The sequence below is a fragment of the Octopus bimaculoides genome, chromosome 4 (assembly GCF_046866305.1).
Source record: "Octopus bimaculoides isolate indiv1 chromosome 4, ASM4686630v1, whole genome shotgun sequence".
Classification (NCBI taxonomy): Eukaryota; Metazoa; Mollusca; class Cephalopoda; order Octopoda; family Octopodidae; genus Octopus; species Octopus bimaculoides.
In genome coordinates, this window is record NC_142931.1 from 42,817,246 (window position 1) to 42,889,334 (window position 72,089).

Genomic DNA, 72,089 nt, shown 5'->3' on the forward strand with positions numbered 1-72,089 from the left:
ATAAACGAGAGACATGGAATTGATTTCCTCGTGTTTATATATTTTAGTCTTAGGTGTAGCTGTTGAAAACTACTTCACCTAGCAAATTATCTTATTTGCTAAATTAAAGTCAGAAACCAATTGGTTCAGGAAAAGAGATGGTAAAAGTTTTGATTTTTCATTTCGTTTCTTTCGGGATTTTATCCCTAATTTTGTGGTTCTAGAACCTAGCAGTTCTTTCTAGCGTAAGGAATCTCATGAGTTGATTCCTTTTATGTATTTAAATATACACTGTACCTTATGAGTATAGATATATATATATATATATATATATATATGTGCATGTATGTATGTATGTATGTATGTATGTATGTATCTATCTATCTATCTATCTAGGTGCACCTACTTGTCCTCTCTTTCTGTGTTTTATATTCCTGATGCTCTATTAGAGCGTTAATTAGTTGTGCTGTATAAGGGGATAATTCTCATAATTTTTCTTCATTATATATATCTATATATGTATACTTGTATGTATGTATGTATGTGTGTCTCTGTGTTCGTCCCCCCACCATCACTTGAGAACCGATGATGGTGTGTTTACTTCCCCATAACCTAGCGGTTAGGCACAAAAATACCGATAAAATAAGTTCTAGGCTTACAAAGAATAATTCTAGGGGTCGATTTGTTCGACTATAACGCCCAAAGGCGTTTCTCCAGCATGGCCGCAATCAAATGACTGAAACAAGTAAAAGAATAAATGAATACATATACGCACATATATCTATACAGCCATTCATGTATCCACCTATCAATCCATACACATATATTAACTGGGTGTTACCTTAAAAAAGTACAACTTTTCGAAAGACGCATTAAACATTTGCACTTTTGAGAGGCACCATATATCGTCAGTGTAATATCGTCTCTGCATCTTGAACGTATTATATTTTAACTTGAATCATATTCTTTTCGATCTATGATGAAGATATATAAGGAAAACAAATACATATATATTTTGAAAGTGGCAATTCTCTTCAGATTTTCTTTTAGAAAACGTTGAAAAAACAACGGAGATTTTCTAAGAAAAGAGATTGTATTAAGTTGCCTTATATGTAGCGATTAATAGAAGCCATGAAAATATTTAGAAAATATTGTATAACCACGAGAGTATGAAATAAGTTGGCATAATAGAAAACATGATCCTGAAACAACCTTTTATATATAGTGTCACTGGAATAACTTTAAAAATGCCACAAGTAAGGTTTTTTTCGGATATAATTTTGGAAAATTTGATAATATACATTAAAAAATTTCACTGATTTAAGACGCAATAGGCTCAGTTTATCAGCAGAGTGGCAACGCGAAACTCAGAGTGCTGATGTTTTCAGACATTCAGTTAAAATTTATTCTAAAGAATCGTTTGCCGTTTTGAGTTCTATAATTTATTCATCTTCATGTTCAGTCGTTTCTGATCTTGGCTCTTTGTTGGTCAAGGTTGATCAAATAACGGGTCTCGTGTACACATGTCTGGAAGTTGTCCATGCATATAATTCTCCCCTTTCCCTGCCACTGGCGTCATCTAAGTGAAAGGCGACCACCTTTGGACCGATACAGCTTGGCACCAACGTCATCGCTGGTGTTGGTGTCAGAACGCAAAGAACTGGAGCAGATATCGCATGAAATCATTCCCACCGCTCTTTTAGTCGTACCATTGCGCCGTCCTTGTTCAAAAACTCACATATATACGTAAACAATCCTATCAGTACCAACCATTCACTGTAATGTTTAAAAACCTGACACCCAATATCAATCGTGGTTCATTTTCCTTAATGGGTACCCTGGAAATACAACTGCTGCCCCATTATGAAGGACATTGTCACTCACAATCCTGACCAAAAGACCACTCCCAATCGTAACGGTCTAGACTCTAGACCCTGAAGCTCACATACTAGATCAAGCGTATTTTGAAGACTCAGTCATATATGAGGCTGAAGTCACAGCAGGGCTTTAAGATAACGTACTGTAAGTGAAAAGGAAAATTATGTCGGTTTATGCGAAAGCAACTTCAAAAAACGTTATGTAAACCACAAGTCTTCTTTCCGACACATCGATAAAAATAAAGCCACTAAGTTGGCTAGCCACATATGGGTCTGAAGACCAACCACACACCACATGCAATCAAGTGGAGAATCGAGGAGAAATGTATTCCATATGTAAATGGATCAAAGAGATGCAACTTATGCGCACATTATTTTTAAGTCCAAGAATTCCACCACACTACTTATTTCCTGATATGAAATTTTCAGCAAATGCTAGTACATGGACACATTTCCACTGTCGAACTGGCGGACACCATCCTCTCCGAATTGAGCAGTTGTCTCATAAGCTTTTGTACTCCTCACCGTTGAATTATTCTACACCATCTAGATTAATCATGATTTCTACAGTGAAAGGGGACATACGTAACTCTCAGTATTCTTTTTTTGTTTCTTTCTTTATTTTTCCGTTTATATTCGACCTTTGTTTTCTCATTCCACATTTTGCATCAACTTTCTCGTTTTTTTCTCGTGGCTTCACATATACCAGCGTCCTGGTTTACAGGTTAAACCAACCATATGCCATGAGTCTGAAGATTATTTGGAATACACGTTATATATATATATATATATATATATATATATATATATATATATATATATATATATAGTGTATGTGAGAGGGCGTGTGAGTGTGTGTGAATGTGTGTGTGCATGTTTGTGTGTATGCGTATGTAAGTATGTATGTATGTATGTATGTAAAGCAGTCTACGAAACTGTTGACTCTTAATTCACTATTGTAACTTCTGCTGATTAAAAATAATAAAATATATATATTCATGTATTGAGTTCTGTTCTATTTACCCTGTTTGTTCTACCAAACCGATATACGCATATGCATACAAACACGCTCGCACACACACACACACACACACACACACACACACACACACACACACACACACACACACACACACACACACACATAAACACGCTCACGCACATATACATGTATGTATCTGAATACAGAATACATACATATATATATATATATATATATATATATATATATATATATATATGTGTGTGTGCGTGTGTGTGTATAAGTATATGGATATATATAAATCTGTATGTATGTGTATGTATTTATACACACACATATCTGTTGAGTGTGTATGTACGTGTATATGTATGTGTGTACGAGGGTATATTCGTTTGTGGGTGTACTGCAAGATACTCCCATACTTCATTCAATTCACCTGTGTGTCTATCAAGCAGTCGTGTACGGCTCCGCCAAATACTGATATTTTCCTCGTATTTGAAAACAGAACATGAAATGTCGACTGTGATTCTAAAAGCGATTTACAAAAATGACAAATTTCTGTGATTGTGAAGAAAGAAACAACGAAAAATAAAAAAGAGAAGAAAAAATAAGAAAATGGAAAATAACTGTTAACGCCCAAGATGTAGATGGATGAAACATTTGAAATGTAATACAGTTGAGGGAATTTGGAAGTCCAACAGATGTGTCAAGTTGATGTATAAGTAAAAGAAAATGAAAGTTCTGGAGTGTGGCTGAGATATTTATTTAGTTGCAAGGAGAGTGAAAGGAAGGAAAGAAAGAGAGGAGTTTGTGTGTGTGCGTGTGTGTGTATATTTGCGTGTGTGTAAGTGTGTGTGTGTATCTGTGTGCGCGTATGAGTGAAAGAGAAAAAAAATGAGCGGTAAAAGAGAAAATGGTGACATTATCTATGGTAAAGGAATATGAAGATATAAAGAACATACAGTGAGAGAAAGAGAGAGAGAGAGAGAGAGAGAGAGAGAGAGAGATAGATAGATAGATAGATAGATAGAGAGAGAGAGAGAGAGAGAGAGAGAGAGAGAGAGAGAGAGGACAGATAGACCAGACACACAGAGTACACGCTCTAACGCACCACACACACACACACATGCATATACACACACACATATATACATATGTACTCATTCACAAACATACATACACGCACGTATATAATTAAAACTAAAAGATGCAAGGAGAAACTAACGCAGAGGTGCCAACAGCACGACTTTGAATAATTAAGTTACGCTGGGGATGTACGACATGCCGTATACAATGAATTCAAAATTTATTAAAATTTCTTTAGACGTCATGGAAAGAAAATAAAAAAAAACATGCATGGGAAAGCAAAACGTTTAATTTTTATTTGAATGCAAAGGGACAACCATAAGACACACACACAATTCATACACAATTCAGACACACACTCACACACACATTATGACACCTATATAGATGTATATGTATGTATGTATATAAACACACATACGCATATATATATATATATATATATATATATATATATATATATATATATATATATATATATACACTATATACACATACACCTATACTTATGTATATATATTTACATATACGTATATATATATATACAAACACTTATAGATGGATTGATTAATAGATAAATGTACATATAATCTTATAAAGAAAGAGTGACAGATCGAGATGATTAGGAGGAAGGACTGGATAAGATGAAAGGGAAGGAAGAGCGAAGCAAATGCAAACCAAGAGATGAGAATAATGACAGAGATACTGCGACAGGATAAGAAAGCAGGAAGAAATTCGTTGAGAGATTGAAAGAACTGGAAAAAGTAAGCTCATATATGCATATATATATATATATATATATATATATATATATATATATATATATATATATATATACAGAGAAAGGGAGGGAGAGAGATATACATAAGCATATACATATACATATATATATACATATACACACACACACGCACACACACACACACACACGCACATACGCGCGTGCACACACACATACATATATATATGAAAGTCCATAGCTCAAATTTATTGAAATTATATAAATTAATGCATTCTAATATTTAAATTTTTTAAAAAGAAAATGTTGTTTGTGTAAGCAATTAAAACTTCTTTCTTGTCTAGTGTTAACTAATGAATTTTTCTAAGTAAATATTTGATATAATTCCTCCAGGCCCCAGATAGCATCTTTCGACTCTTATTTCATAAGGTTTCGTAGGACTAATAATTTCCCATTTTCATGAATATTTAATATTTCCATTCTTAAGCGACAATTTAAGCCTGCCAAGACTTGTTGAAAATTTTCTAGAATTATTTCTAAATGAACTTTCACGATTTGCTACCGTTTATTCTATAAAGCATGATCTAGCACCAATGCAGTAATAGTAATTCTTATCTGTCGTGACTACACATCTATAGACGGTATTTCTTACTTTACAGTTATTTTAAAATTTGCACTGCGTTCTCTCAGTGCAATTACATTTTCCATGTATTAAGTTATCTACGTTTTTATTATTAGATTTTATATATATAGGCGCAGAAGTGAGAGTGGCTGTGTGGTAAGTAACTTGCTTACTAACCACATGGTTCCGGGTTCAGTCCCACAGAGTGGCACCTTGGGCAAGTGTCTAATATAACTTCGGGCTAACGAAAGCCATGTGAATGGATTTGGTAGACGGAACTCAAAGAAGCCCGTTGTATATCTATCTATCTATCTATCTATCTATCTATCTATCTATCTATCTATCTATCTATCTATCTATGCATATATATATATATATATATATATATATATATATATATATATATATATATATATATATATATGTGTGTGTGTGTGTGTGTGTGTGTGTTTATGTGTCTGTGTTTGTCACCTCCATCATCGCTTGACAACCGATGCTGGTGTATTTACGTCCCCGTAACTTAGCGGTTCGGAATAAGGACCGATAGAATAAGTACCAGGCTTACTAAGGTCGATTTAGTCCTAAGGTCGATTTGCTCGACTAAAGGTGGTGCCCCAGCATGGCTGCAGTTAAATGACTGAAACAATTAAGATATATATATATATATATATACACATATACATGTATATAGACAGACACACATATTTATATGCATATGTGCATCAATATACATATCTGTGTGTATATATACATACACACTGTTGGACAAAATCTTAAGACCATGAATTCCTTGCAGACCGACATATCCGACTATTTTATATTATAGATTCATAATTGGCAAATAGAAAAACATATATATATATATACGAAAACCTAAAGAAATTTTTAACATTTAATGCACAAGATATGCCTTGTATGAAAACTAACAATATTTTACCTGGTCAAAAATTTAAGAACATGACAAATAAAATGTTTAAATATAGTGTAGACTATAGCACCATCAAATCAATAAGTGAAGCCCATTATTCATGTTATGCTTTGCTTTATAGCAACGGAAGAATTAGGTGCCATTTTGATATATCGTAAGTTGGTGGAGAAACTGTATCCACTGGGTTATTAAGTTTATAAATTGATGACTCAGAGCAATTCGTGGGATCCTCTTCAACATTTAAAAGCTGTTTTGCACCAGGATGTTATGTGTATGTTCAAAGTTGATTGTGTCACATAAAAAACACATAAAATAAGAGACACACAGAATCACAGCTGCATTTACGAGACAGCATTAACTATATTATTATTGAGGCAAAGATTAGATAACGTTGTAATCTCACATTCGATTTAAGAGCATGTCTTAAATAATACAGAGATTTATGGAGGCCGTGATCTTTTAATCACTCTTTCTCGCAATGGTAAATAGAACGAAATCTAAACAATGTTTTCTTCAGAACGTTTATACAGAAACAATCAAATTTCAAGAGGTTTTGATTTAAAGATTTCCAAATTGATAGACATTATAACTAATTCACATATATTTCAACCGGTATGCTGTTACGGAATGGCAAAAATGTGTTTTTTTATTTGCTTATATTTTACTCTGACTTCAAATTGATTCTGTTACGCAAAAATTCCGATTTTCATAGATGATAAGTCAAAGAAATTGCCTAATCAAAAATGGCTCATTTCCCAAGAGTTTAAACAATCTCCACTACACTACGAAAGAAACACACAGAGTTAAGAATAATTATCCATCATAAAAAGAGGTTCACCTCAAAAGGGAGATAGAAAAATATGTGTGTATACACACACGCACACACACACACACACACACACACACACACACACACACACACACACACACACACACACACACACACACATATGGAAAGGAAAGCTTAGTAGTAACTCATTAACGGGTGTAACCTGGTAGTTTGTACCGTGCTTTTGCTAATTATCTAAAGTCACGAGGCGACATAGGTACCTTATTTGACTTCCCTCTCTGACCAGCGGAACATCGAGGTTGTGGCAGCCGGAAGGGAAGAAGGATTCACTAGCAGTCAGATGGTATTAATTTTCAGCTGAGTAAACTGGAGGAACGTAAAAGATATGATTTGCACAAGTATTATTTTGTTTGTTTTTAACACAATACGTATATAAAGGAATTTTTTGCCGATGAAAACCGTAGCCTCTGGCGTTTCAATTGTACACACACGTTAAATAAGTTATTTTAATAAAGATTTTACCATAGAGCTGCTTTTATTGCATAATTCGAATTTTATTCTGCTTATGTGGCACCTTTGAAAACCAGTGTATAGTTTATGCACTATCTCTATATACTTCAGATCAGCTGATTCGATTTCACTTCGAAAATGATACTAGTGAGTGACACTGAGAAGCAGCATTGACGAAAAAATCCGTAGCTCCTGCTCTCACAGTCATTTCTGGGCTGATTCCGTTTCACCTAATTCTGTAGTATATTGTTTTGTTTTGTTTTAACACAGTGTCTATAAAAAGACTTTTTGTTGGACAGAAACCTCGGCTTCTGGCTTTTCAACTTCATACATACGTTAAGTGTGCCATTAAAGTTTTTTTTTGTAGAGCTGCTTCTATTGCATAATTCGAAATCTATATGTAAACATGTCTCTCTCTCTCTCTCTCTCTCTCTCTCTCTCTCTATATATATATATATATATATATATATATCCATGTACATTGAAACACACATATGTATGTACATTTACATCTTTTTAAGTCTCTATGAATTCATGCATACGTGCATACATGCATACGTAAACAAATATAGATACACCCAGATGTCAAAATATGTGGAACTTGTTTACATTCAGGAGGATTACGCAGTTATTTTTTATATGTTCGTTTATATACACACGTTAATGTGCTCGTTGACCGAGCATGCATATAACTGCACGTGTAAATATAGTCTTTGCTTATATGTGTGTGTGTGTGTGTGTGTGTTGTGTGTGTCTGTGTTGTATGTGTGCTTGCGGATGTGTGTGTGTGTGTGTGTATACATACGATATATATTATTTAGCCATGTACATACCGACATATTCATACGCATATATATATTTGTAATAGTTATAAAGATAGATGGATACATGGTCATATGTATGAGTAAAAGCATTTCAGTGTAAATATATCTTTATATGTGAGCGTTTCCAGATGTCTGAGTGTGTCACATTTTCAATAGTCATAAACTAGTGTTAATGTACGAATATTTATTTTAAAGGTTGCTTTTATCCATGCAGTATGAGGATAGTTTTGTGTTTGCTTCCGTTTGATAAATACAACAGTAGCCACTGATGACTGTGGGGAATAAAGGAACCAACAGTGCTTTGTGTTTAAAATCTTAGACCCCCAAACAGTTCAGACATTTTGCTTCCAGCAAGCCGCTTTAAGTCTCCCTCTGAACTAAAATGAAACAAAGCAAATAACTGTGAAGAATCTTTTCCGTCTCCCTCATTAGGCATTAAAAAAAAAGTTAACGCCTATCCTAACTATATCGTCTTTGCCTCAGCGATGAAAATAAACTCAGTCATATTGTTTATCTGAGACAGGCATGGGCAATCATTTACGAAAAGCGGGCTGCATGAGACATAGTTCATCATCAAGAGAGACACAATTCTTAAAAAATATTGAAGATAAATTCAAAGCAGGCGTACCAGTCAAAAAGTCCCCCGAGCCGCAGTTTGCCAATAACTGGTCTAAGCCATCTCATTAACTATTTGACTTGACGCTTCTAAAGTCAATGAAATGTACATGTGTTAGGTGATATTCTCTTTGTTGTTTATTTTACTCTGTAGTAACGTTTCCACTTGTCCTATCTAATGGATTGACGGTTCGTTGTTTCATATTATATCACTGGTGGTTTGCTATGTCCATGACCAAAACATTTCATTCCTAATAACCATATATACCTACTGTACCTGTAAAATGTCTTTTTATTCTCAGCTGAGGCGAAGCAGTGTCCATGAATTTTACAGATTTTCCTAGATGCTGATCTTAATATTTTCAGTCAATATCTACTGGAAAAATATGGGCAGGATGGTAAGCTTTGATGAAAATGCTTGCAATAGAACAATACCAGGGAGTAAAGTTCCTCCCTGATGCTGGTGAGTTGTACCGTACTGGAAGATTTTCGATAGTCTTTCGTCTTTTTAAAAATAGTGGTTAATTTCTCACCAGATCACATCGTATCCGTCTTGAAAAGGAATGGTGCTACTTTAAATAATGCATTCTCTGTTATGCAATGTTTGAAAAGAAACGAGATAGCCAAGATTGGAGCGCCTTTGACTATACAGTCCGCTCAAGATGGGCTAATATGAAGCTAATCAATAATAATAAATGTCGTTTTTATGAATATTAGCTCAACCTCGAATAATAGGACCAAAGTCTCTTATAGTCCAAGGGTAGGTAATAACAAACTGCCACCTTCTATCTACCTCGCAAGAATTTATCATGATTATCACAAGTCCAAACTTCAAGCAAACTACTTTTTAGGTAGTATTGATGCCGATGATGCTTTTAATATCGTAAAAGGCAACCAGCTGAAATTAAAGTCATTCTGTTTAACTTCTGGGGCCAAACGGATTAGTAATATAAAAGATATATTGATATTTTTTATGAGAACGAATCTATCCCTCATTCACTATATATTTATAAAGTTAGAAAAAGTTGAAGTTAGAAAAAGTAAACCAATATTTTCCGAAGGTTGTGATATTTGTCATAGCAGTGTAAGTTGTAAGCGCCTCGGCTGTTATTATTTATCCCCCATGTCAGACTTCATGATAATCTCGTTACAGCTATTATCATTGCATCCTATTCATCAAGGGCAGCATTATGTAATTTTCCCTTCCTTTCCGAAGATAATAAAGTAGGATTTGAGAGAAATTAAACTGCTATTTCTAGCAGATCGAAGTATCCTGTAGTGTCTACCTTATTGGTTTGATGCGCATGAAGGAAAAAAAGACATTTTCCACTAAGATAAATGTTAACGACATCTATGCAATTTTAAGTACGACTTTGATTCTATGTGAGATTCTAGTGCCATCCGTATTATTCCATATGTTAAAGTTTGATATCAGTGATTTGTATCATATTTATAACAAAGATAAAAAATGATATTGTATGATAATTGATGCCTTCTCAACGAGATTGATAATGTAAGCGAAACATTTTTTGGAACGTTGATTAAGTATGTTAAGCTGAGTGTGGCATCCCTGAAACTTCTTTTATTTCTGTATATTATGTGAATTGCATATACATAACGATAATGTAAGTAGATCTTATGACAAGGTTCAACTTACTGACGTAGACCATGGAACACTGCATAAGTGTTTCAGTTGCTTATATAGCAATCCTAACCAAATAAACCTATTTTGATAAATGACACTTAGACATGACCTACACATATTTCGAACGACACTACCTATTTTGTCATTTTCTTTTTTAAGGCGGTACCAGCTGATTTGTAAGAGATCTACCGTGATTTCCAGCAAGTGGACTGACAACGTAGAAGTTTCCTCTATGGCTAAATGCTTCAGTTGTTAGCTACAAGCCAATTTCGATTGAGCAAATCTATGATGAAAATATTTCAGACATGACCACCCACACATTTTGGAGTTCCTAAGATTAATATACTTCCTCCTCTTAGTGCCCTAGTATATTTCAAACGATATACAAATTTTCCTTTTACTTGAAAGTAATCAACGAAATCTTTTCTAGTATCTTATACAAGAGAAGCTAAAATGACAGATCCCGGTCATTTCGGTCTCCCAGTAACACCTTCAATGCTATAAAGTGCTAGAAACATTATTATTACTTCTGCTATAAACGAAGACATCATTTGCGAAGAAACAGCAGCTAATACAATTATTTATTTTATTTATTGCTTTTCTAATTACTTATCCTTATCAGTTTCTCTGTTGTGATACAGAGTGGTGACACCAGATAGTGTTCGTACATGGAAGTTTAACAAATGGTTGAGTCTTCGCATTGGCAAAGTCCACTGACTTATAAGAAAATAGTGCAGTAGTGTAGTTGATTAACTCGAAATACAATATATTACTGGCTTCTCTTTATCATTCCTATAGAGGAGAAAGCATTTGCCAAATTCAGGTGGAATATGAAACGCTAGTTAAATACTGCAACGTTTAACTGTTTCTGTTACAGCCAACACTAAGGAAGGTTAAAATAATACAAAAGAAGAAATTATAAGCAATAACCACGCAAACAGGTGCACACACGCATTAGGGCATACGATCCCCTCCACACACACACACACAATGTTTTGGAGTATATGACGTCAATAATAAATATATGTGTGTGTGTGTGTATATATATATATATATATATATATATATATATATATATAGAGAGAGAGAGAGAGAGAGAGAGAGAATGATATATAGATATAGATATATACATGCATACATACATACATACATACATACATACATACATACATATATATATATAAAGAGGATAGTTTAAAATAACGATCATATCTAGTGCCCAGTATGGAAAAACCGTATAGGTAGTAATTACTATAGATACACAGTTATATAAATATAATTATAATTAAGGGTACTGGAGAGGTACCAATTTTAGAGTCAGTTTTGACTGCTATATCTAGCATGGTGACACCTCTCCAGTACCCTTGATTATAATTACATTTATATAATTATATATCTATAGTAATTATTAACTACATGGTTTTCTCTGTGCTAGCCACTTGATATGATCGTTATTTTAAATAGCCTCGAGTCTCTAGGTGCCTGTCTAAGGGAGCTATGGGACCCTTTTCCAACCGCAGTTCTCAAATAAATTATCGGTCTAAAGAATATAACTTAACGTACAATAATTTATTGAACTTAAGTATTGCAACATGCAAAAATACAAATAGCTTTTCTGAGGCGAATATAGTCTGATGGTGACAATGATTTTACAAAAGAGTAATCGTGGCGCCAAAGAACATTACTGTGAATAATTTAAATGAAAGGCTCAAGACAGTTTTACCTAGAAATGTACATACTTACAAATCTATAAACTCTATTGTTGATGACTCGGAAATTGTCGATTACCCGGTTCAGTTCTTAAACTCACTGGAGCCACAAAGAGCTCCTCCTCATTGCCTTCGATTGAAAATAGGCGCCCCAACTAAGCCTCTGCAGAACTTTTCTCAACCAAAGCTGTGCAATGGTACAAGACTTGTGAAGAAATTAACGACAAATGTCATAGAGGTCACAATAATTTTTATCTGTGGAAACGGTGAAGATGTTTTTATTCGCCGCTTAGCATTAATACCTTCCAATATGCCCTTCGCATTCAAACGACTTCATCTCAACACGTCTGATGGTCCGCTGGAGGACTTTCGCTCTCAGCCATCTGGACTACTGCTCCCAACTGTCGTCACCAAACAGTGTAAAATTAACGACGGAAGTCGAGGCAATCTAGCGAAGCTAAAGAAGGAAGAACGATACAGGGCGACCTATCAGTTACCGGGAGAGACTGAAAGAGTTACAACTCTACTCCCTGGAGTGAAGGCGGGAAAATATGCAATAATATAAATCTGGAAAATCCTAGAAAAACTTGTTATAAACTTTGGTATTGTCACTTACACAAACAGCAGGACGGGGCGTTGCTGCATGGTACCAAAGGTCCCAACATTGCCATCAAAATACAGGACCAGATACTGCAACAGCTTGGGCTTCAAAGGCCCACAACTCTTCAATATCTTCACACAAAGCCCGAGAGACATGCATGACGTGGATGTATGAGTTTTCAAAACTAAACTAGAGTTCCGGATGAACCTACCTCTAGGCAAGAAACACAGATGATGCAGCAAAGACAAACTTATTTATCCACTAAATGTCACATATTAGGATGTTCAGTGAAAGTGTAGCAAAGAAAGCGGTGATGCCCCAACATGGCCTTAGTCCTTGGACAGAAACTTAGAGAGAAAAACCCCAAATATATATATATATATATATATATATATATATATATATATATATATATATATATATATATATATAACATATGATATAATATATATGAGGATATTGGCCAGAAGCAAGGACCTCTATCGTCCACATGAATACATTGTATAACTATTTCATTATTTCGCTTACGTATTCATACAGCAAACCATATACATGGCCACGTATTTAAACATACATAAATCTATGCGCGCATGTGGTTGAGATTTGTGTCATTTTATTTGTGGTGGGGATATGCATATATGTAAAATATGTATGTGTATAAAAGCAACAGGCATCATCTTGTCTTCATAAAAGAAAAAAAAAACCGCACAAAACAAAGCGACAGCAACGACAAGATAACAACGCATACATATATGTATATGCACAAGTATATGTGTATATGTATATACACACACACATTCATACATACATATCTTTATATGAGTGAGTGTTTGTATATGAGTGAGTGTTTGTAAAACATACATTCGCATATATATATATATATATATATATATATATATATATATATATATATATATATATATATATATATATATATATATATATATATATTATATGTATATATAAATGTGTATACACGCACACATATTTGATACAAGTATGGCAAAGATAGAGAATTTATGTGGCGCAACGAAAGATGAGGTTGTTGGGTGGGCAAATTCTAGAAAACAAAGCTGTTGTTGTAACAATTCTAATTAAATATGACAAGGTAGATCTATGCAGGGCAGCAGACACTTCTCTGAGAAATCCTGACTGGTAGTTTAGATAATAGTATAAGTAAGAACATAATAAAACAAACACAATCTAAACCAAAACAACAATAACAACAAAAAAGTTTTATAACAATGAGAGTAACAACAATAGCATTGATGACGACAACAAGATAATTATGCGTACATATATACAACATACATATAGATATGTATGTAAATATCTATCTCCTTTTATGTATTTGTATACATACATACACACACACACACACACACACACACACACACACACACTTATATATACGTATATATATATATATATATATATATATATATATATATATATATATATATATATATATATACATATATATATATATACGCATACAGACACACACGCACACACGCACACACACACATACATCTGTTACGTTTTACTTCTTTCAGTCACCAGACTGCAGTCATAGCGGGGAACTGCCATGAAGGTTTTTTTGTATTTTTTACTTATCCTATCGGCTCTGTTTTTGACGAACCGGCAAGTTACAGGCACGTAAACAAACAAACACCAGTTGTCAAGTGGTGTTGGTGGTGGTGGACAAATATGGACACAAAAGTACACACACATGATGGGATTCTTTCAGTTTCCATCTGAATACACTTACAAAGCTTTGGTCGGCCCGAGGCTATAGTAGATAGAAGACACTTGTCCAAGGTGCCACGCAGTGGGACTGAACCCGGAACCATATGGTTGGGAAACAAACTTCTTACCATAAAGCCACGCCTGCTCCTATATATGTATATATATATATATATATATATATATATATATATATACATATATATATATATACATATATATATATATACATATATATATATATATATATATATATATATATATATATATATATATATATATATATATATATATATATATATATATATATATATATATATATTGTAAAAAAAAAAATGAACAAGCATTTTTTGCTATATATCTACCCGCTCAAGGACGAACCACTACTAGCTTTGATTGGCAGCTTCAACACTAGCTTTTCTTAATTGTATTTCAAACTGGATTTTAGCGGTAAAATCAAACACCACATATAGTACATACCATTTTAAGTTATCAAATGGAAACTCTTTTTATAATATATACTCAGTGGTTCGGCAAAAGACCGATATAATAAGTACCAGGCTTACAAAGAATAAGCTCTGGGGTCGATTTGTTCGACTAAAGGCGGTGCACTAGCACGGCCGCAGTCAAATGACTGAAACAAGTAAAAGAATAAAAGAGTATATATAGAGATTTAGAAATTTATACGTCACTAAAACAACTGAGAGTGCTATTCAGCACCAGTGTTGCTAGAAATAAGAGTCAGAACAACTCATAACCACAGTAACGCACCTGTATATGTTGGTTTGATTTCTAGAAAATATATTTTAAGTTGGTGAGAATATTTATCACTAGACGAAAGTTAAAGCAGATATTGTCCTTTCACATGCTCCTTAAATTCAAGCACCACTCTTCTGTGCAGCGGATACTATCCTATCTAACACCAGCATGGAAGTATTTAAATGTTTTCTTATGCAGGTGCGGCTATCCGGAACCTGGACTAAATCTGTGAGCTCTCACGGTACCCGTCTGGATAATTTATCCCTATATACTCATCTGCAGATGCAAGTGCAACCAGTTGAAAGCTTCGCATACCGGATGCTAGCAAATTTATGGGGGTCATCAGGAGAGAATGCGCGCCACTTTGCGGCTTTCTTTTCGACGGCATCATTGCGTCCCCACTACTGAAATGAGGCCTCGCTTGCTAGATCAACTGGTTCTTAAGTTTCACTCAATATTCTTCTAGCCATTACTCAACGCTTCTACTTAACCAAATCCAGTGGTTTGCCTTCTCTACTGTAGTCTGGATATCACTCATGGTGGTATTAACTTTACGTCTCACACTGTGTCTCTCGACAGTTGCCTCTCACTGTGTCTACATCCAACTTCGATTTGAAAATGCTCCGCTTTCCGGATTTCTCCGCTTTCCAGATTTCATAACGGCCAATTTTTTGAGTCCGAGCGGCGTCCATGTTATCTTAATGAGGAATCGTTAACTCGACTAGATTTACCGCTTTCTTTCACAGCATACGACGATGTCCGGTTTCTTCGTAACTGGAATGGGAAAGAATCCTTGGCTCTCTGCTAAATCTGAAGCAATTTCCCAATAGCTGTTCCACTTTTCATCCCTCACAGGAAGTTTCGTCTTCAAACAGATCTGCTGTCCTGAACACACGAAGATAATGAAATCTCTGGTTGGTTTCTTCAGTGTTTTTTTCTTTTTTTGCCACTGTTGATGAGAGCAATTCGATTCTTTATAGCATTGAAGATGATCCTAAGGATCAGATTGTGTCACCATGTATATCTATTCAATGTCAATGAACAGTTGGAAAGAATATTTCAGGGTTCCGACTTTTCCGCATCTACATTTCACATTCTCTGATATGTTCCATTTTACGAGATTTGTAGGCAATGGTAAGACATCGTAGGATTAACGAATCAGTAAACTTAGACATGGTGTAGTCCACTTCCATATTTCACTTCAACTTATTTTTCTCTCAACAACGTGTTCCTCCCATTTCGTCATCTGTCCTTGCTGAGAGTATTGAATCAAATGAATCTCTCTTCTCTCTGTTTTCCTTGCTTTGACGCTAACAACAGATCTGCCTTCGCTCTGCATCATGCTGGAAAAGGTCTGAATCCATCTGCGAATCCAAGTCCCTTCCTACAAATTTGAGTTGCACCCACCATATCTTGATGTGTAAATGAAGACAGGATGTTATCAGTGTCTGACTTCTTTCCACTTCCTGACTGTTTTTACATTTGGAGGATTACACCTGATTTCTATATCCTTCGGCTCTCTCAGCATCATCACCGTTCCTACCCAATTTAAAAAATTTCGACTATAGACACCAGTGGTACTGCAACGAGCCTCTTTTACGATAGAGAGCTGAGCTGTTCAATATCTGAGGTAGGCCTAATCACTTTCTAATGAACACAATGCACTTTTTCTCAATGATTTGAACTCGTGACAATACCACTCCATATACTAAAAGTGTCCACAAAAGGCGCGGGTATAAACCGAACTGTGAACACCGTGTCTTATATTTCTCTTGACGCTATGAGCCATCAATTGCTGTTGGTCCATCCTTAGCTTGGTTCATAACCTGCATCTCATGACTACTAGACAATGTTCCAGCGTATAAACGCCTCAAGCTCTTAACAGGTTCTTCCTTGACTGTTGGAATGCTATTTTAAACTTCATTTCTTTTTGCACGTCCCTAATAAACATTTAATACATAATCACTACTTGCCTTGTATGTATGTATGTATGTATGTATGTATCAGCTTTTGTACATGTTAGCGTACATATGTATATGCCTTTAGTTTGTGTATGTATAATGGACGCATGTATGCGTTTATATGTGAATAAAGTGTGTCTATATATATATTTATGCTTTCAGATTTTCTCTAAATTAATATTTTATTATAAACAAATTCATTTTATTATAAACAGACTCATTTTAACATTGATTAATTTACTCTGAGCATGTATCAATTCATCCCATAAGTTCTGTCCGATTTTACCTTTTTTAAAATTGAATAAAATTTAATTGTATTTTAGAATGTCTAATAGAATCAAAAATTATTTTTATGCATTTTTGTATATATCTATATATATATATGTATATATCTATATATATAGGTATATATCTATATATATATGTATATATCTATATACAGGAGGTCGAAACTGACATTTCTGAGTTCTTCGCTTTGAAATCAAATGAGTTTTACATTGATGGGATTAAAAAGCTTGTAAATAGATGGAAGGAAGTCATAGATAATCAGGGTAAGTACATTGATGATTAAATTTCAATTAATTATAAGATTTGATCATTTGTTTTCTTTATTCAAAATTCGGACAGAACTTATGGGATGACCTGATACATAGCACACACGCACACACACACACACACACACACACACACACACACACACACACACACACACACACACACACACACAAACATATAAGTATATGTGTTTGAGTAGAGCGATGAAGAGTATGAGGTAAAGGAGTTAGACAGATAAATCAAATGACGAAAAAGGTAAGAAATGGGAAAGGAAAAAATATGAATCAATGTGTTCGTACATTAAAAATATATACAGTTGTTTACTCTGGTTTTTGCGTAACCGCTTTTCACGGCAAGATTTTCATTTTAAAATTTAACTATAGTCAAGTATTTTGTTTCTTTTATTGGTAATTGGAGCCTTCGGGTTGTGTTGGTTGAACGGATTCAACATAGCTTTTCACATTGTTGCTTTTCACATTGATGGGATTAAAAAACTTGTAAATAGATGGAAGGAAGTCATAGATAATCAGGGAAAGTACATTGATGATTAAATTTCAATTAAATATAAGATTTGATCACTTGTTTTCTTTATTCAAAATTCGGACAGAACTTATAGGATGACCTGATATTTTTTTTCTTTCTAAACTAAAATTTATTTTTGATTTTAGGTTTTCTTCGACTTTACACAATACGATATTTGACTTTATATCACCGTTTCTTAAAAAAATGAAAACGTTAGTTGAAACGACCAATGAGATGAAACCAAATTCGAATGTGTATCTGCCAATGAAAACTGATGAAAATCGTACAATGTAATTAACTCTTGTCTCAAACGGTCTGACGAATGGGAATGTGAAATTCCGAGTAGCAGTATTTTGTCACACACACACACACACACACACACACACACACACACACACACACACACACACACACACACATATATATATATCAAGCAGCACCTGCATGAGAAAACATTTAAATACTTCCATGCATATGTTGAATAGGTTAGTATCCACTACACGAAAGGGAGGTGACTGAGTTTAAGGGATAAATATCAGGACAATATTTAGATTAACTTTCGAATACTCATAGATATTCTTACTTGCTTAAATGTCTTTTTTTATAAACCATAGCAACACTTATAAGACACAGTAACTTCCATATAATCTGAAACTAAATTAACAAGTGCACCTTTCATATAGACTTCTGAAGTATATATGACAGAATTCCTTCCATAAATTTAATTAAATTAAATTTATTTATATTTAATCTCTTTTAACCCATTACCTACCATAGATCTCATATGAGATCACTTAAAAAATTACAAATTTCGTAATTATCTGTCAATATTTACACATATCTAACCTTTTTGCTATATCTACTAGGTATATTTCTCTGATATTCAAATGAGGTTTGCTAATTTTTCACCCAATATATCGCTTATTTCTACTTAAAATGTTATTTTGAAATGTCATTTTGATCATTCCAGCGTGTTTCTAAGGCTGTTTTATGCTAGAAATCAAAGTTTCATAAAAAAATTCCACTTAATAGAATTATGGGAGGTAATGGGTTAATACATCGATGAGGTTGTATGAAAACACTAAGATATATACTTAATTTAGTGTAGAGAAATCTGTTTGCAACTAAGGCTAACATGAGGTCAGATTCTGGGTAAATTTTATAATCATATCGAATTTCAACAGTTCTCCTTCACTTTCTTGCAGGTTAAATATGCAACTCCACATTCTTTACTGAGCAGAAACTCGTGTTGGTCATTTTAACCAACTATGTTGTGTAATTAACGGTTAAAATTAAAAGAAAAAATTGAAGATATACCAGACTCCGTAATCTTTGTAATTATATATATATATGTGTGTATGTGAGTGTGTGTGTGTGTTTATACATAATATATATATATATGTATGTGTGTATGTGTGTGCGTGTGTGTGCGCGCATGTGTGAGTGTATGTGTATAGTTACATAGAAATGTATTTTTTTTACCGTTCTTATCAAACATTATACTTTAAAATAATAATTGGAATACCATGTTCGTTTATCAAAATTATGACTTTCACACAACTGTACACATTCCTAATGACAGCAGTATGACCAATGTCATTGTCAAAACTCAATAAAACTTTGAAAATACTAGCGTTTGCTTCTTCAGTCGGAGAAAAATAAAATTTTATAACCGATATCCAAAAATGCTCACTTATATTTCCTTGTTAGATCGTCCAAATACTATTTACAGCCTTTAAGTGAACTGGAATTCTGTACACGATATGCATTATAGCGTTTTTTTTTCTTTTCGAAAGTCAGCTTCAGCATTTCCTCTCAATGAAGGTATTTCGCGACTTTGTGACAATTTAAATCTGTATTGTGATTTATAATTTTCGGTACTTATGTCAATTTCTAAAGCTTGTTAATTAAAAAATCGGGATATTTCAAGCTGTGTTAATTAAGAATGTTCGGGTTGTATGTGTGCGTGCGTCTATGTGTGTGTGTGTGTGTGTGTGTGCGCGCGTGTTTGCGCATGCGTGCGATATATATATGTATATAGCATATATAATACATGCATTCTTATATGTATATATGTATGTATGTGTGTGTGTGCATATATATATATATATATATACACACATATATATATATATATATATATATATATACATGTATGTTTATATATGTACATACATACATTTTTCCCGTGTGTTCAGGACTTGATTCTACATATATGTATGTGTACAGTATCTAGCGTTAATAGGATTATACGTACATATACATTCATTTGTACACACCCACGTATATGTCTATATATATATATATATATATATATATATATATATATATATAAATGTATATGTGTGTGTGTGTGTTTGTATTTGCATTTGCATAATTGTGAATTTTGTATATATATATATATATATATATATATATATCACTCATGATTATTCTGATATGCCACTGGAATGAACGGTTGTCACTGAAAACCACTTCGCTTTAGCGTTTTGTATTTGGATCAAGTTAACCTAGCATACCTCATGCATTATCCATTTCTAACTATATGTCTACATATATGTCTGTGCGTTTAGGTACGTATACATTAACATACATGAATTCATAATATAATATATCATATGTATATACATATATGTTTGTGTATATATATCAATTCTCAATCCTATAAACAATTAGGCATACAACACTATTGTACAAAATCTACCTATGCTCACAAGAGATCCAAAAATGAACAACATTTTGAAAACACATAAATTCATCAAATGCAAAAAGCAAAACAAATCGCTAAAAAGACTTCTAACAAATGCGAAGCTTTACACAACAACCACGAAACCAACGGTTAAAAAATGTGGATGCCCAAACTGTGGATCCTGACCCAACCTACTGGGAGGTTCGGAATTCCTATTCAAACAAGGAGAGAGGTTCACAATTAAATCCAACTTCACTTGAGCTTCCGAGAATCTAATTTATGTTATAACTTGCTCAGGTTGTGGACATAACTATAAAGGACAGATAAGTAAGACGCTGAGACGGAGAAACACACTACACAAGGAACAGATCCAGTTCCCGCAATACAGACAGATTCCTTTCAGTGAACACATAGAGAGATGTGCAGGTAATATCCAACCAAACTTTACAATTTTATCCATCTACCCGTGCAAAGAAATAATTTCTATACAAGAAAGTTTAAATAAAGAAAATTTGTTCATCGAACAAATACAGAACACGTCTAAATATGAACTCATAACCAAGTTTGATCTCAGTATATATTTTAATTCATGATCACATACCCATCACTGTACATACTTCGTCTCGCTGCTTTAATTTTCAAGTTTTTGTGTATATTTACTCCTTCCTCAAAAGATGAAAAATTACATCACCTGTCCTCAATAATAACGATCATCAATTTACCTCTTCTTAGATTTTTCTACTATTGAATCATTCATTCATAAACTTCTCCACACACAACATGGACTAAAATCTTAAGAAAATACTAAATTACAATAATTTCAATGTCATGACTAGCAAAAGCGGAATCGGTCGACAAACAATATAAAGTATATTAAAAATATATTAAAACTATGTAATGTGTGTGCATTTTCCTTCTTTTATTTTATTGATATTTTTGCATTACAACTCACCACGAGGGGATACTCGAAATTTCCCCCTTTGTGTTTAGGAACAATAGCCATATCAGAATTTACAATATATACATATATATATATATATATATATATATATATATATATATATATATATATATATATATATATATATATATATATATATGTGTGTATGTGTGTGTGTGTGTGTGTGTGTGTGTCTATGTGTGTGTGTGTGTATGTGTGTATGTATGTATGTTTGTATGTATGTATATATATGTAGTTAATAAAATATATTCAATGAGAATACAATATACTGAATTTAGAATAAGTGCTCTTGGTAGAGAAATGTCTAAAACCTTAAAGGTTATTAGACATTTAGACGTATATATATATATATATATATATATATATATATATATATATATCTATATGTGTGTGTGTGTGTGTGTGTGTGTGTGTGTGTCCGTGTCCACATCGCCTGACAACCGATGCTGGTGTGTTTACATCGCCGTAACTTAGCGATTCGGGCAAAAGTGACCGATAGAATAAGTACTCACAAAGAATAAGTCCCGGAGTCGATTTGCTCGACTAAAGGTGGTGCTCCAGCATGGCCGCAGTGAAAATGACTGAAACAAGTAAAAGAATAAAAGAAAACAAATATATTGTAAATTGTGAATGTAAGAAGACAAAGCTCGAATTTTATAGAATGGTAGAAATCACTTATAGGAACCAAAGGTATGTTTCTGCCAATGTTTGCAACGATAAACGCGTTCTATAAACGTGTTTAAAAGTGAATTCTTTGAGAATAGGATAAAAACATTTCACTATTACAAAGGGAACAAAAAGATTTACCTTTGCCATAAGGTAAAGAAATAAAGAGAATATTTCATTCCAAATTAAATTGTTTATTATGATCTTTTAGATACCAGATTAATTTACGAAGCATATGTATGCTCATATGTTTGTGTACTTGTGAAATGTTTGCAAATATTATTTGCAAATATGTTTGTGTAATATGTTTGCAAATATTACTTCATACTCAGTAATTCTAGATAGAATCTCACACTTTAGACAGAGTAAATATTTATTATATTCGTAATAGTTCCAGCATTCACTTACATAGGTTTATTCCCTGGTTCATGGAGAAATCACACACAGCCGTGAGTTGTTGGATGATTGACTTAGCCGTCGATTTCATCGGCGTGATTTGTTACGATGTTAACTTACGCTTTCTGGTGCTCTCATGATCACGATCTACAAAAATTCATTTGCGCACGTGATTACGTTTAATATCGTTCAATAATTCTGTTAAAATTAAACAAGAAATACTTGTTCTCGTGGCAGCATCTAGAAATTAGCTTTGACTTTCTACTGAAGGTGTCTGTTGTATTGATTGTTTAAGATAAAATTCACGTTGTAATTGCAGAGGTAGTAATTATATGCACAAGGGGTGCACCTGATTCTGAAGTTCAGTATAAATCTCATTGTCTTAAAGGTGTTAACGTTGTTATCTTTCATATGTCTTAACACAACTTACCTTGTGCGGAAACGAAATAAGTTAAGAAAAAGGATGATCATGTCGTTTATGTGCTTCGAAAAATATACATAGCATATTCATGAAAAGAATTTAAAAACAAAGTATTGACATGTTCTTTAAAGACAGCATGTCTTGCTGTTCCGTTCCAGTCATCAAAGATGAGCCAGCTAGAATATAAAGTATCTCAATCAGATCACCTATGCTGATATTTCACTCTAGATTTGGGTGTACAGACTCCAATTTTTGTTACTATTGGAGATAGTAGGACATCTGGTAAAGTTTTTGATTTAGGAGTTATTCTGAGTTTAGGGCTCTGTCGTATAATGCCAGTTCATTCCATATTACTAGATTTGGTCCACGACTTGTGATTCAGATATTTGAAGCGGTCTTGTTTTTTATATCTGTCATTCAGAGAATGCGCCACTCAGCTGAACCGATACCAGCTGACATAGCATATAAGATGGTATCCCTGCGTTTTTTAACGGTAGAGTATGATTTGAGAGAAATTTTACAGCAATTTCTATCAGGTTCAGCGACGACGTACAGACTCCATGAATCTGGAGATAACTTTCTATTTATGCCAATTTACTAAACAAACCGTATGAGGCTTACGTTAAAATGCTATTGCTTTGCAAGCAGATAAACATGTGTGTACTTATTCTGCGTTGGGATTGTAACTTCACTGTAATGCACGCTTGCACTGCCAGCAGGAGATTCGAGGTTCGGTTTCACTGGGTAGTTTTGTTGATACTTTTAACTTTTGAGGTATTTTTTCTCTAGAAATTTATACCGATTTGTATTACATAAATATCCGTATGTACATACATACATACATACATACATACATGCACGCACGCATGCATGCATACATACATACAGAGAGACATACACAAATACACATATATATACATATTTGAGGAAAAGCTTTTCTTTTAAATATTTGTAATGAAAAGCACGGCTGTTCTACCTTTATTTTACTAAGATTCTTTCTTGTTTATCAGTTTTTTTACTGTTCCTAAAGCCATTATCGTGTTTAGATCTTCACGTCTGGATGGAGTGATTGGTGTTGGTGTGTGTTACTATTTTAAACTGCTGCTTCTTAGGACTAGCAAGACTAGTGCATTGTAAGTTTAAATTACAGAGCATTGGCTGTTTTCTTTCATCATTCACAAAGAGTTTGTAAGTAATGTACGCTACATTTGTGTAAGTCTAGCATTGTCTTGTGGAATTAGTATCACTTCCATTACTAAACAATCGCCTACCTATGTGAACAATTCTGTATAGAAATATTGTTTATTAATGTAGTTATAATTTTTTGGACTATTAACATCAACTTTACTATGATCAAATTGTTTCATATATCTACACTAAATATCGAAGGGTTTGCTCTGTCATTGTCATCAAATGTTCGTCGAGGGGAACAAAGTGTAAAAATGGAAGTCTCTACTTTAGAAAGTTGGGTAGAGAATGTGCTTCACAAAAAAAAAAAAAAAAAAAAAAAAAAATTACTAAAATTGAAATATGTCTTGAGTTAACATATTTGTAACTGAAATGATTTATCTAATATTAGTAACTGAGATATTGTTGTCTTTTCCCCAAGCGCATAATTATTTCTAATTAGGTTTTTCATGCACACTACATTAAATTTAAATAGATGTTATCGTTGATATATTCATTACATTGAACTAGTTCTGTGTTGTTCTATAACCTGGTTTACTCACTTTTTAGTATAACCGTTGTCGACAATTTTTGAATCATTGCGTAAATTCCTTTATATAGCATTTTGTTTTTGGACTAGAATGTAAATTTGAATGAAGTAAAGATATGGCCATCGACATTTTATATCTATGTGGACATTCGTTGTCTTCATATAAGTATAGGTAGTTATGTCTTTAATGGTATATCGGTTATGGTCCACGTTTATATTTCATGTACTATTCTTTTATTCTCTTATTTGTTTCAGTCATTTGACTGTAGCCATGCCGGAGCACCGCCTTTAGTCGAACAAATTGACCCCAGGACTTATTGCTTGTAAGCCTAGTACTCATTCTATCGGTGTTTTTTGCCGAATCGCTAAACTACGGGGACGTAAAAACACCAGCATCGGTTGTCAAGTGATGGTAGGGACAAACGCACACACACATATATACAAGGGCCTCCTTCAGTCTCCGTCTGCCAAATCCACTCACAAGGCTTTGGTCGGCCCGAGGCTCTAGTAGAAAACACCTGCCCAGGGTGTCACGCTAAACCCAGAATCATGTGGTTGGTAAGCAAGCTACTTACCACACAGCCACTCCTGGCTAAGGAAAGTCTTTCTTTAGGCTATCCTCGATACTCGTGTTTTGGATAGTTGTTTTTAGTCTTCCTTTAATCTTTCGTCATTTTATATTACGTCCTTAACGATAAATATGTCATCAAAATGTTCGTTGTAGATCTATGTTCATGCCTTGATATCACTGTTTTCTATAGATGCCATGTAGAATGTAGACCCTAAAGGTGGAACCTGTGGGTACTCTATTCATTCACATACATAATTTGCTCTGTGGACTACGAAAGGGTGCTTCTACCAGATGTAAGGTGTTTCTTTAATGTAGAGGACAGTATTATTGATTGATGTTTATATACATGGTTTAATAATATAGTTTATATTTTAAACATTGTCTTACTCCAAGGTGAAAGTAATAAACATTCATATTCACACAAGGATAAAAAATTCTGGAACTGTTTAAAACCAATTCAATTTATTTACGCCATTATTGATCATAGAAAAAGCATGAATATCATGCAGTCAATTTCATTCTCCTTTCTTGTAAATTTACACATAGGAATATATTTACGTGTCTACGTGTGCATATGTGTGTGCGGATTGATTTATTGAATGAGACATTCATTCGTTCGTTCTATGTAGTGCGCACACACACACACACACACACACACACACACACACACACACACACACACTCATACACACACTCGAACTCACACTCTCTTTCTCCTTTTTCTCTCTCTGACATACATATTCACAGAATGTTATGCTTGTGTGTTTATCTCGCTTCTCTTTTTAACGAAATGGTTTGCTTTCTTTCTGTTTTATAACTCTTCCAACACTTAAAACATTTTGTGTGAAAACTTCCACTGTTGTCACACACCAAGCATGTGAGATATTTATTTGGGTTGAAAGTTTAAGGTCTGCATTGTGTTATAAAGAGTCATATATAAAAATTAAACCCAAAAGTGTTAATGAAGGTAGTTTCTATCTGCTTAAGAAAACACGGAAATGTTTTTTGTAGATTTGAAATATTTTCAATAATGAATCATTTTACTTTACGAAAGGCTTATAGATCTAAATAACTAAATCTGAAGGTCAGTAAACGAGGATTAATGGTTTTCATTCTTTATTTCATGTTCACACGCTAAAAGAAAACAAATGCATTTCCTGTATCATTCTGAGCATTCCATAGACAAAAAAAGAAGCCAAACAGTAAATATATGTACATATAAAAAACAAAAACAAAACGATGAAAGAACTATTTAGGTTACTTCTACGTTGGATATTCTTTAAAGAAAAACATTTAGTCTTAATGGTGTCATTGCACTAAAGCAGAGTTCACAGAAGGCCGATAAATAAATGGTATATAAATAAACAATAGAGGATTTGAGAATCAAGGTTAATTGATCAATATTTAAACCTCCACTCTTATATGAGGAGATGAAAAAGTACAAGTCAATAAATATTTATTTATCGCATGTAAATGTGATCAGTGTTAAGTTAGTTGCTTGAATTTTCCGAATAGATACATCTATCAATTGGTAAATAAACACTTAGTGACTCTCAATGAATTATTATTATTTCAGGAGATTTTAGCTCAATGTTGTAAACCATGAAAATAGTTAGCAATTATACATTGCTTCACGTATGTGTTTTTAAATACTTAGAAGAAAAAGGAGACAAAAAAGTCATATTAGCCGTGAGAGAAGTTATTCTCAGGCCAAGGCTTGAGTCGAACATTTACGACAGAGGAGAAATTTGTAAAAAAAACACCCTAGGACGAGGTATTGGCATAAAGTCTACATAATGACTTATGACTGATGCCTTCTATAGTGACTGTTTCTAACCATTATTTGCTAATAACGCACGCGCAACCGTAAAAGGACTTTACTCGAAACATTGATACTTCCTCGTTTACATCAGAGCGTGATAACCTTTTTATACTCTTTTTTTCATTAAATTTTACATACGCAGATTACTTTCGCTGTTTCAGTTTCACATTCTCCGAAAATTAAGGTGACTGAAAGATCAGACTGTAAAACGAGAAAAAAGCCCTTTCTTTGTTTCTTTCTTTCTCCCCCCCACTCTCTCTATATATACATATATACACGTATACGTGTATATATATATATATATATATATATATATATATATATATATATATATATATATATATATATATATATATATATATATATATATATATATATATATGAAAGAAGGTTTGAAAATGCAATTTTAAAGGTGTTTATTGACTCGACCAGTTTCACTTTTTTAGAAAGACAGAAAGACAGGTCAGTTCCTCTCCAATTTTTTGTAAATTCTTAAATATATCTCCTTGTGTGTATATATATATATATATATATATATATATATATATATATATATATATACTACCAAACAAATATGATTTTTATTGAAGTCATAATACTTTTTGTAGTCCAGTTCTGAATAATTTCTTATATACTTTCTTGTAAACCGTTTTTAACATTCTCTTATTATTATCAAAGAATGTATAACTGTATTTTAATACTTTTATGATAACCAGTACTTAACACAACAAAGCTTATACAAAGCTTTACATTTTACTTTTTACTTGACAAACTTTTTCTAAAAAGGTGAAACCGGTGAAGTCAATAAACATCTTTAAAATTGCATTTTCAAACCTTTCATATATATTTCCACTCGTGCGGTACCTTACAGCTTCACTTTGTTATATATATATGTATGTATGTATGTATAAATGTATGTATGTATATATGTGTGTATGTGTACATGCGAATATGTACACATATACATACATACACACACACATGTGTGGATGAAAGTCTAGAAACTAATAGCAGGAAGAAGCAAGCGAATGTGTGTGAGCGGAAAAGTTGATGACCACGCGATACCACAAATGGTATATTAGAAAATGACAATATAGCAAAATATAATGGTTTATGACAAAATAGCATGAAATGTTCGAGCACCTGCTTTATACTATATACAATGTCATCCTCGTGGATAAAGACAACATGTATGGAAAAGGTGCAACCGAGAGTCACCATTACATAGAACCAAGATACTCATAGGTTATCAGAGAATTGGGATCTTTTTTAAAACGGGGGCCACATTTTTCATTAACGAAACACTTTGAAACTTGGAACACTGGTAGAATGTGCCATATAAAACATCTTTTTCTCTTAGTCTTCTTAAAAAAAAAAAAGAAATCCATAAGTTATTCCATGTTAAAGTTGTATTTCTGTAATTTCAACCAATCATTGACGTCCATTCAGCCGATATACATTAAGTGCCGACTACATAAACAAACGATTCTGAAACAATTAACCCTAACCCTAGGGTTAGGGTTAGGGTTAGGGTTAAAGCAAATTTAAAATGAAAAAAGCAAATAAAACGAAGGTACGGAGATTAAATACGCTTTACATCGCTTAATCAGCCAAAGGAGTAAATATAAACAACTGAATACTTGTCAGTGATTGGTTGAAATTATCGAAATAAGACAATTTTTTACATGAAATAAATTCGAATACAAAAATATTTTTCTGTTCTATAACACAAAATAGATAAGTATACGAAGTTTGAAAGTCTTTCCGTACCAAAAACACTACGTAAAACATTAATGAAAAATGTGGCCCCCGTTTTAAAATAGATCCGAGAATTGATCTATGGCCAAATGCTGCGTGTAAAGAAAGCAACGGAGAACGAGCTGTATGAACACAAGACCTATTCATTTTAGTGAAAAACACAAAAACAAAACAGGAATGACGAACATTACGAACGCAAACCATATACATTAGTCGAAGATTAAAACAAGAATAAATGCATTAAACTTGAAATGCAATGTACGAAATTTTTACTATGCAAAGTTCGGTATCATTTTAATGATACTGAAATTCTTTTCATATTTTGGTACAAGACCAGAAATTTTAAGGGTGAGGAAGTCGATTACATCGACCCCAGTTTTCAACTGGTACTTATTTCTTCAATCCTGAAAAGGTGAAAGGCAAGGCCAACCTCGGGAGAATTTAAATTCAGAACGTAATGACGGACGCAATGTTACTAAGAATTTTGTCCGGTTTACGATCTAACGATTTTGCTAATTCACCGTTAATTTTTATGATACTAAAATTAAAGTCTGATTATCTGTGTTATCCGCGATTTTAGCGAAAATAGTACACTATGTTGATAAAATACTTCGATTAATGTGCTCGCTTCTATCCAAGTTTCAGAGTATTTCTGATCCTTTGAACCTCGAAAAAAAATAATAAAAAAAACTTCAGTCATTCATAAAATGGAGACACTTTATGACATTAACACACGCTTGCTCATTAACAAAGACGCCTGACCGTCGAGCTGTTCTCCGATTCAGGTTTGATAAAATAGAGTGTTTGCTCTTTCGCTTTTAAAATCATGTTATTTTCTTTCAGAACATAATTATCACATTTTGTTGGTAAAATAAATGTAGTATGTTGCGAAACTGAATTTGTAGTTTCTTTTTTATTTATGTTCGTAAACATGCGTGTATTTTCGATTGAGTTTTGTGGGTGTAAGTGTTTATATTAGCGCTAACAGCACAGTGGCAAACACCATTCTTGCTCCTCTTTAATAAGAAGCCATCTTAAATTTCTTGTGAACAAAAGTTTACAAAATCTAAAAATTCAAAATGTACAAAGAGAAAACCTTAGTTTTACACTCCGACGTAAACGGGGGTGGATTTTTTGTCGGCAAAACGTTAAAAAAGACTTTTCCCATTAGATAGAAATGTAGGTTCAATCCTTTCGCGGAACAATTTCCAGAACGTCTGTTTGACATAAAACACAAATATGATAATAAAAGTTTCTAATATAGGCTCGAGAGCAGCAATTTTGAGGAGATGGAATTCAGTCGACACTATCGACACTAGTATTGTGTGATACTTTATGGACCTCGGATGGATGATACGCAAAGTTAAACTCGGCGGGATTTGAAATTATAAAGTCTTGGAATAAATACCATAAAGCATTTTGTACGACTTTGCCAATCAAAAGCCAAACAACTTCATCAGCAAAAACAAGTGGCTAAGTAAATAGTTAATACCAGCTAGCACCGAATAAGGAAGTAGCTCCAAGCTGAATAACGAATCAAATTCCTAAATTAGGAGTGTTATGTGCCTTCAAATATATACACGTATGTACGTGGGTGTGAGTGTGTTCATCTGTGTATATATGTATGTGAGAGCCCAGCTTTTACAACATACGTCCAATCCCATCCAACAGAAAACATTAACAACAACACTCCCTAAGATATTATGGAGAAGCAGCTATTCATTAAAGTTCAACTCCAAGTAATCAGAGTATGCACAAATTATTTTGAAGATGATAATAGACATAGAAATCGAAGATTAAAAGCAATGTTATTAGGTTTTGTAACAGAATTAATGGCGACAACTAGGAAAAGTACTGACCTCAAAATAGGCGCAAAATCAGCAACTTTGAAAATTCATTTATTGGAATATATCAGAATATACTGAAGGTCAGAAACCTGCTTTAACATTGAAAGAAATCACAAAACCCCACAAGAATTGTAGCAAACACATATATAAAACTGCAACACATTGAGAATATACATACATAGACACATAAATACATGCACACACGGCTTTGCTCTTTCCTCATTTCAGAGCCGATAAAATTAGTACATCAGTACCAATCAAGCTCTGAGGTCGATGTAATCGACTATTCCTCTTACCGGCAAAATTTCAGGCTTTGTATCCATAGTAGAAAAAGTTATTTATCTCCCTATCCCTCTAACATATATTCAGTCAATCTTCTCATATTTTCTTTAAATTTATTATTCTTTCTCTATTGTTCCTTTCTTCTTTTTCTTTCCCATAGTCATCTTTCAGAATAATCCTCAAATATTACCACTTGCCTTTCGGTTTTGCACATTTCACATTACACACTTCAAACACCAGCAAATCGCGTTTCGTATCTGTTCCCTCTGTGACATCCTCTCCCCGCTCTCCTTTCGCTTTTGTTCATCTGTACAACTGCTAAAGCTATCATTCACTCATCAATTGCTCTTTGCCTGAACATACATTTATTCCATTTCACTCGCTCCTGATTTTCCACACCTGAACGGTTAAACGCTTCACTCAGTAAGGTTTTATACTTACACATTTCTAATATTCTTTGTTGTCTTCCTGGCATTTCTCCACAATTTTCTCGTTGCTGATTTTATTGTTGTTGTTGTTGTTGTTGTTATCGTTGCGGCTGCTTTCGCTCTTGCTGCTGCTAGTACAAACTATCTTCTTCTTCTTCTTCTTCGTTGTTCTTTTCGTGCGGTGATGCTGCTGTGTTCTGACCATGGATAGCTTTCTAGTTTGATGTCATCATCACCAACAACATCATGAATATCATCACCATCACAACTATCAGTAACACTATATATATTCTTTTATTCTTTTATTATTTTAGTCATTTGACTGCGGCCATGCTGGAGCACCGCCTTTCGTCGAACAAATCGACCTGAGGACTTCTTCTTTGTAAGCTTAGTACTTATTCTATCGGTCCTTTTTGCCGAACCACTAGTTGATGGGGACGCAAAACACCAGCATCGGTTGTCAAGTGATGTTGGGAGGACAAATAGAGACACACAAACATATACAGACACCCCCATATATATATATATATATATATATATATATATATGTGTGTGTGTGTGTGTGTGTGTGTGTGTGTGTGTGTGTGTGTGTGTGTGTGTATGTATGTATTAATAAATCTCAGGGTAGCAAAAATTGTTTTAGAAATTCTATTTGCTACTAGTGGTCTAGCGAGAAGAAAAAATTAGTCAATAGACTATATATTATTCATTTGAATACAGTGAACATTTAAACACATCAGAGATGCTCATAATAGGACATCTAAACCGCTAGAAGGAGCAGTCAAAATTCCACACCACAATTAGGGATAATTTCGAAAGGGAATGAAAAATAAAAGCATTTACCATCTATCGTAAACACACCAACATTGGTTGTCAAGCGATGGTGGAGGGACAAACAAAAACGCAAATAACAAATACACACACACACACACACACACACACACACACACACACACACACACATATACGACGGGCTTCTTTCAATTTCGTCTACCAAATCTACTCACAAGGCTTTGGTCGGCCCGAGGTTATAGTAGAAGATTCTTGGCCAAGGTGCCACACAGTGGGACTGAACCCGGAACTATGTGGTTGGGAAGCAAGCTTCTTTATTTCATAAAAATTCGTCATACGGCGTTACATAGAGGGGACAAACAAAGACAGACAAACGAAGAAGCTACGGGCTGGACGCGGACATTAATGAATGGAGATGAATACACAAGAAAGAATGAAAATGGGAGAGGCACCAGCGCCCGCTGACTGATAACCTCTCTAAAACTTTGTTCAATACATGTCGTTCAAATTTGTAAAACAAATTATTAACACAAATGTTCTTCCTCTTTATAGGAGGCAACAAGCCACTTATAAATGTTCATATAATTCACTGGGGCTTTTAGCCTCCCCATATCTACAACCTCTTTTCACTAACGCCCACGCCCTCTCTAGGCACTCCTCGAGTGGCGTGTCGGCATTGCCCGGCGCCGTGAAGAATATTTCTTTGAGGTCAAAAAATTTCTTCGCTACGTCCCACGTTTTGACCTTTACAGCTATCTGCGGAGGCCACTCGGGATCCTGTATGCAGGCCATGGCCTCTCCCCTAAGACTCTTTTCTAATTCTTTTTCTACCCCCCCCCCCCCACTCTCTAAAGACGAAGACTAACGTTTCTTCTTCCTCCGGAGAAGGGAAAGACATTTCCACAGTCGGCGGCACAATTCCCACCGGCTGTGGTTCAACATTCATTTGCACCTTTTTCTTTCTTTTCTTTTTCTTTTTTTCCCGTAGGAGAGGAGGAGTCCTCTGGTTTACCCGTGGGACTCAATCCCTCTTCCACCTCTACATCTCTTTGAGGTTTCGGCGGGCTATTATTAATGCCCGCCTTCCTCTTTCTACCTCTATCTGTTGGGGCTACCGCCTCCTCATTTTTTCCTTCCTGCCGAGCAGGACAACTTTCTCCAACGGGTGCCCGTTCCTGGGACACTTTAGTGTCCCGGCGGCAATCCTTCTTCAAATGGCCAGGCTCCAGACACCGGTGACATCTAGGTTGCCGACCCTCAAGTATCACCGGATACCTGCAGCCAGTCATCTTTAGGAAGTTCGGAAATACAATATCTCCCACAGCTACCGGGGTCCATAGGGTCAAAGTTGCCTTTGACCCTTCCCAGTCAACTGCGGGAGCCACGTCTACATTTAGGAGCCTGGGTCCACTGTCTCCCAAACCCCGCCGGATGGCCTCTGTGATCCATCCAGCTTCGGTACCTGGGGGAAGTCCGCATACCCAGGCTCTCACAATTTTTTTCCACAATAAGTGGGGAGGAAAAAAATCTCCTCCCCCTTTAGTGGTTGGCTGGCTGCAGTGCCAGCCTCTTCGGGGGGAGTCGAGCAGCGACCCCACCGTTGCAAATTTGACTCCCCTTGAGACAAAAAAGTTCTCCGCTGGCAGACACGCCGCCAGCTCCTTCTCTATCGTTTCTTTGTTGAAGAGGGCAATGGCATTGCGTGACCTCGAATAGGTCCGCAAGACCACTGTCCTCTTCTCCGTCTCTCTCACCCACTGCTTGGGCGGTATAACATCCCATTCCAAGAGAGTGGCTTCACTGTTCACTTTTTTTCCCATAAAGTTCGAAAAGATCACAAATGAATAAATAGAGTTAAAAAAAAAAACGAAAACGAAGAAAGAAAAGAAAAAAAAACAACAGATCCAAATAAAAAGATAGACAGAAAAGGGAGAAAAACAACAGTTCAAACACTGAAAAAAAATTCCAACCAATAGGTAATCCGAGCTTCTTTCAAAAGGTACTCCGATTCAAGGTACTCCGCTGCGTTTTCGGCCAAAAATTGCCAAACCAAATATTTCTACTCTTGTGATGAATCGAACACTCGAACCACAAGCAGCAAACAAATTCGTTCACAAAATTTTTCAGCAAAAAAAATGCTAACAAATATTTTCACTGCTCAATTCGTTCACCAAATTTTTCAGCAAAAATTGCTAACAAATATTTTCACTGTACAATTCGTTCACAAAGTTTTTCAGCAAAAAATGCCAACAAATATTTTCACTTCACAATTCGTTCACAAATGTGAACACAAAGTCTTTTTTTGTTTTGTTTTCTTGGCTAAAAAGCCAAGCAAAAATTTTCACTCTATGGCCGGAGCGAACCCGCTTACCACAGATAATGAACATACAATTTTGTTCGTAAACGAACAAACACAAAAAACCCGCCAAAGGCAAGCCAAAATGTCGCAATGCTGAACAAAAACCTGCTGAAAAAAATACACTACAAATTATTGCTCAGCTGAGCAACAAAACCGACTTACCTTGGCGAGTTCTTCAAATGTTCTTTGCTTTCATTAATTGGACGGAGCACAGCTAGTCCACATCCACCTCTGTTCACCGGAAGCGAGCTTCTTTATTTAATTTAATTTGCCATTTAGGCATTACATAGATTAGCAGAAGCTAGGGCTGGACAGAAACATTAATGACAAAATGAGAATGACATATATGAAAAATGAGAAATGAGAGGGGCACCGACGCCCACTGATCGGCAACCCCTCGGAAACCTTTGTTCACTATGGTTACAAATAATTTACAATCAATAATCAATTTACAATCAATAGTTCCTCGTCATCATATCTGATGCTGCCATCAGGCAAGAATCCATGTTGTAATCCACTTCGTTATTAAAATAAAAATAACTCAATTTATTGCAGGTGGCCTTGACCATGTTAATGGTGGTACGGGTAACTACCTCAGCGGCCACCTGCGCGGGCCATCTTGCTGCTGATGTGCATGCAGAAAAGGATCTCTCCCGTCCGCATGCACGATCCAGGAGCCTTTCAACTTCCCTCCCCTTGACGTACAAGAGGATAAGTTCCTGTTCCTCAGAGGAAGAGTCTTCTGACAGCGGCACCGTTCCCGCTGGCAGCTTCTCCCTCTCCGGCAGCACAATTCCCTCCGGAGGGGTCACAGGTTCGGTCCGCGGCGCATAAACGTCCGCCGGCCGCTTCCCACCTCTCTTCCTTTTCTTTTTAGAGGCTTGGGGGGTTAGGGCCTCCTTCGGCATACCCGAGGAGATCTTTACCTCCCCCTCAACCTCTCTTTCAACTGGTGAGCAACAATTGTTGCTCACCTCTGTTTCAACTGGTGAGCAACCATTGCTGCTCACCTTTCTTTTTCTTTTCGTGGAGGCACCTGCCTCCACGAATTTCTCTGTCTCCCCTTCCAATGAGTGGGGGGGGGGGCAGCGGGCACTTTATCCTGCTCCAGGGCCTTATTACGGCCCTGGGGGCAGTTTTTTTATGTGGCCAGCTTCCAAGCACTCATGGTACCTTGGTTGCCGGCCCTCAATATTAACGGGGTACTTTGCCCCACCCAATTTTAAAAATTCTGGAAAGCACATGTCTCCTACAGCCACTGGGGACCACAAGGTCAATGTCGCCTTGGCGCCCTGCCAGTTGACTGCAGGTGACATGAGCACATTAAGGAGCCTGGGTCCACTGTCCCCCAAGCCCTGCCGAATGGTATCAGCGATCCACTCGGCCTTGTAACTTGGGGGTAATCCATGCACCCAGGTTCTAGTTATTCTTTTTCCGCAGTAAGAGGGGAGGAACAAAATTTCCTCCCCCTGCAGTGTCTGACTTGCCGCGTTCGCGGCTTCCTCCGAGGAGTCAAACAGCAACCACACCGTCGCAAATTTGACCCACCTTGATATATAATATTTCTTTGTTGGCAAACAACTTGCCAACTCTTTTTCAATTGTCTCTTTATTGAAGAGGGTGATGGTATTGCGTGACCTACAACAGGTCCGCATGACCACCGTCCTCTTCTCCATCTCCTTCACCCACTGCTTGGGTGGGCACAGTTCCCACACCAAGGCAGAGTTCTTTTTTTCCATGTTCCAAAAAAACACCAAATAAAAAGATAGACAGAAAAGGGAGAAAAACAACAGTTCAAACACGGAAAAAAAATTCCAGCCAATAGGCAATCCGAGCATCTTTCAAAAGGTACTCCGATTCAAGGTACTCCGCTGCGCCTTCGGCAAAAAATTGCCAAACCAAATATTTCTACTCTTGTGATGAATCGAACACTCGAACCACAAGCAGCAAACACAAATTCGTTCACAAAACTTTTCAGTAAAAAAAAGTGCTAACAAATACTTTCACTGCTCAACTCGTTCACCAGACTTTCCAGTAAAAACCGCCAACAAACACTTTCACTGTACAATTCGCTCACAAAGTCCTTCAGCAAAAAAATGCCAACAAATACTTTCACTTCACAATTCGTTCACAAATGTGAACACAAAGTCTCTTTTTTGTTTTCCTGGCTAAAAAGCCAAGCAAACATTTTCACTCCATGGCCGGAGCGAACCCGCCTACCACAGATAATGAACATACAATTTTGTTCGTAAACGAACAAACACAAAAAACCCGCCAAAGGCAAGCGAAAATGTCGCAATGCTGAACAAAAACCTGCTGAAAAAATACACAACAAATTATTGCTCAGCTGAGCAACAAAACCGACCCACCCTGGCGAGTTCCTCAAATGTTCCTTGTTTTCATTAATTGGACGGAGCACAGCTAGCCCACATCCACCTCTGTTTACCGGAAGTGAACTTCTTACCACACAGCCACTCCTGCGCCTTTGTTCGTTCGAATATATATGTGTGTGTGTGTGTGTGTGCGTATTGGGTTGGTGCATAATTATTGCGGCTTTTTTTCAACAAATTTTGTTCAACAAAAACAACATGTAACAAAAACATCTTTAAATGATTATTCCGGAGCATGTTCACCATCTACTTCAATTACTGCTTCCCATCTGCTTGGTAGTCGGTCAAACCGTCATTTAAAGATGTTTTTGTTAAATATTGTTATTATTTTTGTTAAATAAAATTTGCTGAAAAAAAAGCCACAATAATTATGCACCAATACATATGTATGTATGTATGTATGTATGTATGTGTGCATGTATGTATGCATGTATGTATATACATATACATAGTAACATATGTACATAAATATATTCAGACAAATGCATGTGTTTTTGCGTATGCAAATATATGAGATGCATTCCGGAAGTTTTGAGACTTTTAGGAGAGGCAGTTATGTAACTGTTCTAAACTACTGAAATTTTTTAGTATTTCATTACTATAAATCTAATAAGCTAACTTGCCAGATTTTGTTATTCTAAATTGAAGGAAACGGTTGTAATAGCAGTTTCAACACACCCTACTAAACAAGGCTTCTTACTACTGACTCGTTTGCAGAATGCAGCCGGGATTCGTTCGCAGAATTCAAGCTCGCTACGCAACAAAGTTTTGTGTTAAACTGGGGAAAAATCACAGCAGAAACCTATGGAATGCTCCAGACTGCTTATGAATTAACTTTTATTGGCCAAACATTTGTGTTTTTCACTTTTACAAAGGGCATTCACTAAGCATCGGTCCGAGGACGTAGTGTGTCATACTAATCCAAAGTGTCACGCTGTAGGCGCCTATATATGTGTGTGCGTGCGTGTACGTATATATAAACATGTTTAGCCCCTGTATTCCTTTATAGGACTTCCTGTTCTTTTCACTTTTGTTACTGTTACGTTGTTAGTTATACATATGTCATAGATATGTGCATTGATGCTGCTGCTGCTGTTGTTGTTGTTGTTGTTGTTGTTGTTGTTGTTATTGTTGTTGTTGTTGTTGTTGTTGTTGTTGTTGTTCTTCTTCTTCTTCTTCTTCTTCTTCTTTTTCTTCTTTTTCTTCTTCCTTCACTTCCTCCTCCCACGAGCATTACTGTGGTTGTTGATCCTGTCAATATAGCATGAACATTGCCATCACAATCAGCAACAGCTACACCACCGAATACCACTGATTTTACTAGCATCACCGCTACCGCCGTCCACCACTACTGCCACCACCACCACCACCACCTCCAGTACTACTACTACTACTACTACTACTACTACTACTAATAATAATAATAATCTTAAATTTCCAACAAATTTCCTTTCAAGAACCATTAATCTATTTCCCATATTTCTCTTATTCTTCCATGACAATATTTCTTAATGTTCTGTTAATCAACAATATTTTCTCTTACACCCACTACTTCTCCCGTCTTTCTTCGTCGCACTGTTCCTCTTTGAAGTCAACCTCATCTTCCGGGTCCCTCTACATTTTCTACTCCGTCATAATATCCGTATGGTATTATGGTCATAATGCCCTCTTGAACGCCTACACTCAATTTATTTTCATTCTTCAGTTGCTGCTACAACAACGACAGCAACAAAAACAACAACAACAACAAGAAATAATGATAGCAGTAATCTTTCTTTTATTAGCCTCAAGGGACACAAAAAGAACAGTGGGGATTTTTACGAAGGAACGTGTAAACAATATAAAAAAAGAGCGACAACCGTTCAAAAAAAAAAAATTCTAACAAAGAAACTCCCCTATAAGAGGGGGAAATAATAATGGCTTCAAATTTTGGCACAAGGGCAGCAATTTTGGGGGAGATGTTAAGTCGATTATATCGACCCTAGTGTTCAACTGGTGCGTATTTTATCGACCCAATAGGATAAAAGGCAAATTTGACCTCGGCGGAATTTGAACTCAACATAAAGAGGGGTGAAATGTCGCTATGCATTTTGCCCGGCGTGCTAACGATTCTTCCAGCTCGCCACCTTAGTAGTAGTAGTAATAGTAGTAGTAGTAATAGTAGTAGTAGTAGTAGTAGTAGTAGTAGTAGTAGTAGTAGTAGTAGTAGTAGTAGTAGTAATAATAATAATAATAATCCTTTCTACTATAGGCACAAGGCCTGAAATTTGGGGGAGAAGGATAGTCGATTACACGGACCCCAGGTGTTTCACTGGTATTTAATTTGTCGACCCCGAAAGGATAACAGGTAAAGTCAACCTCGGTGGAATTTGAACTCGGACGAAGTAACGCTAAGCATTTCTCCCAGCGTTCTAACGTTCTTCCAATTCCTCACTTTATTAACAACAACAACAACAGCAACAACAACAACAACAACAATAATAATAATAATAATAATAATAATAATGATAATTTATTTCTTTACTGCCCACAGAGAGTTAAACATAGAGGGGACAAACAAGGGGATTAAGTCGATTACATCGACCCCAGCGCGTAACTGGTACTTATTTAATCGACCCCGAAAGAATGAAAGGCAAAGTCGACCTCAGCGGAATTTGAACTCAAAACGTAACGGCAGACGAAGTACTGCTAAGCATTTCACACAGCGTTCTAACGTTTCTTCCAGCTCACCTCCTTAATAATAATAATAATAATAATAATAATAATAATAATAATAATAATAATAATAATAATAATAATAATATCACCATCAGAAAAGTATTAGTTAATTGAAAAGAACAGATAGTATGGCAGCGTAGTCTTTCTACAATATCTAAAACGCTTGAAATATTTTAGGTGAAGGAAGCTAGTCGATTATATCGATCCAGTACATAACTGGTACCTTATTTTATCAACTCCGAAATGATGAAAGGAAAAGTTGACCCCGGTGGAATTTGAACTCAGAACGCAAAGAATTAGAAGAAATGCCTCAGACCATTTAGTCCCATCCCGGAAAGATGAAAGTGGAAGCTGAATTCAGTCAAATTTGAATTCAGAACATAAAAAGCCAGAAGAAATACCCCTAAGCATTTCATTCGAGGCGCTAAAGATTCTGTCAGTTCACCGATCTAAATAATCTTAAAAATTTGTATCAAATTCTGACTGAAGGCCAGCAACTTCGTGGGAGGGGTTAGTCAATTATATCGATCCCTGATGCAGTACCAGGCAGTGGTTCGCGTGGCTTCTGATCTTAACTGATTGAAAGTGTTAACATGTATACGTTTAGTCTTAGTATAAAAGATGGGCTACAGCAAATATTCTCATCAATACCGCAGATTTGATTGTCAGCTGCTTGATCTTAACCAATATATGCGTCTCTGTTCACGAGCAGGAGTAGTGGGGAAGCATCATAGTTATGTGTTGAGAGGAATTCTTTGGAGTTTGAATAATTCACCCCCGAAAACATGGGCGTTTCGTTTATCATCTTTCAATAGCCCTTTTTCAGGGACCTTTTGAGCGAGATGGGCTACTCATCCTGAAGAAATTCTAGTTGCACCCTACCTGCAAGATTATGTACTATTTAACTTGATATGAGGTCACCATGTCACGCACATATCGTTGCGATGCATGTGCCTGGTGTACCTTAATCAGACGGGTAGTCATGATGGGTATATTGAGTTATTTGTACCCCAGTGTCACTTTGATGGCGTGCGCTGCTCTCTCACTCACCAACAACAATAATGGTGGTAGTGATGGCGGTGACGATGATGATTTCTTTTATTTCCCACAGGGCATCAATTAAGTGGACATTAAAAGAAAAGTTTATAATTGAGGTGGTATATAAAAGATTAGGGAAAGGAAGAGGAGAGGAAAATGAGGCAAAATATACATTGTATACAAAGTATGAGCACATATAAACAATACAGTCTTCTTGATGCAGGGGAACTTCCAACTAGAGCCAATCAAGAAGCCCCATAGATACAAGATCACCCTGATCACTAAGAGCACTAGCTTTCGCCCATCTGTTGTTCTCCAATCTACAGACACATGAGTAAGTGCATTCATCATAATCATTTTTGTCACACTCACCTTTTTACAAATTCACTCAGGAAGAACACTTCCCTCTCTACTACTTCAGTCTTAATATCTTTAGTGCAATGTTATTTTGCAATGAATATCTTACAATGAATATCTTTAGTCCAATGTTGATAAAGCTTTCAAATTTGTAGACATGATTTTGTAGACATATGTAGACATGATTTTCTAAAAGCATATAAAAATGCTTATACATACATACATACATACATACAAACGTACGTACGTACGTACATACATACATACATACATCCATACATACATACATACATACTAATGTGACTATCTCTTCGAAAATCAAAGAGAGAGGGATAATTATAAACAACTGCTTCAAAACATCTAGCTTCTATACCCAGGTTATAAATTTGTATTTATACCAACAATAATCGATGCACATGGTTTTGTAAGTGTCTAAGTCACAATCTGATTAAGTTGGGGTTTTCATGAAAACAAATCAACCAACTAACACGTACGTCACAAATGCAATCTGCAAGTGGAATAGTAAAAAAAGCACAAGGCTCTTCTCAAGTTCAAAATGTGAATTTGTTTTAGTTCTCAACATTCCAATGACGGAGCTTTGTATCTCTGTTAGAAATCAGTTCCTTCTTTACAGGAAGATTTCATATAATTAAAACTAGAAAAGATACATTACAATTTCATATGTATGGCTGTGTGCGTGTGTATATCAGTGCGGAATATATATAAAGTAGAAGAATAATCATTGGTATGCTGATAGTGGTGATGATTCGACAGAGAGTAAAAGATCTCTTAGTAATTCCATACGAAAGGCCTGATGGTGAGACAACTTGCATAGCTTAATAATAAAAAGCCTCACATAGCTGAGGCTCTCGAGGCGTGGAGAATTAATAGTCCGATTTTATGCAGTAGACAGATGCACTGAATGTTGTATAATGCATTTAGGGTTGCTAATCCTGCTGCTGACGATGATGATGATGGTGATGATGATGGCGATGATGATGGTCATGATGATGATTGATGGTGAAAATGCTTTATATGTATATCTGCTGTAACGCTTAAAGAAGGTAGTGCTGCAATGCACCCATTTCATTCCTTCAAATACACTTCCTCCACCCCACTTATCCCCATTTCCTTTCCATCTGTCTTTGTCTTTCTCGACCTTTTCTTTACCCAGACTCTTCGTTGATACATGTACATAGACAAATACAGCCATATACACACCATACAAGCGCTCATACACAATTACACACACACATAGACACACATGTTTTTCTCTATCTCTGAATATATATATATATATATATATATATATATATATATATATATATATATATATATATATATATATATATATATATATATATATCGAGAGAGAAAGAAAGTGAAAGAGAAAGAGTGAGAAAACAGAGAGAGAGAGAGAGAGGGAGAGAGATAGATAGAGAGAGAGAAAGAGAGAGAGAGAGAGAGAGAACGTTAGATAGATAAAGCGAAAGCAAGCGAGATAAATAGACGCAGTTTTCGTAAATTTCAATTGAATTTTATTGTCTACTAGTAATGACAATATATATTGTTAGAATAACCACGTGGTCATCAAAGAAATAATCATTATCCCCATCCCCCTTATCATCAGTCGCATCACCTCTATTATCATCACTATCTTTATAACCATTTCCCTAATCGTCATCACCATTGCTATAAGTATTACAAGGATTCCGAACCATGGAATCGATACAAAGCCGGAGCAAAATGCTTGTCAGTATCTAGACCTGTGAACCTTCTGAGATATCGATGACTTAAACTTTCCTCTCAAATGTGTCCATTAATCCCTCGCCATATTGCGGTTTATTATTTAAGCTTACGTCGATTCCTCCGTGGTGTTGTTTTGCATTTATCAGGTCATCCCATAAGTTCTGTCCGAATTTTGAATAAAGAAAACAAGTGATCAAAATCTTATATTTAATTGAAATTTAATCATCAATGTACTTTCCCTGATTATCTATGATTCCTTCCATCTATTTACAAGCTTTTAAATCCCATCAATGTAAAACTCTTTTGGTTTCAAAGCGAAGAACTCTGAAACGTCAGTTTCGACCTCCTTCAGGCTTGCAAAAGTTATGTCCCCCAAATGATTCTGTAAATTACGAAACAAGTTGTCTGAAGGAGCAAGGACGGGAGAATAAGGTGGATGAGGAATTTTTTCCCAACAAAGCTCTTCGATCTTCTGTGATGTGATCTTTACAGTGTGGGGTCGCGTATTGTCCTGATGAAACACCACTCCTTTTCGATTCACTCAAGCGGGTCTTTTTTCCTCAAAGCTTGGTTCAAACGCTCTAATTGCTGACAGTAGACTTGAGCATTGATTGTTGTACGCCGGGCGAAATGCTTAGCGGTATTCTGTCTGTCGCTACGTTCTCAGTTCAAATTCCGCCGAGGTCGACCTTGCCTTTCATCCTTTCGGAATCGATAAATTAAGTTCCAGTGAAACACTGGGGTTGATCTAATCAGCTAGTCTCCTCCCCCACATTTCAGGCCTTGTGCCTATAGTAGAAAGAATTATTAAGATTATTTCAGGTGGCGAGCTGGCAGAATCTTTAGCACGTCGGGTGAAATGCTACGTTCTGAGCTCAAATTCTGCCGAGGTTAACTTTGCCTTTTACCCTTTCGGGGTAAATGAAATAAGTACTAGCGAAACACTGGGGTCGATGTAATCGACTAGTCCTCTCCCCCAAATTTCAGACCTTGTGTCAATAGTAGAAAGGATTTATAAGATTATTTCAGGTGGCAGGCTGGCAGAATCGTTAACACCCCGGGCTGAGCGACTTTCGTTCGTCTTTATGTTCTGAGTTCAAAATCAGTATAAATTTTAATTTAAAATTTATGCATGTATATTGAGCTTGAAATTATGCTTTCAAAACAGAAAGAATAAAAAGGTCAGACGAGAATAGTACAGAAAGAATGGATAATAAATAAATTCAGTCGTTTTTGTGTTTTCTCACTATAGACTAATGGGGCACTTCTTACTATATTATTAGGCAAAAAATTTCCGTTCTTAAACCTATTACTCATGCATACACATACATGCTTATTTATACACATATATACATATATATGCATATATATTTACATACATGTTGGCATACAATGTTGGCACTCCGTCGGTTACGACGACGAGGGTTCGAGTTGATCCGATCAACGGAACAGCCTGCTCGTGAAATTAACGTGCAAGTGGCTGAGCACTTCACAGACACGTGTACCCTTAACGTAGTTCTCGGGGAGATTCAGCGTGACACAGAGTGTGACAAGGCTGACCCTTTGAAATACATGTACAACAGAAACAGGAAGAAAGAGTGAGAGAAAGTTGTGGTGAAAGAGTACAGCAGGGTTCGCTACCATTCCCTGCCGCAGCCTTGTGGAACTTTAGGTGTTTTCGCTCAATAAACACTCAAAATGCCCGGTCTTGGAATCGAAACCGCGAGTCCGCTGCCCTAACCACTAGGCCATTGCGCCTCCGCTTATTGGCATACATACATATATATATATATATATATATATATATATATATATATATATATATATATATATATATATATATATATATATATATATATATATATATATATATATATATATATATATATGTATATATATATATATATATATATATATATATATATATATATATATATATACGTACTAACACATATGTAACTGAAATATTGGTTTCAAATTTTGGCATAAGGTCAGCAATTTCAGGGGAAAGAGGTAAGTCGATTGCATCGACCCCATCGTTGAACTGTCACTTATTTTATAGACACCGAAAGGATGAAAGGCAAACTCAACTTTGGCGGAATTTGAACTCAGAACGTAAAGACGGATGAAATGCAGCTAAGCATTTAGCCCAGCGTGCTAACGATTCTGCCACCTCACCGACTTATATGTATTATTGAAATATTGAGACAGCATGTGATTAAGTGCGGTTTACCACAGGGTTTCAATATATGCTTAAATGCACGCTGAAAATAGAAGGCTAACTACTGACGGTGGGGTTATCAAATATATTCTTTGCATAGTAACTTTCACATACCTTTCTAGCACTTCCTCTCCCTCCGTCACACACATTTATACGCTCAGAAGCATATAAAAATAACAACATACATACATATATACATATATATAATTAGTTTTTAGCTGTTGAACTCGAAGTAGATATAGCTACTAATGTAAATATTGGATTAAAATACGTATATTTGTATGACTATATATTCTTACATCTATATACACAATCATACAAATATATGCACAGATAAATACGCACATGTCGGTATGAGAGCGTGGCTTAAAAATAAACAACTGACGATTCAACACACCAATAATTATAGAAACTAAAATTGTCAACATGAATAGAAGTCTATTTATTTAAGATACAATCTCGTGTATAAATGAGTTAGATCAGCAGGAGTGTGTGTGTGTATGTGTGTGTGCGTGCGTGTGCGTATGTCTCTCTCTCTCTCTTTCTCTCTTTCTCTCTTTCTCTCTCTCTCTCCCCCTCTCTCTCTCTCTCTCTCTCTCTCTCTCTCTCTCTCTCTCTCTCTCTCTATATATATATATATATATATATATATATATATATATATATATATATATGTAGGTGGAGGTGCAATGGTCCAGTGGTTAGGGCAGCGAATACGCAGTCGTAGGATCGCGTTGTGAATGTTTATTGAGCAAAAACATCTAAAGCTCCACGAGGCTCCGACAGGGGGTAGTGACGAACCTTGCCGAACTCTTTCACCACAACCTTCTCTCACTCTTTCTTCCTGTTTCTGTTGTGCCTGTATTCTGTTGTACCTTGTCACGCTGAGTCTTTCCGAGAACTACGTCAAGAGTACATGTGTTCGCGGAGTGCTCAGTCACTTGCACGTTAATTTCACGAGCAGGCTGTTCCGTTGATCGGATCAACTGGAACCCTCATCGACGTAGCCGACGAAGTGCTACTATATATATACATATATATATATTACTGATTGCACCTATAAAGTTCTCCTCTAAGGCATAATTCCGAGCAAGGTTGTTTGTGGAAGATCAGTATACCATGCATACCAGTCTTCCTTCTCCACGCCAACGTGGAAAGGCTAAGTGAACTGATGAAATAATGTCTTGCTCAAGAACTGAACACACAGCTCGGTCCGGGAATTGAACTCACAAACTCATGATTGTAAACTCGATGCTCTAGCCACTGTTCGATGCACCTTCATGTGTGTGTTTGCACATATATATGTGTGTGTTTGCACATATATATGTGTGTGCGTGTGTGCGTATCCCGATCAAAGCTTTGTGAGTGGATTTGGTGGACGGAAACTGAAAGAAGCCCGTCGTATATATATATATATGTATATGTGTATGTGTGTGTGTGTGTGTGTGTGTGTGTGTGTGTGTGTGTGTGTGTGTGTGTGTGTGTGCGTGTGTGTGTATGCGGTTCAGCATAAGAAATTGATAGAATGAGAACCAGACTTTAAAAAAGTAAAGAGTACTAGGATCGATTCATTTGACTAAAGATTTTTCAAGGTGGTGCCCCACCATGGCCGCAGTCTAATGACCGAAACAAGTAAAAGATAATGTATACATATAGAAAACTGTCTATCTCTCCTTTCTCTTTCTCTTTTCTCTCCTTTCTCTTTCTCTTTTCTCTCCCTCACTGTAAATATATATGTGTGTGTGTGTGCGTGTGTGTGTGTGTGTGCGCGCGCACGCGCACGTTTTTAATCGCTGGTCAATGTGATATTTTTATTTTGACATTTTATTCTTTATTTCTTCATATTGTAGTATATTTCTTCATTCCTCTATATACCTAATCTCTCACAATACATTCCTTTACGGCGCATTTTCATTAGCTCTAGGTTATTTAATTAATATTGTTTCTTTATTTGTAAGCTGATCAGCTCGGCACTGCAGATTTAGATATATTTTACTGTTTCAGCAAACCGCTTATTTTAGTTAATTACTTGCATTAGACTCTATAATAACGGTCAGAACTACATTTCTATCCTTAAAAATAAGTAATGAGTACTTAAGAAAGTTTGATTTATCCATATATCCAAACTGCGCTTCATATACCTACACTATTTATATTAAGATGTTACCCTATTCTCTTTCCAGATGTAAACTAGTAATTGTATACTACCATGTCCACTTAGAAATTAGCAAGCAGGTGCATACAATTAGACTATGCTTAAAATTAAACTAGCAGCTACAAATTTAAATATGTATCTCTAATTTCGCTACAAAACCATTACCTAAAAGAGTCTGCATTATCGCCACCCAGAAATTTCTAATAGCGATTTAGAATCCATTAATTTTAAAATTACTACTATAGTTAATTAAGTTTATTTTATTTTACATAATATTTTGTTTAGGCTTGTTGTTTATCCAAACATTGTATTTTCTCTTTCTCCTAGTTGTTACTTTATTTTATTTTATATCTTTTACTTCTTTCAATCATTGGAGAGCAGCCAGTATAGAGTTTATACGAACTAATAATTATTTTAAAACCCTGGTACACGTTCTATTCATCTTTTTTTTTTTTTTTACCGAACCACTAATTTTAGGTTCTAATACGGTGGGTCTAACAGCTATTCAGAAACCATGTGCAGTAATTTACTCGTTTGCTCTTGTCATCTTTTAATTGCTGTTTGATCAGTCTTCAACTTTAAACTTTTCAACACCCTGCTTATGAGAGACTTCTGCGCCAATTTACGTGTTGACTTCTTTGGATTTTGAGTAATCCCTTGACGAATGTCCTGAATAACATCGACGTTTAGCGTTCGAACTACAAGGTTTCTTTGTTTTGGGGCGTTGTGCACTGACCCTGTAGCGAGCCACTTCAACCAACATTTATATAGTTCTCTTTGCCGATAAACCTTTACTCAAAAACTTGAGTTCAAAAATTTCACGCGTTTGTTTAACAGAATTCGTTATCACATGCGTTTCTAGAATTTCCATTCTTTCTGCTATTGAGTACATCATCTAGCTGAAAAGGCTAGAGATGTTCATACAATCATCTAAAGCGGTGAGGATGCAGTGAGGATAAATAAGCAAACAGTGGACTAGTGCGCAACCTTTGTTCAACAGTTACAAAAAGTCGAAATAAAACAATGACACTTGTAAACGAAAGGTTGTGTGCATTTCTCGAGTGCGTAAATTTATTTCTGTCTTAACACTATGCTACAAAACCCGTGCTGCCTTTTTGTAGGCCAGTATATATATACTATTGTGTCTGATGAGAGGCATTCTCTTTTAGTGCCTTATAATTTAACACATTCACAGGTAAAGTTTTCACTAATTTACTTATTTTGCTAAAATTTTCGTTGCGTCTTGCAACCTTTTCTATAGTTGTCAACCCTGTCCGTTATCCGAGCTGCGTTCTTTTTGTTTGTTTGTGCGCATGTGTGTAGGTCAGTGTGTGTAGGCATACGCATGTATGTACGTACGTACGTACGTACGTATGTATGTATGTATGTATGTAGGTCAGTGTGTGTGTGTATATATATATATATATATACGACGGGCTTCTTTCAATTTCCGTCTACCAAATCCACTCACAAGGATTTAGACGGCCTGAGGCTATAGAAGAATGCAATTGACCACAGTGCCACACTAGATTTGTATGTGTATATATATATATATATATATATATATATATATATATATATATATATATATATATATATATATATATATATAAACAAATACATGTGTTGATATGCACATATACACTATAGGTGTTTTAGCTAGCGCGTGAGAGGTGCAGAAAGTTATAGACAGAAAAATGCGTAGAGAGATTGAGAAAGACAAAGAATAAGGCGGGGGAAGCGATCCGTCCACATGAGATTTTTGTATGAATTATTCTGTTCGTTGTATACGTAAAGTGCGTATATTATTATAATACATGAATGCAGACCATATGGCTTGTTAATGGTGATATATTTAGAAAATTGATAACATGAAGAAGCCAGAATATCGTTTGCTGGAAGAATTGACAGCTAGACACAAAATATTACGCATACACACACTCGCGTATGCACACACAAGCATACACACAAATACACACACCTCTCTCTCTCTGTCTCTCTCCCTCTCTCCCCCCTCTCTCTCTCTCTCACTCTTTCTCTTTTATGCACACAAATGCAAACACATAAGCATACACTTACATAAGCTGACGCACATTTCTGGGAAGAAGCCTTTACATTTTTAGATTTTGCTAAAGTCAATATTAAAAGCGCTCGCACATGCATGCAATTATTCACAGAAATACATGGCTCAAAAAGGTAAAGATAGAACACCGACAAAAATCATCATTGGTTAGAGCTGCAAGAGTTCTCTGCAGAGTCCTTGAAGCATGAATAGTAAAGAAGTGTTACCAAAGAGTAGGTGTAACAAGATTATACTTACGTAGAGAGGAAGGTGGTAGAGGGTTAAACAAGAAAAAATGGAAGATTATCTGACTGGCAAGAGAAGGCTTTGCATGGTAGATCCCAAAGATAGTTGCAGGAAACAGTAATAAGGAGACTTAGTTATGGCTACAGAAATGAAGGCTGAAAACGGAGATAGAAAGTGTGTTAGTAGCGGCACAAGATCAAGCGTTGAGGACTAATTGGATAAAAGTCAAGATAGGCAAAAACCAGGTAGATTCCTAATGTAGGTTATGTAAATCAAAAGAGGAAAGTGTTACTCTTTTACCTGTTTCAGTCATTTGACTGCGGCCATGCCGGAGCACCGCCTTTAGTCGAGCAAATCGACCCCAGGACTTATTCTTTGTAAGCCTAGTACTTATTCTATCGGTCTCTTTTGCCGAACCGCTAAGTTACGGGGACCTAAACACACCAGCATCAGTTGTCAAGCGATGTTGGGGGGACAAATACACAAACACACACACACATATATATATACATATATACGACGGGCATCTTTCAGTTTCCGTCTACCAAATCCACTCACAAAGCTTTGGTCGGCCCGAGGCTATAGTAGAAAACACTTGCCCAAGGTGCGACGCAGTGGGACTGAACCCGGAACCATGTGGTTGGTAAGCAAGCTACTTACCACACAGTCACTCCTACGCCTAATAATAATAATAATAATAATAATAATAATAATAATAATAACAACAACAATAATAATAATAATAATAATAATAATAATAATAATAATAATAATAATAATAATAATAATAATAATAATAATAATAAAAATGATAATAAACAAACAAGAAATCAATCTACCTAACAAATACGAAGAAGAAGAAGAAGAAGAAGAAACAACAACAGCTATAAAACAAATGAAATCCAAACTAAAACTAGAACAGCAACGAACCATGATAAAACGATGGCAAGAAAAGCCCCTACATGGTAAATACTGGGCTAAACTAAATGCGAAAGAAATAGACAGAGAAAAATCCCAGCAATGGCTGAGAAGCTAAGGACTCAAAGCAGAGACTGAAGGATTTTTAATTGCTGCACAAGACCAGAGCCTCCCCACCAGAAATTACCAAAAACACATAACGAAAAGAAATATCACAAGTAACTGTAGAATATGTGGAGATCGACAAGAAACAATAAATCATATTATCTCTGGCTGCCCAGTCCTGGCTAAGAAGGAATATATTCACAGACACGACAGAACTGGGACCAATATACACTGGAAGCTATGCAAACACTATGGAATAACAACAGAAAAAAGATGGTATAAACACACGCCAGAAAAGGTCACAGAAAACGAGAAAGCAACCATACTCTGGGATATGCCAATACACACAGATAGAGAAATTAAGGCAAATAGACCAGATACAGTTGTCAAAGATGATGAAGAAAAAAAAATGCTTTCTAATTGATGTATCAATACCAGCAGATGACAACGTCTCTCTAAAAGAAATGGAAAAACTTTCAAAATACAAAGATCTGGAAATAGAGGTAACTCGAATGTGGAATCTAAAAACAGAAACAATTCCTATCATAGTAGGTGCCTTACGTATAATAAAAAAATATTTAGACAAATACATAACAAAAACACCAGGACTTACAAATATATATATAACATACAGAAAATTGCGCTACTGGGCACAGCACACATCCTACGCAAAACACTTTCAATACAGTAACCATAAGAGCACCACAGCAAACCACAGAACATACCCAAGGCGCACAGAGCTGCGCTCGGTAGTGAAGTGAAAGCACGGTATAAAATAAAACTACTGAACAATAATAATGATAATAATAATAATAATAATAATAATAATAATAATAATAATAATAATAATAATAATAATAATAATAATAATAATAATAATAAATGCCCTGATGCAGTAACGGGCACTAGCTCTCATGGCTTCTGATCATAACTGATTAGAAGTATTATCATATGTTTTGTCTTGGTATAAGAGATGGGCTACAGCAAATATTCTGTTTAATACCGCAGATTTGCTTGTAAGTTGCTTGACCTTAACTACTTGAGCATGTCTCTTAGTGGCTGATGATATGTGCATCTCTGATCATGAGCAGAAGTAGTGGTGGAGCATCATAGCTATGTGTTGAAAGGAATTCTTTGGGGTTTGAATAAATCACCCCTGGAAACATGGGTGTTTTGTTCAACATCCTTCAACAACCCCTATTCAAGGACATTTTGAGCGAGATGGGCTACTCAACATGAAGAAAATTCTAACTGGGCCCCCACCTGCAAGGTCATGCGCTCTTTATCATGATATGAGATCATCATGTCACGCACATATGGTTGTGATGTATGTGCCTGGTGTACCCTTATCATACAGGTAGTCATGGTAGGTATACTGAGACCGGGCGTTGTGAGTGTTTATTGAGCGAAAACACCTAAAGCGCCACGAGGCTCCGGCAGGGGACGGTGGCAAACCCTGCTGTACTCTTTCACCACAACTTTCTCTTACTTCCTGTTTCTGTTGTGCCTGTAATTCAAAGGGTCAGCCTTGTCACACTGTGTTACGTTGAATATCCCCGAGAACTACGTTAAGGGTACACGTGTTTGTGGAGTGCTCAGCCACTTGCACGTTAATTTCACGAGCAGGCTGTTCTGTTGATCGGATCAACTGGGACCCTCGACGTCGTATGCGACGGAGTGCCAACAACAACAACTTCAGTGTATTCTTTCTGTTACTTTCCCCACATACAAGTCTTGCCAATGAAGACCACCACCATAGTCTGTTTTTTCTTACATACATACATACATACATACATACATATACATGCGCGCGCACACATATACATACACAGAGACATATACAAGGAAAAACATTCGGAGTTACAGATAATTCTTCTGCGACATTTACAGCATATAAAAAATGCAAGATGTACTCAATGTTTAAAGCGCCGAGCTTACGACCATGAGGTTGTGAGTTCGAATCCCGGACCGGGCTGCGTGTTTATTTCACGTTGCTCCAGTTCACTCAGCTGCAGAAATGTGTTGCGACGTCACTCACTGGTGCCAAGCTGTATCGGCATTTGCCTTTCCCTTGGATGACATTGGTGGCGTGGAGAGGGGAGGCTGGTATGTATGGGTGACTGCTGGCCTTTCACAAACAACCTTACCCGGACTTGTGCCTCGGAGGATTACTTTCTAGGTACAATCCCATGGCCAATCGTGACCGAAGGGGGTCTCCGCACTCAGATCCAAATTAAACTGAACTCATCACAATAAAGAAAGTAGAATGACTTACAAATAAACTTAGAAAAATCACAAAATCCACAATTGGCCAAGAAGAAAAAACAACAATTGAGTACAGATAGTTCATACGATTAATTAAGTACATGCGCTACAACAAATCAAAATTATTAGCAGAGAACAAAGCAGCGCACGACGCATCATAACAGGCGTTGTACACGGACGACTACCATAAACAACATACAGCTCGAAAAAAGATAGGAGAAAAATGCCTGAAAAAAAAAAGGTCAAAGCAAGCTTTAGCTTCTGCAGTTATGATATAAATGTGAAGCTGGTTTTAAGGGCTGCGGCTCAACGTTCCGCCGAGTACCACTATGGTCTAGGTGCTCGATCTAAGCTAACGTGGGGTCTACACAACACACACACACGCACGCACACACACACACACACACACACACACACACACACACATATACACACACACGCACACACACACATATATTTTATACACGCTTACACACACATACTTACACAAACACACATAAGCAAACAAATATGCACATACATACACAGCGGTATGTGTGCGTATGTGTGTGTACGTATTAGTTGCATACATGTAAATGTATCAGTGTGCTTATATTTAAGTGGGTAACCTGTTTCACTGAATAAAATGACATAATCTTGAATTAAACAGAGAAAACTACTCATGTGTCAATTCTTATGTCAACAGAGTGTCTTATAGTAAAACATTTTGACAGAGTTGAATATATCACTTGCTATTCAACTGCTTTTGTTATTGTTGTAATTGTTATTATTGCGTTGTTGTTGTTGTTGTTGTTGTTGTTGTTGTAATTCTTATAAAGGTGTTATCGTTGTTATTATTATCCTGTGTTGTAGTATAAAATACTATGTGAATGTCTAGAAATCTGAGAGCGAAACATCGTATATCATTATATATTCATATGCATGTATTCACAGACACACGCATGCACACACGTGCACACACAAACAAACATACACATGCGAGCGCGTCTCTCTCTCTCTCTATATATATATGCGTATATATATGTATATATGTATGTATGTATGTATGTATGTATACATATATATACACATACGCACACCTACTGATATTTATTTATATACACACACACATATATATGTATGTGTGTGTGTATGAATATATTTCCATGTTTATACATACATGCATACATACATACATACATACATACATATATGTATATACATACACACATACACACACCACACACTCATACACACATACACACACATGTGCATATATATGTATAGGTAGGTGCATGTATGTATGTGTGTATATATATATATATATATATATATATATATATATATATATATATATATATATATATATATATATGTGTGTGTATTTACTCAAACGCATGTGTGAAATGTAAATATGAAAGAATATACACAAGTGTAATTAGATTGGACTAACAGTTACGCTGGAGACAGTCCGATATCTTACATGTCACATCTCAAATAGCAGAAACACTTTGGCGTGTTTTAGCAATTATCCCCTTTCCACCATTCTCACTTGGTAATACTGGAAACACCCGAAAAGGCGGGGTGGTAGTTGAAAATCTAGTTCCGGTTGGGTGTTCGTCTCTCAGAATCAAAGCCAATGTAATAAACAGAAGTGTAATAATCTAATACTTACAAGAAATATTGACTGGTTCTCGTTGACCACTTTGTTACCAGCAGTGAAACCTTACGTGGTTCATAGTTTTTGCCAACCCTTTGTAAGTAGGTATGGGTATTTGCAACTACGGGATTTTAAGTTCGATCTCACTGCCCATTATCTTTACCAATGAGTTCTATTATATATAACCTAGCATCGACCCAAAGCCTTGGAAGGGCAATTTTTTAAGACAGAAACTGTGTGAAAGCACACCGGTGTAAATGTTCCTGTTCTTAGCTAGTAGACTTAATCTTTTATTCGGTTTAGTATCATAAACTACCCATTCACTGTCCTAACCGCAGTCTGCCGTCTTAGATTATGAAGGCGTGCTGATAAAGCTCCTGGCTTTGAGTAAAAGAAAATACAGGTGGATCAGTTAATTATCATTTTATTCAACATATTTCTCTCTCTTATTCACACATTTATTGCAGCGGTCCTTCAATATATCTAAGCCTTTCAAAAGAACTCAGAAGGCAGGACTTTCGCCATACTCTTAAAGCCAGGAACTTGTCAGCATCCCTTCGTATTTGACATCTTACCTTTGATCTGCTACTGTGGAAATAAAAGGTATCGTACGCGTTCTTTTGGTCTGAATCGTGTCCATCTGCCTGTCTACAGAAAAGAAATATTTGTATCTTTACTAGTGAAATGCGAAGGAATGGAAAGCTCCAAAGTCAAAACTCAAAGCAGATGCTCTATTCATATAGTGTAAATGAAAATATTGAGAATAGTGAAGGAAACACAATGTAAAGTCATTAAATGCAAAGACATGGGTCTTGCTTGAATTTAAAGGGGGCATCTTGCAGAAATATGAGCAGTGACAGCTTCGTGATGTTTGAAAGCCAGCGAATGTACGAAGCCGGCATAAACGGCAACAGTGGAAAGATGAGACATATTACAATGTCACTTGATCGCAAATTGAATCTTTTTATATACTAACTTCCACTTCGCCTCGCTCTCTCGCATAGAGATGTTTCATCTCCACCAATTTACTTCTGTTTAATTCTCATCTATTCTACATTCAATTTCTTTAAGTCACCTACTTCTTCCATTATTCCTAACTCTTTATTCTTCCCTTTCCTCATATACTTTCCTTCCTTCCTTCCTTCCTTTCTTTTTTTTTCTTTCTCTTTGATAGTTTTGTAAACTTATAAAAGTCGCCAAATAACCGCCTCAGAGGAGACCTGACTTCTAAGATACTGAATGGACACACATATATTGGTAAAGATGAACATTCTCCCCACAAACAAATAACATAAAAACACATTTTAAAATGTTTAAATGAACTTGCCGATTCTTCTTCTTTATGATCATATGTGGACTCTAATACAAACTAAACTACATCACATTATCATACAAACCAAAGATCCTGTTCTTTTCTGAGCTGCATATCTTCCAACCTTTATCAACAACCCACATCTGTCTCTAATCCACAAGTTCACCTTTGAAAGGTGGTGTCTGCTCATATGTAGAATCCATCACTAACTTTTCTCAACTAGATTAACAACAAAGATGTCCAATTAATTTGGTTCATAATCTACCCACATCACTATTCTAAATTCTTTTATTTCGTTTACGTCTCTCCGAAATTCCTCAACAGCTAACTACTAATACAGCATATCTCATTTTGCATCTTATTCCACTCATTTCTGAAGTCATCATCATTGGCGACTTCAAAGTCACCAAACCTTGCTCTCGCACTCGACTCATACAGATGTTGCTGAATCAAGAATTGAATCTCTGGTTATCCTAAACTTTCAAAATCTTAATCTTTCTATTATCTCCCACATGTATTCCTCATCATCACAATTTAAACACCGTTAATCTCTTTATCAACTCCCAAACCAAACTTTAGCAAACTACCAGTCTTTGCACATACCAGATCGTCTGACAACTACCTAACAAATTCACATACCACATAACCACATACTATTCGACGCTTCCGTCCATATCACTTCAAGACGGCTAAGAGGTCAAACTTCACAACATCTATGAAAACCAGTGGGTTTCTCTTTGGCCCTCCCGAAATTGTTGAGCAGGAGACAATCTCTTTAGACACTAAATTTTACTCTGGGGTATATCCATAGATTTTAGTCGTCACTGCAAAAATAAATTAAATATATTAGCTACATGAGACAGTTATAAACACCTATCTTATAACAATCCTACCATGGACAGTAAAAGTGGAATCAACTGAACAATTTTTTCACGTAATTAAAGCAATAGGATTTGGTACATCATAATTTATTTTAACTTCAAAAATGTTTGCCATAACCGTTTGGCCACCATTTATGAACTTCCTATGGTGCATCATGTTCACCTCTATCTGTTTGGGCCCCTAAGCACAGTGTATCAACCGCCATGAATTAATGTGTCTACGAAGTGGAAATTTACCTTTAAATGTCACTTCAACCGATTTCAAATTTTGGAACAAGGCCAACAATTTCGCGAATGAGAGTGGGGGTTAAGTCGATTGCATCGACGGTAATACTCAACCCCGAAAGAATGAAAGGCAAAGTCGACCTCACGGAATTTAAACTCAGAACGTAAAGATGGACGAAATGCTGCTAAGCACTCTGCCCGCCTTGATGCCACTTCATATTAATTAGACTTTATGTTTTCTATTCACAAATATCAATTAACTTTATTGTATATCAACCCTATATATATATTTGGTTTTAACGAATAATTCATACCTTTCTTGTTCTAGCCTAGTAGATCAAACATGAAGCGTGTGTTCCCTTTGTTATGACAGCGGTACCATCTCATACAGAATCATCTCATTCTGTGTTAGTCTTGTAACCGCTACAAAAACCATCCAGTATCAGGCTTTATTGCGGGACTTCGACTAAAGGCCCCACCCACTTAAAAACAATCGGGACCCCCTGTATGTTATTTGAGCTGTGTAATTTCTGGTGTACGATATGTTTGTGTAAATGTCTTGGCTCACCGCAAGCTTGTTTGTATATTCGCTTTCATGCAGAAATCGCCTCCGCACGCCAGAGACTTTTGGCATGTTTACAAATTAACGAAAAAAGATTTAAGTTCCCCTTCACCAACCTTTCTGATGACGACAACTGCAAGAACAACAGTTACAAGTTAAATAAGAGGATGATGAAGAAAAAGAAAATGAAAAAAAGAAGAGATAGGAAAAGGAGTTAAAGAAAAAGACAGACAAGAGCAGTGAGGAATATACCCAAATATACAGAAAGACTATACAGACACACGCACATGCACTCTCTCTCTCTTTCTCTCAAACACAAATACACACATACATGCACACGCACGGACACACACACACATACACATAGGCAACATATAGTGGCACATACAGAGGCAACTATATATAAAAAATATATAAAATCATTATACACGTATGATTATATATGCATGTAGATATATAGATATACATATATGTATATACATATATATGGATACATGTATATATATATATATATATATATATATATATATATATATATATATATATATATGCATATATATACATATATGTATATATGTATATATATATATATATATATATATATATATATATATATATATATATATATATATATATATATATGCATATATCTACATATATGTATATATGTATATATATATATATATATATATATATATATATATATATATATATATATATATACACACACACACACACACACACACACACACACGCGCGCGAGCGCATATATATATATATATATATATATATATATATTCACATGTATATAAACACAAACACACATACACACACATATATATATATATATGTGTGTGTGTATATATATATATATATATATATATATATATACATACATACATGCATGCACACATGCAGACAGACAGACAGATAGACGGACGGGCAGACATGTTTGTGCGTGTATTTTATATACAGGCATACATCTACGTAGATATGAAAGAGAAACAAGAAAGAAAATGAGAGAGAGAGTGTGTGTGAAAGGGAGCGAGAAAGAATAAGAGCCGAGAAAGAGTAAAAAGGGGAAACAGAATAAGTTTTCCGTGTGTCTCTGCGGATACATACGTGTGTGTGTATGTGTGTGTGTGTGTGTGTGTGTGTGTGTGTGTGTGTGTGTGTGTGTGTGTGTGTGTGTGAGGGATTGATTGTGTCTGCAGTGTGTGCTTTGTGTGTATTTATGAATGTATATATACATATATATATATATATATATATATATATATATATATATATATATATATATATATATATATATGCATATGTTTTGACGCGTTCGCGTGAAGAAAAAGCATGTAAGAATGCATGTTATGATATGTAGAATTGCATTAGCAACAAACTGAAGTTTTCCCATTTTTGAATTTGTTTTTGTTTTCAAGGATCTTGTTGCTAGCAGACCACCGGCGGTGGCTGACGCTCTCTTTTCAACTTCTTTTTTTTTTTTGCTAAACGCGTGAACATAATTTGCAATAACAATATTAATAACAGCAACAAAAACTACATCATCATCATCATCATCATCATCATCATCATTATCTCATTATCAACAACAACAACAACTACAACAACAATACAATGGTAACAACAAAATAGGGCAACGACAACGTTATAGAAAGCAATAGCCAGAACAGTTTTGGAAAAGGGCTGAATTGGTGAAATCGAACGCAGTACTTGCCTGGTATATTCTGACTGATCTCACAGCAGGCGGAGTTTGAACTGGAACTGAAGTGACTCAACATGATCTAGCAAACGTGTTTTGTCCTTGGCTCTCAAGACTGTTACCTCGTTACTTCCACACTTTCACCCTCCTTTTCTTCTTGCTCCTCTTCCTTTTCCTCCTTCTCTTAGACCTGCAGCTGCTGTTAGCCTTGACACTCACGTTAAACCTTCAACTCTGGTTGGAAGTGAGGTATCTACTTTGCAAGTCGAGGATTTTTGGTTGCAGAAAGTTTGGGCGTTGCTGGAAGTGCCGGCAAGTAGGTCACTGATAGTGAGGACGAATAGCCAATAATTATTTTCATTTACGAAAAAAATATTTCATAAAAACTTGCGAAAAACTTGCGTATTTCTAATTTGAAATTGTACGCAGGTAATGAAAAACTACACTTTGCTGTCAATAAAACTCAGCAAATCTATACCTAAATTTACAAATATCTTTAGCTGTTAAAAAAATGTTCGCTTTTAAATAGGCTTTAAACATTTTTATTAGCTATTTCAATTCAAGTAAGTGCATTGTCTAAAGTCGCATTCAATATCTTGCAAATGTAAGGCGGTGGACTGGCAGAATTGTTAGCACACCGGGCAAACTGCTTAGCGGCATTTCGTCTGTCCTTATGCTCTGAGTTCAAATTCCGCTGGGATCGACTTCGCCATTCATCCCTTTCGGGGTCGAAGCACCAGATGAACACTTGATTCGATGTAATCTTACCCTCTGCACCCAAAGTTGCTGACTCTGTGCCAAAATTTGAAACCAGTATTGTTTTCAAATGTATTTGAGATCACTGTTGTTACCAATGTCATGCACTGGGGTCATTGTGTTCCTTCATTTCAAATACTGAGGGATTATTTTATAGACAAGGGTGTGACGCAATTTTCGCTTTGCCCTATCTTCAATATTAGAAACAACACATCTAATGCTATATAATCATTCTTACCCGATATATGTCTCATAGTATCAACGATGACTGTTCTCAGATTGTTCTATAAATACAGGGTGGGTGGAAAGTAACGGCATTAGAAATTGCTTATAGAATTTTTAGCATCACTGAAGGCATGTCAAAAACCTTTTTTAAACAGTCAACACTAATGGGGATTTCTTATTTTCTTATTGTCTTATTTCTTATTTTCCAGATGGCCGGTCACTTGACTGCACAGGAGCGAGCTAAGATAGCAGCACACTATGAAGTGTGAAATTCCAGTGTTCTTGTTCAGAAATGGTGGCGTACATGGAAAAGTAAGCATGCAACACTACGTCCGGCGACAATAAAAAGTTATGCAAAGCTGATGATCACGGGTTCTGTGAACGATGCAATAAATTTGTAAAAGGATTATAGATTTTATAAACAATTTTTAATACCTACTTACTTTTAACCTACCCTGTAGAACAACAAAGAAACCTTTGTGACTGTGGCAATGCATAGATGCGTTACCTTCCTTCTTTCAAGTGTCTGTGTGACAGTATAGGGTAAAAAAACATTTGATTATAATGCGGTCATACTATTTTCTTTCGTTTAAATGTTGCATGCCTAGAGCTAGTCTATTTCAAGACAAAACTAGTACCCCATTCAAATTTCTATCATCTTTTCATTTGAAAAACAAACAAAAAAAAAACCTTGCATGTGTGTGTGTGTGTGAATGTGCGTACATTCATGTGTGTGCATATGTGTGTGTGTGTGTGTACGTGCACATGTATGTGAATGTATATATATGCGTGTGTGCAAGTGCTAAATTCTTGTTTTTATTTTCGGAAAATCACTAGAATTGCTCATTCTAATGTTACTGTCGATAGAAAAGTCATTATTATTTGTTTAAACGAGTTTGTCTTCCTGCATAATATTCTTATTTGTAGGTGTTTTTTGTGTGATAGTTTTCATTCTTAATTTTTTTCTTTCGGGGGCGTCGCTGCTATTTTCGTAATAGTTTTGTATATGTATGCAGACAAATAAGAGGAGAGAATGTAATTTATCTGCAAGTAAACTGAAATCTGCATAGGCAGTTTTCCATATTCTTCAAATCTCTCTGTATGAGAAAATAATTAAAAAATTATTAGCTCGTGCAGTTTGAAGGGTGATTTCAAAACACGTCTGAATAGGTCAGCAGTGAATAATAATAACAGTAATAATAATAATAATAATAATAATAATAATAATAATAATAATAATAACAATAATAATAATAGGAAGAATTTAAAGCATGCATGAGAACAGTAAAAGTCGTGCCTATAATAACTGGTGCGTTGGGAACAGTAAGCAAAGATATAGACAAATGACTGAAGAAGTTTGGAATAGAATGGCCAATAAAGCTCCCATAGAAAGTTTGTCTCTTAGGGACAGCACAGCAAGGAGTATCAGGAGGGTTCTAAGGAGTCGACAATAGTGGCAGAGACAACAACTGTCTCTACATCTGTCTCTACAATACAGGGCTCAATACTAATAATTTTAATGTCGCACAAATATGTCTTACGAAACAAAAAAGGCAACTTCAACAGTACACCTTAATCTGGAAGATTAAGAAGAGAGCCAGCCTGGGGTCGAAAAGTCATCCACTGGCACACATTCTCCTCTGAATATGAACCTGGATGGTCACTTGAACGGGAACTACCTCAACTCGAGTCCTCCAAGTCCACCACCACACCCACACAGAAAGAAAAATGTAAGAGGAACAAATGGACTCGAGAAGAGTAGAGTATACAGAAGTAATATGTGCCTATTATTATGCATTAGACGAGCTATCTGATGAGATACAAACCGCACACTCTTATCAAATATGGAGAAGACGAAATCAAGACAGCAGACTACATTTGGACGAAAACAAGTTGGCAAATGTTAGGAGGGATATCTTCAGAAATAAAAGACTCACAGATAATGGAATAAGCGCGATCAAGCAAGCAGCAGAAAATGATCTAAATATAAGACAGAAAGGAAATGAACAACCGTTCACAGGTCTTAATTGAAAGACCACCATCTCACAAGAACACGCAAACGTCTGGAGAAATAAATTGTAATGAACCTGATAAAGATAGCGAGGAAAGTGGTAAAGAAACAATATTGGTTAACGTGTCGGCTTTATAAAATCAAAACTGCTGACAAATGGTACAAGCACCACGCTGAGGCTGTAACTGAGAGAGAAAACGTAACTATTCTGTGGGACTTCCCACTATGTACAGATCAGACCATCAAGGCAAATAAACCAGCTATTGTTGTGAAAGACAAAAGCAATAGAGCCTGTTTATTTATTGACATGAGCATATTCTGCGACCATAATATCTCGATAAAAGAATTTGATAAGCTCAGAAAATATAAAGATTTGCTAATCGAAATCGAAAAGATGTGGCATCTCAAGACAGTTACAATACCAGTGATTGTAGGAGCACTTGGAATGATCAAAAAAGGAACTGAAAATTATTTAAGAATGATCCCTGGCTTACCATCCATGCAGGAAGTGCAAAAGATTGTCTTAACTGGTACGTCACACGCATTGAGAAGAGCATTGTCGCTGTAAATTTTATTTCCTTTTCCCCCCTCTATACTTTATTTGATTACTTTTCTATTTTTTTTGTTTTTTCCCTTTTCTCTCTGTCTTCCCCTTTTTCTCTGTCATATGAATTTCTAAATGGACAACCTGGTGTGCTTGTTTCAATGGCTTACCAATGTATACAGTCCGTTTTTTTTTTGTTCTAGGCGTCAGAAATGGAAACAGAATTGAAAGAAGATGTTAATGAAAATAATAATAATAGTGAACACGGTCCACTGATTTAGTACTGATGTTACAATGGAATTAAGACTCAAGAAGTGCGGAATAATCTACCTAAAAAGGGGCAAGATACAGTTCCTAGCAGGAACAGAATTACCGAATAAAGACTTGATTATGCAAATTAAAACGGAAAGGGACAAATACCTTCCTGTACTAGAGGCCAACGAGATAATGGAAAAGGAAATGAAAAAGCAACTGAGGATGGAGTATTTCTGAAGACTGAGGTTGGTGCTGCCCTCAAAATTTACTGGATGGAATAAAATTCAAGCAGTTAATACATGGGCGATAGCATCCCTTCGGTATGGAGTGGGAATTATAAAATGGCAAAAGAGAGAAATTAAGAAAATGGATGTCAAGACCAGAAAAATCACAGAGTGATACCGATAGGCTGTAGTTGTCCAGAAGGAAGGATGAGACAGCCTAGGGTGGTATATAAAAATGCCGTGGTGCTGCTGTTGAAACACACGAAGAAGTCCGGTGTCATCATAACTGAAAATTGTGTAATAAAGAAAAATTTAAACAAGAAATGAACAGAAGAAAAAAGAAAAAGCATGGAAAGAAAAGAAAATGGACGGTCAGTTTGCAAGAGAAATGAACGCCAAGACAGAGAGGACCGGTGGCTATGGATGAAGAGGAGTGACCTGAGGATAGAGACAGAAGCACTCATATACGCAGCTCAGGAACAAGCGTTAAGGACCAACTATGTGAAGTGCAGAATAGGCAACACTACCGATAGCGACAAATGCAGAATGTGTGGTGAGAGAAGTGAAACGGTATGGTACGTCGTTAGCGAATGCCCGAAATTGGCACAACGCAAATACAAAAGACGCCATGACAACGTGGCAAAAGTGATCCATTGGGAACTCTGTGGAAATCACGGCCTACAAAGAGCAAAGCTTTGGTATCAGCAAACCTTAGAAGGAGTCACCGAAAATGAGAATCGCAAAATCCTGTGGGATGCAATGATCCAGTGTGATTACCTGACCAGACATCGGAAACCAGACATTGTTGTGAATAAAAAACAAAGAACATGTATGGTAATCGACATAGTATGCCCCGGTGACAACAGAATCAATATTAAAGAAGAAAAAAATAAACAACTATGACGATTTGAAGTGGGAAATACGAAAGTTGTCAATGAAAAGAGTAGACGTGATACCAACAGTAATTGGTGCACTTGGAAGTATCAGCACTCAACTTCCAGCATGGCTAAAAAAAGATCGCTGCAAGTGTGAAGGTAGAACACCTACACAAATCAGCATTGCTTGGAACTGCATGAATTCCTCGCAGGGTTCTTGAAGCATGACCGGTAAAACAAATGTCACCTTAGTCTGTTGGCTGTGGACAGCTGACACTTTACATCATACCCAGCAATATAAGCTGTGAGTTTAATACAACAATAATAATAACAATAATAATAATCTTTTCTACTAAAAGTACAAGGCCTGAGATTTTGGAGGAGGGGTTAGGTTGATTACATCGACCCCAGTACTTCACTGGTACTTAATTTATCGAACCCAAAAGAGTGAAAGGCAAAGTCAATCTCCGCGGAATTTGAATTCAGATCGTAAAGGAAGATGAAATGCTACTAAGTGTTTTGCCCGGCGTGCTAACGATTTTGCCAGCTCGCTGTCTTAATAATAATAATAATAATAATAATAATAATAATAATAATAATAATAATAATAATGATGATGATGATGATGATGATGATGATGATGATGATGATGATGATGATGATGATGATGAAGATGATGGTAATAATAGTAATTCAACAACAATGATAATGACTTCGAAGAAGAGTAGAAGGCATCGAATATTGGTGGATGGAGCAGTCAATTATATTGATCATAGTACTTGAGTTTCACTTATTTTATAAATAGATTTATTTAGATTATTTTTCAAAGAAGTTTGCAAAAGTAATCTAAATATCAGAATATCATCTGTGCCATTAACACATTTGCAATGTACGCCATAACATATGGTTCTATAGCATTGGACTGGAACATAAATGACTTGGATTCTATGGACCGTGTATATTTTCTTTAGAAATATATGTAAAGCATTACTATTACATAAAAAGTCTTACGAAGATGACTTCATGTAGAAGACGTGGCAGGAGGTGGTCATTGAATGTCAAGGAGCAGTTTAAGAAGGCCATTATTAGTGTTTATAAAAAGCAGAGTCTGAGGAACCTAGTTGTGTTCTGCGTTAGCAAAGATTATGCTATCAGGATTATGAGATTGGAACAGTTTGATAATTCCAAAATTGTACATTCCTCTTCTGTTCATTATGTACGACCTTACCCACACTCATAGTTATTAAGTATGTTCACTATATCTTCTCAACTTTAGAATAATTAAAATCTAAATTAAAAAAAAAATATGTCAACATAAAATGATATACTGATTATAGATAACACGGTCGAAGTTAAGAACGAGAAAAAGAGGGAGAGGGAGAGGGAGAGAGAGAGAGAGATAGAGAGAGAGAAAGAGGGAACATAAACTTAAAGTAACGATAAAGTTCCTAAAACTCGTAGCAAAATTTTCCTGGAATGGCAGTCTACCATCTTATAAAGGGGAAAATGTATTAGATAGTATACTCTTAGCTATGTTGCATCTGAAGCTGAGATCGAACGGTCGTAGTAGAAATGCCTGTAACGATTGAGCATCTTGTTCAAGAATGACCAAGAGTTAACCACAAAAACAACCATCAGGGCTTTCCTTTGCATGGTCTATATTCCGTAAAATGAATAATCTACAAATAAATAGAAGTACAGGCCAGGATAAAGAAACCCAGCCTAAAGAAACCCAGCCTAAACGCAACGTCTGGATACAGGAATAAATTTCATTATCAAGAGTATCGAGAAAGCATGCATAAATACATACATATACATATGCACGCATATGCGCGCGTATTCATGTCATGTGTGTATGTATGCATGTATGTATATATGTTTGTATGTATGCATGTATTTCTTTTGAATAAATGGCATTTCATCTTGATGGCATATTTTCTACTCTAAGAAAAAATATTTTACATAGATTCAAGTTAATCTACATTTCCGCGAAATACTTCAAAACTCTATAACATATCAGCTCTTTCCGGTCACTGCGTTTGAACATTTAAGAGAAAAAGTCAAAGTCAAAAAGCCTTATAGGGTATATATGAATCTGAACCGGTCTTAGAATATGAATATAGTACAAGCACTTACCATACAAACAACAACTGGATTTTAAAGAATAAACCTGATAATAATTTTCTTTAAAATTTACGAAATTATATTAATGAATAACACAGCAATATCAAATGTATATAATGTGCTAAAGCTAGCTGCAATTAAGAGGAATTGTATTGATATGAGTGTTGAATTAAAAGCATTATAACAGCTAAATGAAGGCTTGAAAAGGTTTGGTGGTTAGGTTGTTTGGTTCCTGATAATTAGGGCATGAGTTTAGTTTCTGGACCGGACAGCTCACCTCGTTGTGTTCTTGTGCAAGGCGCTTGCTTTACCGTCTAGGTTGTGAACGAGCACAAGCTGAATACTGGTGTAGCATCTCACCGCCTCTCTCTCTCTCTTTCTCCAGCCGCCTCAAGCTGGATGTGCCGCTGTGTCAGAAAGGAGGGAGGAGTGAGTGTTTATGTCTGCTTGCGAATTCTTAGACAACTAAAACAGCAAAAGCAAGGTACGTTACCAAGCCATATTCGATTACAGCTGACGGTTTTCTGTATTATAATTAAAGAATATGTCCATTCTTGGAATAATACACAACCATTTCTGCAGAGACATTGGAAAGTTACATCTATAGTCCTAGACATAGGCACCTTCCAGAAAATAGTAATTATAGAATGTATAAATATTGTTACGCCATCCTCAGAGAGCGATTTTTAATCTTGAACAAATTTATACGTTTTCCAACATGTATCTAATTACAGTTCTATATTTAAGAGATGAGAAATTACGTACATTATTTACATTTGACGGATATTTGTCCTCATCTTGTTTGTTGTTAACACGTTTCGGCTGATATACCCTCCAGCCTTCATCAAGTGTCTTGGGGAAATTTCGAACCTGGGTTCTCATTCCTAAGGTATTTTTTCGATGTTGCTATTATTATTATTATTATTATTATTATTATTATTATTATTATTATTATTATTATTATTATTATTATTATTATTATTATTATTATTATTCGCCCACGGGCATATGGTGTAGTGGTTAAAAGCACGGGCTACTAACACCAAGATTCCGTGTTCGATTCCAGGCAGTGGAATAATAATAATAATAATAATAATAATAAAACAACAACAACAACATAGAAAAATATTAATAATCATAATAATACCGCTGGACGTGACAGCGGCTGGACGTTTCTTCGCTACTCTGACTTGTCAGCAGCAGAAGACACAGAAACATTAATACAACCCAGCAGGATAACTGAAAAATAAATCTAAAAGACTGGAATATCTACAGTTTCCTGTGAGTATTTTGAATTTCCCTCAAAATAAATTAAGGAACTTACATATCTACAGCTTTCGAACACATGAACAATCAGCTTTAAAACCTTTAATATCTACAACTTCTGTGAATGCTTATCCTTTCCTTTCCCCTGAGTATTCGAAAATGTAAACATCCTCTTTATTCGAAGAACACTACAGTTTTCTGTGTTCGGATAGACAAAAAATCATCTCCAGTAAATTTTCTGTGAAAAAATTTTACCTTCCTTTTCTTTTCGTTCCGTTTTCCCTGAATATTCGAAAATGTAAACATATTTTTTTTATTGCAAAAAAACAAAAAAAAAAAAGCAAAATAAAACACCCACAGTCTTCTCTGAACAGACATATAAACGAACACTTCAAAAAATTTAGAAACTTTAATATTTCCAATCTTTCTGTCTTCCCCGATTAATAGAATATGTAAACATGCCTTTTATTACAACAACACAATTAAATGCACGATAAAAAATTAAGGAAGTAAGCACCTATCAATGTATACATACTGCACAACTACAAAACTGTAAACCACAGCAAAACTTTTAAAAAGAAAGAAACATTCCAAAAGAAAAAGAAAAAGAAATTCAGAAATTAAAAAATCCAACAAGGTAAACATCTCTTCCTCTTACTATTCCCAAAGACTACCAGTAATTACAAATAGAACAGGTTGAATTGCTTCTTTTCAAGGCTAAAGGAGCGCTTTCAGTGGTCACTGGCAATAGTAAACACATTTGACCTCCGCTGACCCAAAGGGTGCGAAGATTATTTTGTCTATATGGCTGACTTCCTTACCATCTGCCGAATCTATAGACCTCCCTACCATCTGCCAACCTGTAGAATTTGATCTATTCTCCAAGCTGCTACCCAACTATTTCCGTCAACAACCACATATTTATGATTATCTCAAGTACAAGACAAAAGTGGAAAATAAAGAACATTTAGTAAAATATTTTAATAATAAATAGAAATAGTAATAATGATAATAAGAATGGTAGTGGTGGTGATGGTGTTAGGCATTAATGAGTTAGGCATTAATGAGAAAATAGAATCCAGTATTTAATTGGCCTCTTTTTTTAACATCGACTAAAGAAAAAGAGGAAAGATAAAGTTTACTCCAGTCGGACTTGAACTCAGCAATGAAAGACATTTTGTCCTTTGTCCTACTGATTCTGCCATTCAACGCCTCGTTTTCTTTTCGGAACAAAATGACGCTGTAGTCACTCATTTTGAAAACGATAGATGATGATGACGACGACGACGACGACGACGACGACGACGACGCCGATAATGATGATGATGATGATGATGATGATGATGATGAGGAGGAGGAGGAGGAGGAGGAGGAGGAGGAGGATGACGATGATGATGATGACGACGTTGATGATGACGATGATGATAACGATGATGATGACAACGACGATAAAGATGGGATTTGTAATCAGAACTGATTACTGAAAGTATAATATTGTGTTAACACTTAATAGAAATGCTAGATATTTGTGCCGTTCGAGTATTAACGACTGACGTCGATTCTGTTGACTTAATTCGTATAATGATAACATCATATAATTACTCAACGTTTGTAATATAAACCCAGTTGATTGGAAAAAAAAGCAACAACAGAAGATTGAGTACATTCATCATTTCTGTTTTGTAAAATGCATTAAATCAATTTTCTCTCACTTTACGAAAGAAGTTACAAAGATCTGAACGAAGAACTAACTATGGAAATTAAAATAGGGATTAAAAAAAGAACACGTCCCGGCATGAAAATGAAGAACAGAAAAGAAAGCGTAGCGTTAAAAGAATAAATTAAGAATTGTGACTGTTGAATAGAAGAATGATGGAATGTTCTTCTATTGTCGAGCCATGGTTAAGTTGAAATAATTTACAGACTGCTTAAAGTAAAAATTGGGTTATGACCTTCAACTAATCCTACATCACTTATCAAAACCAAAGTTGGTGTAAGAGCTGGTGCAGAAATAATATATGCATTGGGAAATGAGAAAGGCAGTAGAAATGATGTTGAATATAGGTAAAATATAGAACTGTCATCACAGACAGGCAGATAGACAGACAGACAGACACACACACACACACGTATGCGTATGTGTTTGTAAATGTATGCATATATGTGTATGTTTGTTTGTAGATGTATATACACGTGTGTGCGTGCGTGTATACATGTATGTAAATATATTTATTCATACATAAATATATGCATACATATACATACATATAAATATATACATATACATACATATAAACATACAAATATATGCGTATACATATAAATGCATATAAACATATACAAATATATGCATATACATATAAATGCATATATTTATACATATATATACTTATAAATACATACATATATATGTATGTAAGTACGTATGTATGTATGTATGTATGTATTTATGCATGCATGCATGTATATATGTATGCATGCATAACATTCAAAGGAGTGATTGCCAGCATACTAAATGTAATGAATAGGTTTTGAAATAGAAGAAAAGTTATCTAGAAAAGACAGTGGAATCTTGAAAGATTTATGAAATTTTTCACTCAGTAAACTGCTAAGTAATTAAAAACAAACAAGATGAATTGGTATGATGAATTAAAAATATAGGAAAGCCATATTATAGAAATTTGCAACTACAGTTTGAAAGATAATAAGCCGTCAGTTTGCTGGAAATGAAAGAAGCTACAGTTACAGATTGAATATTAATAAGAACAGGCAGATATATTTATAAAACTTAGGGCTAGTAATTAGGGAAAGTAAAACTACAAAAATCTTGTAATTTGCAACGAATGCTTAGAATTGCTGAAAGGCTCAGAGAGAAAGTAAAATCTAGAATATGTGAAAATTGATGTTAAAATCATTTCACAATACCATGTAGACATGAGGATTTTGATTGCACCAAAGAATGATCGTATTTTAAAGTTAGTGTTAAAAACTCTTGAGATATATTTATAAAGCAATAGGTTTCGTAATAGAGTATTGAGTTAGCATTACTTTCTTAGCTGAAGACTATTACTGAGGGAAATAAACACTAGAAGTGTTTGCCTGGGCTCCAGGTGTAGATTTATGCTGCACATATTACTGAAGAAACATACTAGTCAACATGGTGAATAGTACGCTGAAGTAGTACCAGGCAGGATACACAGTTTGTTAAAGCAACATCAGGTACAGAGCTGAAAGTTATACAAACCTTTTTGGAAGTTTTTTATTCTGATTACATATTGGTTTCTAATTTTGGCTCAAGGCCAGAAATTTCAGTGGATGAGGTGAGTCGATTACATTGACCCTAATGTGCAGCTGGTAATTATTTTATCGACCACACATGTACGAAAGACAAAGTGGACTTCGGTGGAACTTGAACTCAGAACGTAAACACGGACGAAATGCCGCTGAATATTTTGCTCGGCGTGCTAATGATTCTGCAAGCTCGCCACCGTTTCATGATTATATATTACTAGAAAAGGACAATCGTCAGTTAAAGAGGTTCTACATTGTTATCCAATTTGATAGAAGTAGTAGCGAAATAATATCGTGCGTTTTAAAAAAGGTACCATTGGATAATGGATTTCTAATCTACAAAGTAAATAACTAAATAAATACAAGGCAAAATGGTTGTAGATGCAACGCTCTGAAGAGTTGTGGATAATCTGGAATGAACAACGACATCAATAACAGCAACAACAACGGCAACAACAATAATAAAATTAACATGAAAATAATATTCAGAAAATGTTGAGTACGATTAAAAAGAAGGCAAATAGAAATATCAGAAAACAGCACTTTGTGGATTGTGCAATGCATCAGACAGACAAATCCATAAATTGCAATAGAGGCAAATAATATACAACAATATTAATATAATCCTTTCTGTTATAGGCCTGGAATTTTGGGGAAGGATGCTAGTCGATTACATCCACCCCAGTATTTGCCCGCTATTTATTTTATCGACCCAAAAAGTATGGAAGACACAATCGACCAGGTCGGAATTTGAACTCAGATCGTAAATACGGACGAAATGCCGCTAAGTATTTGCCCAGTG

At 35.6% G+C, this 72,089-nt stretch overlaps 1 long non-coding RNA gene across 1 annotated transcript; it reads left to right on the top strand.

Moving 5' to 3' along the window:
* The first annotated feature begins 15,004 nt into the window (after positions 1-15,004).
* On the top strand, positions 15,005-19,764 carry LOC149136030 (uncharacterized). The gene is made up of 4 exons (XR_016241320.1): positions 15,005-16,326; positions 17,816-17,924; positions 18,597-18,740; positions 19,656-19,764. It is a non-coding gene; the product is annotated as an uncharacterized LOC149136030 (long non-coding RNA).
* Positions 19,765-72,089: the final 52,325 nt, after the last annotated feature.